This window comes from Phaethon aethereus (assembly GCF_964289735.1).
Source record: "Phaethon aethereus genome assembly, chromosome: 3".
NCBI lineage: Eukaryota > Metazoa > Chordata > Aves > Phaethontiformes > Phaethontidae > Phaethon > Phaethon aethereus.
In genome coordinates, this window is record NC_138576.1 from 119,436,361 (window position 1) to 119,501,783 (window position 65,423).

General features: G+C 44.6%; 2 protein-coding genes across 2 annotated transcripts; one reads left to right on the top strand and one right to left on the bottom strand.

The window, feature by feature from the left end:
* Positions 1 to 19,081: 19,081 nt before the first annotated feature.
* On the top strand, positions 19,082 to 25,201 carry CEP68 (centrosomal protein 68; the record flags this gene model as incomplete). The annotated part of the gene is made up of 6 exons (XM_081997522.1): positions 19,082 to 19,480; positions 19,992 to 21,446; positions 22,747 to 22,869; positions 23,110 to 23,206; positions 24,108 to 24,262; positions 25,151 to 25,201. The coding sequence occupies exons 1-6, from the start codon at positions 19,103 to 19,105 to the stop codon at positions 25,199 to 25,201; spliced, it is 2,259 nt and encodes a 752-aa protein (XP_081853648.1). The 5' UTR covers positions 19,082 to 19,102.
* A 3,284-nt stretch (positions 25,202 to 28,485) lies between these two features.
* Positions 28,486 to 41,118, bottom strand: RAB1A (RAB1A, member RAS oncogene family; the record flags this gene model as incomplete). Its single annotated transcript, XM_081997155.1, is given in 10 exon segments — positions 28,486 to 28,683; positions 28,961 to 29,092; positions 30,134 to 30,229; positions 31,673 to 31,768; positions 33,934 to 34,006; positions 40,702 to 40,784; positions 40,787 to 40,834; positions 40,837 to 40,914; positions 40,916 to 41,053; positions 41,056 to 41,118. Coding segments are annotated over 10 exon segments (1,005 nt in total).
* Between the last annotated feature and the right edge of the window lie 24,305 nt (positions 41,119 to 65,423).

Genomic DNA, 65,423 nt, shown 5'->3' on the forward strand with positions numbered 1-65,423 from the left:
GAAAACACGCATGCTCCTTTGCTAGCACGCAATGTCCTGCTCATGTTTATTTAATGGATCAATCCAAACAGGTTAAGTCATATCCCTCTTCCAGCAAAATTGAACAGGAGAGGAAAAAATCTGAACACACATCATGTGGGAACTGACAACAGGCAAGTGTGAGTGTTGGCTTGAAAGGGGAAGAGGTGAGTTTATAACCCTGTGTAGTAGTTCAGTGATCTCTGTGTGTTGGGATAGCTGCATAGCTGCATACCTGTTCCTGCTAGGAGCTTGGTCCTGCTATAAATGTCCTTCCGGCAGCAGCTTACATTTAGTAATTCTGGGTGGTGCTGGGCCAGGGTAATGCTTGGTGGCAGATGGTAACCTTTGCTTGAGGCCGAGCCAAGTGCTTCTGGATTCTGACTCCACCTTTTTTCTTTTACAACATACTTCCTGAATTTGCACCCCAAACCTGAACAAAGTCCAGCAAACTCATTGCAAAGATCCTGTTGATTTATCTTGGCTTTTTGGACAGCAAATAGTTACAAAATTATGGCTGTGCATATGCCAAGATTTCCCTGGACTTGTGATGCTTTCACTTGGCTACTTTAGCAAGATAATTGCATATGGTCAGTCTCCACACTGTTAATTCAGCAATATATATTTACAATTAGCTTTGATATAAAGTAATGCTAAGTATTCCTTTTTCTTTCTCCTCTCTTGCTTCAGAGGAAGCTCTCTTGTAAAGATAGCCAGTTGCTGATGTTTATGTTCACGGCACTAGGAAGAAGCGGCTCCAATTTCATAGCAGCAACAGCAGCCTTCATTTGCAAAGCATCCTTCTTGGTAAAGGGACACAATGAATTTTGCAAAAAGACACTCAGAATGAGATGTGGTTACCTCTGAGGGGAAACACAGTGAGTGCGTCATTACTGGCTGTTTAATCGTGTGCAGCAGGGCTGTGCAAACAATCGAAGTAGGAAAGGATTAGTCAGCCCACTGAGAAACTGCAGGTGGAGTTTCTTTTTAACCAGGTTGTTTATAACCATGTCCACAAAATTTGGTCATTCCTTGGCTCATCTTCAAAATGGAAGGAGACAAACACAATTCTCTAGGGACATCCTTTGCCCAGTATTTATTATTTCATTTTTAGCAGATCAAGACCCACTGAAACTTTGCATTTCCTCCCATTAGAATCATCCCAACTCTTTTCAACTCAGGAAACCGAAAGCGCACTTTGTAGCTGACAATGAAAGTCAACAAATACGAGGTGTTTTGAAAAATGTTGGAGGTTTGAAAAAATATTCAACAAAACCTTTTTTCTTTTTTCTTTTTTGTTTTACACAAGTAGTACGTATTTCTTTGAAAAATCTGAATGCACCAGAACCCCAAATACTTGGACACCCAGTATATGGATGTCTCAAGGAAGCTGAAAATCATCACTGATTACTGAAAATTCAGTAATTGCAAAGGACTTTAAACCCTTCTGGGGATGGCTCTTGCAATCAGGATGGCTTTTGTGTTGAAAACAGACTATGGCCAAATCCAGGGCTTCCCCTGCAGGGATGTGACAAACAGTACTGTGTCCTTTGGACATAACAGAAATATGGAGCCAGCCAAAGTACCAAATCGGTTAGCGAAACCACCTCTGCTTTGTCTTTTCTGGGCAGCCCTGTTACTGCCTGAAGAGGCAATGCCCTCAGCTGGAAGTGGCGAGAGGTTGCAGCGACAGTAGGAGGGGCAGAAAGGTTTCATACGTGCTTGCTCTGTTCCTATACTCTTCCCTGGACATTTGCTCTGGCCAGTACCACAGGTGGACATGATCCAGCGTCACCATTCTTAGACTCATTCTCCTGTGGTTTCCTCCATATTTTACAGCAGGAATAATGAAAACTGAGGCGTTTAGGCAGTTCCTCTTTCAGTCAAGTTACAGGCCCTGGTATCTTTGTGACTGACCACCTTGCCGTACGTTGTAGATTATGTTCTTGAGAGCTTGCAGAAGGTACAAAACCACCCCCTCTTTCTGAAAAGATGTGCAGTGTTGGTCAACAATCCAGGCTGAATCTTCACCCTGGTCCTCTGCTAGCACAGCACATTTTTGCAGCCACTGGAAAGCATCCTCCTGTTGGAAAACACAATTTTTAATCGTGACCCACAGGCAGTGAGCAATGGGCCTCAGGTGGGAAGTCAAAGGACCAAATGACAAACCCTCACCAAAGGAAAAATGTCAAATCTTTGCTGATTTTAACTGGGCCATGGCAATTCATAATCACTCACAGACTTGCCTGTAATGACTGATCCTGTGACTGACGAACAGCACAGAATTAGGCAGGTCATGTAAATCCTCTGCCTGTGCTTCCTTTTCTGTAATTAAGTTTCCAGATACTTACCTGTCTCTCACAGGCAATAGTCTGGCGGGTAGTGAGTTGCAGTGTGTGGAAAGCACTCTTAAGACACAAAGCACTAAATCTTAAATAATAATGAACTTTTCAAAAATCTGTAAGGAATCAAATAATTAAAGTATGCATCATGAAGTCGGAGTTATATTAAGCTAGAGTATGAATGACTGTGTGACAGAAAGGATATCCACTGTATTGCATTTGCTGGGCTAACTCAGGGGAAGTGGGGGAGCTAGTGTGTGTGTGAGTTGCATTTCAAAAAGTAGATATGGTTTAGTCAAGGGGGGGCACAGTGCCCTGTTATATCTGCTTCCTCCCATCTCCACCTGGAATGCCATAAAAACTTAGGTTCAGGTAAAATAACAGACCTCACCATGGATTCAACATCTAAATTAGGAGCCTTGACAGCTTCATTTCTGTCTAGTTTCAGTGGAAGAAAGAGCTTTTCAGCTAAAAAAGCAAGTTGTCTTGGCAGTTTGGGCAAAAAGGTGGAGAAAAAGAAGGAAGAGCTGGAGGGTTACAAGGGGAGCATTACAGAGGACAGGGTAAGCAAGTGGATAAAGAAGCTAAGACGCTAAAGGAAGCATCTTTTCCTTCGCATTTTGATACAGATAGCATGAAAAGGACTGCAGGCATTTGTCCGGCATGTAGCAGAGAAGATGCAAATCCTTGCCCACTGAGTGGCCAGGATTTGCAAGGAGAGGCAGACACCAAGTGCTCATGTTTCTGAAGCACATGTCACTGAGCAACAGTGTGCCAGCATGGAGCTCTGATAAGCTGCTCCTGGCTGGTAGCCATGACCACAGAGAAATAACGGTACAGTTCTGGATCAGGGATTGACCCACATTCCTCCTTGCAGGATAGCTAGGACAAGTGCTCCTCAGATAGATGCATGGTAGCCATTATTCTCTGAGGACAAAGAAGACCTTGTTATCTATGCAAGCATATTGATGAAAGCTATGTTCACTTGCAGCTTCAGTTTCAGGGAGGAGGGAAGAGGGTATGACAAATGATATGAAACTTTTTCCAGACATTGGGCAACACGTTGAGACAGTTGCCACTGAATATTTTAAGTCTGACAAGAAGCGATCAAGAGCCGTATTTGGCTCCTGTAGCTCTCTGTCTTCACATCTGAGCTCTGGCTTGGGAAGTTAACGTTAACACGGTATTCATTCTCTGCATGGGGTCTTTACAGACATTTGTGACCAGCAGGCACCATTTCACAGCTACAGAAATGAAAAAGGTGAAAGAATGCTTTCTCGAGACACGCGAAGAATCGTCAAGCAGGCTAGCAGCAGACCTCAAATCCTGAAGCAAAGTTCATTGTTAGCTAACAACTATCACCTACCTAAAAAAATTAACATCTGGGGGTTTATAAATATATTTGAGTGCTGTTACCAGAGTATTAATAGCATGTTAGTGCAGGGTGATCACTTCTCTTTTTGGAGGAATGGAAGGGGAGAAGTGTAGAAGTAGGAGAGTTATCTTCCCTCTAGGGTGGATTTTTTAATAGAAAGGGAAACAGAAAATCTTTTTAATTGAAGAGTTCACTGTATGGTTACTTATTAAATTCTATCTCAGTGTCAGCAGATATATCATCCTCAGCAGCTATGAAATCTCGTTTGGATTTAACCACTGATCTTGGTACCAGCAGGAGGTAAGGACTGTGGACATTTCAGCAAGCCAACTGTTCTTCCTTGAAGTCACGCTCAAGAAACATTTATACTTTTCTTTCCCAAGGCCATAGATGCTGTCTGCAAGGCAAACAGGCCTACTGACAGGAACCGGCATAAGGAAATGAATTTTGAGCCAACCCTGTTGTAATGCAAAGTTAACGGTGTGATTTTAAGCCATAGAGGCCAAGAAATTTGGTATCAGATGTTCCTTAGCATAGTTTTGCTTGCTCCTTCTGGTAACAACACTGAGAAAGTAATATGCTCGTTTTGCAAGCATGTATTTAGAAACTGAAGCTAAGCTGCATATGGCATTTCAGTGCAACTTAATTGCAGTTACGTGTTGCAGAAAGAAATTATCAAGGGAAATCTTCTCTGAAGGAAACTGTTTACAAATGCCTGAATCCCCCTGGATTACATTCCCACAAAAAGAATTGTGCTTAACAATAAAAATTAATAACCATAAAAATTAAATATTATCTGGTTTGGATTGTAGCTTTTTCAAGATCCGGAAGGAATGCCACAAGGTGGAGGGGCCAGGGCCTTCGCTGGTGTGCATTAATGTAATTTCCTGAGCTTTCAGTGGCCTGTGGAATTCTGATGGAGATGATACCTCCTTAGCAGCATAGGGGTTTGGTCTGGTCCTCTTTTAAGATGACCGTGTTCAGTAAAGCAGCAGTAAAGGAACATTTTAAAAATGTGTTGGCTATAACTAGAGGCATTTTATGTGCTCACAGTGTTCTTAGGACATGGTGCCTCCCACAAGAAAAATGTGTTTTCTAAATGGTCAGTGTTGATGCAGAAGCAAAGCTTCCTCATTTTTTGATCAGTTTTCCTTCTCTGTATCCCTCTTGCAGAGTCTGCTGTGGCCCTTAGAGTCTGCCCAGACCCCAGCACGACCAGGCTTCTTTAGTACATAAATTAAACATAGATATTCTAGTCCCATGGGAGGACATAGACTGTCTTACATCCTGTTATGAGGGGATGAAGATGTAGCTTCACCTTTGGAGGAGGGCCTGGGCTAAAGAAAACCCTACTTCATTAGGGCAATACCTTAATGACATTTTACACTAAGTCAAATAATTGTGACCAAGCTAGCCCAGCTCTGGCTGCTTCCCTGCACTGCCCCACAATAGATACTCTGTTGACGTTACTTCCCTGAGGACCAATGTGGAGGTACTGTGTTTGCCACCCCTGATTATTGCACTCTTTTAAGAATATAGTCTTATTTAGACGTTCTCTGTCACTATCCTGGGTACGCTTTTGTAAGGTCATCCACAAAGCACATGCTGTACAGGATGGAGACCATGTGTAGTACTACAAATAGCTGAGCATACCTCTGCTAATGGGTGATGAGCCTTTTTTTCTGAATTACTTCTTGTTTATGGCAAACTGGGACTGACTCACTCACCACTTTGTGAGGGTGAAGATTTTGATTAGATTTTGATTAATTCCTCTAGATTCAGGGACAGCAAGACCACCCCTAAGGCACAAGGAGTCTCTGCAGGATTCAGGGACAGCAGGATCACCCCTAAGGCATGAGGAGTCTCTGCAGCAGAGGTTCACGGTCTTGCCTTATTATCCTTAAAGGTGCCTTGTCCTGGTTCCCTTCAGGACAAATTCCAAGTTGCTGTTTGGCTTTCAAATATAACTATGCACCAAAGGTGAAAGACTCCATTAACCCTGGAAACAGGAGGGAGAACGTGATGTCCTGGTGTGGGACAGGGAAAGTGAGTTTCTTTTCTTTATCCTGTAAGCTCTCTGTCAGCAATCCTGCCTCTGATGTGTGTATGCGTGTGTGTGCTTTTATTTCCACGTGAACACAAATTGCTCTAATTAGGAGGGAGGATTCTTGTATTTTTATATGCTAAGCCATTTGATTAATTACTTTAATAAAATGACAGACAGATGAACTCTGAAATTCACTGCCATCTGCTCCAGTACAATCCAGTATCACTGATACAAAGGTATTTGCCTTCAGATAAAACTTAGTGCTTAGAGTAACCACTCCATTAAGTAAGCATGCGTGCTGTATGGGTGTGTTGATCCTTGTGAACATCTGTAACTGTTCCTGTTTTAAAGCTATGGGTTTCATCCATGTGACTCTGTATCAGCCTTTTTATTATCTACCAAGAACAGATGTACGTGCACATGTGCAAAAAAAGACCATATTGCTGTGTCTGGGGGTGTGTGACCCTGGGGTAGATATTACAGATGTTTACTGTGTAGCACACCCTTTGGCATAAAAACTCTCCCTGCCTGCCCAGGGAGAAAACGGTCCTGTGGCTCAGGTTGAGATGGTTTGTTGTATTAGGAGGGTGACACAATAGGATGCTTTTTTCCCTTCTCTCATGGCAATGTATATTTGTTCTCTCTTTGTGTAGCTTCTCAAGCTGAAATAAAAATCACCCCAAATAGAATTCATGTTTTCATCTTTGTTTGGAGAAGACCTAGCCTTGTAGCTGGATCAATCTTGCCTAAGCAGCTGGCAAGCTCTCTGCGACTCCTTTGGAAATGCACTTGAATGAGAAGGGTGTAACTTGGTATTTGGGTCCACTTTCCCAGACCGTGCTCTTTGCCAGCCTGCTGGTGTCACTGATTATCGGCGTATCACTCCATTTAACCCCTTCCCCTGGAGCCCAGAGCAAGCCTACACAGGGTAGCACTTCTCCAAGCCCTCTGCACAGGTACTGGGCTCTAACGGGGCTTTGGGAGAGCCCAGATTCGTAGGTATTTTTTTATTGATGTGTGCCATAGTGGAATACAAGGGCTGACAGAAAACCTGCTGCCTATTCTGCCAAGCAAACAGACTGTTCCCTGGAGGACGATTGAGGAGTGGGAGAAATCATCCAGCAAATCCTTTGCAGTAGGCAACTGGACTGGTAAATTTGGGGTAATTTTGTAATTTGTAAATTTGGCACACGCAGTCAGTCTGAGCAGTGTGCTGATTCCAGAACTGAGGGCCTAGGTTTGCTATCAAAGTGGTTTTGATACACCTTTTCCACTAAAAGCTCGTATGTCTCCATAGGGTAGATTTTATCCTGAGATGCACAATGCAGAATATCAAAAATCCTGAAAAAAAAATCTACTACATAAGTGTAGTTTGCTTAGTTTCAAGCATTAAATTCTGGTCCCAGAACTAATAAACGAGTGTGAAAAATTTGCAAGAATTGCAAGCACCGGAAGACAGAAATACAATTAGAAGGACCTGCCTACGTATGACTTACAAATTGTGACTGATACTGTGTCTTGGTACGTGAATTTTATGAAACCATCAATGTGGTGGTTTCCAAAAAGCCTCTGTGACCCTCTGGTTGTGTCTTTGTCTTCTTGCCTCCCAGCTGAAACCACGAGGAGATACCCGGAGGAAAACTAGACCAGCGAGCTACCAGAGAAGCCGTCTTGAGCCTTAGACCCTAGCCATTCAAATGTCAGCTTTGGGTACAGACATGGCTGTTGCCTCAAACAAGCAGGTTTTCTGAAACCTTCTGAGGTAAGTGGTGGTTGTCAGAGCTGTAGTGCCCCACAGTTTGAAACACACGGAGCTTTATGAGACCCATGGAAAAACGTGGAATGATTGCTGGGACTGGAGTCAGTCCCAGCTGAATCAAGCCAGACGTTATTAGAGCTTGCTAGGCATTATTATTAACCCCAACCAAAATACACAAAGTCTCTTATGATATTTCAACAGAGATAAAAGTTGAAAGAAGTTCTAATTAAAGTTCAATGACTTTATTCTTGTTTTCTACCACCAGGTACCAATCTGGCTACATGCTCTCCAATTTCTTAATAATTGCATCATTTTTCAAGAGGAAGAGAGTTTTGGGGAAAATGCTCCACACTTCTTCCTTCTAAAAAGCTCTAGGCACACATTTGTCTCGTTCACATGAAGAAAGGTATTTAAAAATATAACAAAAGCCGCTGCTACTGTTGTAACTTAATATTTGTAGAGGAAATCCAATTATGGCTAAGGAGCAGATTAGTCCTTTTTTTTTTTTTTTTTTTAATCCCCAGTTTGTCTGATTAGGGGAAGTGCTTTGTGAGTTAGTTAAACAGAAGAGAACACCATTTTGTTCTGCTGTGAAATGAATGGTTTGAGTTGAACAGGTTGTGTGGTACAGCTGTGCTAACAGGTCATCTTTCAAATATGTAGATTGATATTAGCTTGTTGAAAATCAAATCTCTGCTATCTCCCCATTATGAGCATTCAAGCAGACATGCAAGTGTATTGCACCTCTTGGGAGTCTCGGGAGCTGTGATGTGCATGAAAATAGCTTGGTGAGCTTACAGCTAACTTGCTGTTCTTGCAAGTTCTGGCATCTTGGATGTCAGAGTCGAGCCATCATGCTATGGAAGAAACCTGTGGTTTTAGACTGGGGAGGCAGGGTAGCAGTTGGAATTTATTTCCACATTTTGAAAGTTATCTTCATGATCATAAGGGTTGGGTTTGTCAAAATATATGCCAGGGACCAGACAAATTACAAATTGGCTCTGAAACCTAGGACCAGAGACGCAATGCAAAGCCACTCCACAGGCTTGGGTAACAAGACTTCACCGTCTCCCCAGGATAGTGATCAGCAATGCGATGTAAATTACTGTAATTACTGTGTCACCAAAACATGTACACAATCAGGCAGATCTGGATTCTCTTTGTCATGTTGTTCTAGAGTATAATTAGATGGTGATGCCTACAGCTACTGGAGTTTGAGGGAGGCCTACAAACATTTGCAACTCAAGTCTTGCAAACTGAGTCGGTTCCAACCAACGGCAGCCAAATCGTTAAGATTACGCTTCCCTGGTACTGTGTCATTAACTGGCTCGAGTAATTTGACTTGCTGAGCATCCTGAAGGCAGTGGGCTTTGTTCGTTTAGTAGTACCATTCTCAGAGGTAGGAAACCAGTGTGGCCAAACTCGGTATAGATCTTACAGAAGGGGAATATGGTATTTATTTACATTTTAAGCTGATTTTACTTGTTCTTTTATAGATTTCATTCACTCATGCTCACAAGCAACAAGACATGGTTGTTCAAGTGGTTTGGCCCCGATCACTTGCATGCGACATACACAACAAGGGATGACAGCTGTTAAATCTTCACTAAACCTCCCTGTTTTGGGACAGTTCTTTAATAATCTTTAAGAATCAATAGTTATTTTATGGTGATCCTTTGCTGCAGTCTCTCTTCCTGCTAGGCTGCCAGGAGAAGGAATGGGAGATGTGATATGGTGCCATCCTCCTGTTATCAGAGAGGAGGGTCTTTCATGAATGAGTTGTGTGCGCTATGGTCTTATCGGTATGCAGACTTTCTGGGCTTGACAAAAACAACATAGTCTCAATTTTTTTGCTGGGCATGGTGTCATTTGTTAGGAATACAAGCCGTTCTTAACCCCCCTGCTCTGCTATTGCTTCTGATACTTAGGTAAATAGATGTTCATTCATATCAATCCCAATATTTCTTTTACAAATCTCTGTGCTGACAACAGGTTCCTGCAGATCCCAGCTCTGGTTCTGAAAAGCCTCTCGGTTCTGCTCGGGACAATATACAAATGGCAAAGGTCCAAGACATGTCCCAGCAATTCAAATGAAAAAGAAATCCTTCACATTCCCCAATGAAAGCAGCAGTAAAATCTGGCATTTAAAAAGTAAAATTAATACAAATTATTCACTGTCCATCACAATTCACATTCACAGAATCACAGAATCACTAAGGTTGGAAAGGACCTTCAAGATCGAGTCCAACCGTTAACCCAACACCACCATGCCCCCTAAACCACATCCCGAAGCACCACATCCACACATTTTTTGAATACTTCCAGAGATGGTGACTCCTGTTCCAATGCTTGACCACTCTCAGTGAAGAAATTTTTCCTAATATTGAATCTAAATCTCCCCTGGTGCAACTTGAGGCCATTTCCCCTTGTCCTACTGCTAGTTTCTTGGGAGAAGAGACCAACGCCCACCTCACCACAACCCCCTTTCAGGTAGTTGTAGAGAGCGATAAGGTCTCCCCTCAGCCTCCTCTTCTCCAGACTAAACAACCCCAGTTCCCTCAGCCGCTCCTCATAAGACTTGTGCTCCAGACCCCTCACCAGCTTCGTTGCCCTTCTCTGGACACGCTCCAGCACCTCAGCATCCTTCTGGTAGTGAGGGGCCCAAAACCGAACACAGTATTCAAGGTGCAGCCTCACCAGTGCCGAGTACAGGGGCACAATCACTTCCCTCCACCTCCTGGCCACACTATTTCTGATACAGGCAAGGACGCTGTTGGCTTTCTTGGCCACCTGGGCACACTGCCGGCTCATCTTCAGCCGGCTGTCAACCAGCACCCCCAGGTCCCTTTCCGCCGGGCAGCTCTCCAGCCGCTCCTCCCCAAGCCTGTAGCGTTGCATGGGGTTGTTGTGACCGAAGCGCCACCACCTCTTGACCACTTGGCTCCTACTTTTATTTCACAGCAATGTGTCACCTTCGTCCAACAAGAGGAAAGGTGAAGTGTCTGGATGACACCAACTCCATCCCATTCATCCAGCCCTGCACCACGGCACCTAGCCCTGATCTGCAGCTGTGAGGATGTTTTAGAGCGCCTGGATAGAGGTAAAAGGAGAAGCTTTTGGGGAATAAGGAAACTTGAAACACTTGCCTTTGTGGCTGGGTCGCCTGTTGCTCGTGGGCTGGCCAGGCTGTTCGTGGTGTGATGGGTACATCGTGTGGCCAGAAAGGAGAAGTGCAATTTCTAGTTGACCTTCAGCTAAATCCTGCCAATCAGTCCAGCTGAGCAACCAAGTGGTAAAGAACTGAAATTGCCCAGCTGCTAGCACTGGCGTTCACTGCTCTGCACTTCAATGTTGACACTAAAATAGATGTCACTCCAGTTTTTCCTCTGTTCTTCATTAATCCTGCCTTACATGTTTCATCTGTCAGCTGCCTCGGGTGTACTTAAGTCATATTTTCAGGTGCTTCTCCAAAATCAGGAAGACAAAGAAGCAGGTACCTTTTTAAAGAAATATTTAGTAATAGTGCTGTAGTAGTTATGATGATCTAGAAGAGTGAGGGAAAGTTTGTAGGCTTTCAATGAGACTTCTCATGACTTTATAAAGAAGCTAAAGCCACGTGGCTGAGTTTGAACCTGCTTATTTAGACATTACTAGAGTGACTGTCCAGCTGAATGACTGGATTCCTCAGGGGCCTATTGTAGGTCCAGGGCCATAATTAATTGATTAGTGACACAAATGTTGCAACAGAGAAAATCTGCAGGTCCCGCCTGGAGGGAGAAGGTCTGGGAACATGGAAATGCACAGGGCTGAAATTCATAGCAACATTGGAAAAACTGAGAGAGTGTCTGGGAAACAGAGGCTGCAAAGTATTAATCTAGATGAGAGTAATTAACTGCACTAATACTGGTGTGAAATGGTAGATTAAGGAGCAGGATCAGGACGTTACGGGCAGTCAGAAGCATGAATCAAATGCCCTGCGCTGTGAATAAGGCAAATACTGTACCAGGGTGTGTAAACAGGAACTCACCCTGGACTACCATATGAGTTTTACCTAACCATAGCCAAGCCCGCGCTGGAGTTTTGGACCAGGTTTAGGTGTTGATCTTCTAAGAAACGTGGCCCAAAGAGTAGGAATCAAGAGGAGAACAATGAGAACGGTCCAAGATGCGGAAATCCGGACCTCTGGGGAAAAGAAAAGAGTTGCTAGCCTCAAGAAGAGAAGGACCTCTCCCCTCAAACAGCTTTCAGAGAGGGGTTAGGCAGAGCAAGTGCACAGCAAGCAGAGTCCTGAGTATTTTGTATGAAGACGGCTCCTACCCCGGAACCACAGGTGAGAGAGTTTGCCAGCCAGCCTGTCCTTAAGGAGTGAGGAATGCAGCGCTGCCGGGTTGCAACATAGGTATTTTTATAAATCGGTGCCTGAGCAAGTTTTAACACAGGAGAGGAATAATGTCAATCATTTTGATGTAGCCAACAGAAGCAAAGAAGGCTTGTGGCAGCTCCTTCCCACCTCGATGGTAACACTGGAAGACAGGCAGGTGTACTAATGGGTTACATGTAATGTTAACTCTCTGGCTGTCTGAGGCACAGCATCAGAAATGGAATAATTTTCCAAACTCAGGCAAATCCTCCCCACAAATAATGCCGTACTGCTGGCCAAAAGATGGCAAAGAGATTACAACCGGTTTTTCTTTTTGCTGTAGTACTCTGTTAATATTGCTAGCAATGCTCTGGGAACAAACAGGCCAGGTCCAAGCCCTGCATTTCCTGACATCTCATCCATCCCAAACATTTGCATTGTGAGACTGAAATTTGATGTCGAAGATAGAGCAGATACTATGCAAGAGCATATGGTACACGTCCAGGCTTCAGGTTTCATTGCAGAGCGTTAACTATCTGGTTTGTAGTGCAAGAGCGTTCAAGGTAGAAAGAAATTACAAATTGATGTGCCGAAAACTCTGGATAACAGCAGATCATTGGTTATGGGCATATTAAAACTCAGGATACATACAGCTGGTGCTCCTGACAGATCTGGTTCAGACCCAAAACATGGATATTGCTACCAAGAAGGTAGAAGTTTTTGAAGAATCCCAGCTATATACCAGAAATGCATCACTTTCAAATCTGATCATCATAAACAAGCTCTACTTCATGTCGGAGACATGGGAATTGCTGATGAAATCCTCTCATCCGCAGATCGGGTGAAATCATTTGTCTCTGCTGGAGAACCTTCTTGCTGAAAAACATAACTCTGAAAGAACTCTGAGGTCCCAAATGAGTAAGAAAACATCAGTCTTAGTCTTTGCCAGCCTTGAGTAACCTTGGGTGGGAGTTTGACTGGACTTGACCCTGTATTATAGATCAAATAAACTAGTTTCTCTTCAGTGAAGTTCCTAAAAAAGAGGGCCAGATGTCAGTGGATGGAAACCGGTATCATTTCCCTGCAATTTTTAATCAATTTCTCCTTTAGATCACCAGTTTATTCCCCCGTTGTTCATTGACACCCTCCCAGCGTGAGCCCAAGGAGAGGAGAAAGATTTTGTGGTGCTCCGGCTGCTCTTGTAGACATCCTGGAACTCATTTGATTGGAGGCGGAACAGGATGCGAACCTTTCCTGCCGGGCCTGAGACCGCAGCCGAGCGCTATTCAGCTCTGAGAACAATGTCTGGCAGCTTGCAAGTAATTTAAACCAGCTAAAAACAGCCGAGCCTGGCTATGAATCATGGCCCAGCCATGTTTGCTTCAGCCTTTTGACTCGCCTGAAATCAGCACGGCCTCTAACTGGCAGGCAGCTGGCTCCCTGGAGAATAAGCAATAAACAACATTTTTAAAGGACTTTTCTTTCACAAGGGCTTTGTCTGCCTGAATTCCAAAATTCCAATTCCAAAATTCCAATTCCAAAAGCATGCATCTGGGGCGGGGGGATGGGCAGCCCTCCGGAAGAACTGCTGTAACGTTCATCAAAGAACCCCCAAATACAGAAATATTTCGCAGGAACAGCGATGATGTGGGCTTTTTTTGGCTGTGAGTTCTTCTGAGAGTGCCGTACTGTGTTATACCGCAGCGTTACAGCTCCGCTTTTTGAAGCAGCCCTGGAAAAGATACTCCTACTCCGTTTCTCTAGAGAGAAATAGCAGGATCCTGCAGGATGGTAAAGGGGGCCGGTTCCACTGAGGTCAGTAGAATAAACCCGGGTCATAGCAGCTGGGAATCTGGACCACGACACGCGGGGAGGCAGAGCTGGAGCATGCTGCGGGGCTGAAGAGTGTGGCCAGCGGACCTCAGCACTAGCCAGGGACTTGGGATATCTGTGTTGTTCCCCTCACCCTGCCGCCAGCCTGCTGAGCAAACCCGAGACGTCTCTTGGGTCCTTTTCGTGGCCTAAAGCTGGCAGCGGTGTCACTCATGAAGTGCTTCACCAGGTAACTGACCTCTAGGAAATCTCAGCATTATCTAAGAAATAAGCTCCAGGAGCAGACGATGCAGACAAAACCCAGCATCAGCCTATGGACGGAAACAAGGGAAAAGGTTTATATTTTCTACGGGACGTGGGCACATGCCGGGATATGGCTGCTTCATCCACCGAAGAAGGGTCTGGCTGGGTACAAGCCCCACAGCAGCCCACTTCCACCTGTGGCGTGAGGACTCAACCCAGAAAGCTGCCCAAACGGCAGGGCACGACCGGCATCCCGCATCCGGCCCCTGGGCGCGCTCCGCTGCGAGGGAGGAAGGTCATCGCACCGGGACCTCCTCCTGTCTGCTGAAGGGCCTTTGTGTTGAGCTTGTAGGATGCTAAAATCCATTTGCCGTTACACGTACAGTCACCGCTGGTGCGATACCATTTTTAGATGGTTTTCCACCCCAGGAACAGCACGGTAACGCCCGGAGAGGAGGCTGCCAGTGCACAGCTTAGCCCCGGGAAGGTCGATATATAGGATATATAGGAGGTGATGCTGCTTCACCAACGCCAGCGCCCGCCCCTGCCGGGGAGGCTCCTCAAGGCCCCGGTGGCAGGGCTAGTCGGCTCCCCGCAGGGCTCGGTGGGAGAGAGGGCCGGGAGCGGGGCGCGGGGCGGGCCCGGAGCGGGGCGGCCACCGCCCCGCCCAGCGCCGGGGTGGGGGGGGGGTGTCACGGCGGCGCCGCGGGCCCCAGCGCCACGCTCTGCTCCCATTGGCTGTCGGACCTTAAGGGCGCCCTCGTTGACGTAGCGACCCCCGCTCCCATTGGCTGGGACGCGGGGCGGGGGGCGGGGCGGCGGCGGCCGCCGCTCGGTAGGTGCGGGTCGGAGCGCGGCGGGGGCCGGGGGTCCCGGGGGCAGCGCCGGGTGTTGCCCTGGCCGCCCGGGGGGGGGACCGGGGAGCAGCTCCGGGGGTCCCGGGGAGGCGGGGGGAAGCGGGCGGCTTTCGCGTTGGAAGTCCTTCCTCCCCGTTACCCGTGGCACGTTGTATCCGTGTCTCCAGCACTTCAGGGCATCCCCAGGGTGCGGTGCCTCCTCGCCTTTATTGCCTTTATTTCTTTTTTGGGGGGTTAATCTGCCATCTTTTCAGCCGCGGAAAAGCTTTTCGGGCAGAAAGCGTGCAAGAAAAGGAGAGAAAAAAAAAAAAATCAAAACTCCAATCCTGCAGGCCTGAAAGGCAAGAGCGGTGTGTTTTTTCCCCAAGACAACAAAAAGCCCTCCCAGCAAAACCAGAGCTGGTGGGAGACGGAAACTCTCTCAGCGTCAGCTGCTTTTTGTGGGTCCACCAGCCGAGCGATGCCCACCGACGGTGGGACGTAACTCCTTGGGACAGAGCTCTTGTTGTCCTCTGGGTTTTGTGCAGCTCTTTGGCAGGCAGCTTTCTTTTGGTGACGTGGAAAAACTCAGGGTTCGCTTTTCTCGAGAGAATCCCCGTGAACCTTCCTGTGTTGAAACGAATGAAATGGCCACTGTCTTCATTCGTTATCTAAAAAAACGCTCGCGGGTACTGTTCCTGTGCTGCCCCATCGCCAGTGAGACAGTTGAGGGCTCAGGTGTAGCGGGGATTTCTGGCTGCTTTCCTGTGGTTTTAAGGCCAGTGGAAAGTCTCCACTGTGCCTAAAGCTGTGGTCATTGGTCCCTCTTCCTGTCAGCCCCAAGGATTCGGCCTTACTTCTTGCCGTCGTGAGGATTAATCTTGATGTGTCGCTGCCACCAGCAACCCGACCTCTGAATTTTTGCAGTTTTCTTGGAAAATGGTGAGAAACCTTATTTTCTAGATGCTTTTGCAGTTGGCAGTTTCACTTAGTGGTATTAGCATTTTCAGTCTGGTTTGAAACTTCTTACAACTTTTTGCCTGATCCTTGTGCGGACGGGAAATGTGCGACTTGCCCATCTAGTTTGTGTGGTTGCATGTCCATCTCCCCCTGAAATTGTTTGAAATTAGCTGCCTGAATTAGAGACTTTTGAAGATGTAGCGAAATCTCTGGTGGCCCTTGGAATATCCTTACAAGTTCTGAAATGGAGATTTCCAAAAAAGCAGGTTTACTCTCACTCGTGTGTATTGGCAGGTTTCCTGGTTTCTCTTTAGCTTCCAGTTAGCCTCTGGAGATTTAATGAACCTGTGAACTAGCACTTGCTCTTTTTTTAAAGACTGATGGCATCACAGAAATGTATATCACTGCATGCTATGTCCATAAGATCAACAAATAGTCTTGAAAGTTAAGAATAGTTCAGCCCTTGTGGTCCTGCATACAGTTACAAAAATAACAGTTGAGTTGTAACCTATAAGTTTTTTTAACGTTGCTTAATACATGCTTTTCAAATTTAAGGTCACGTTTATATATGTTTTTTATAGTTGTTTTTACTGGGCTGACACATGACTCAAGCCACTAATGATGGAGATGTTCAGCATCACTTTGAATTTAACACACCATCTTTTAAAAATAAAGAGGTACTGAGGTTGATCATTAATTACTGCACATGCAGTTTAAAACTTTAAAGTCTGCTTTGATGCCTCATTAAGCTTTGCTTTCTTTTATGTATTTTTTAAAATCACTACCCAACAACAGAACTGACTGTTGAGACACTTATGTCCTAAACTGCAGGTGTCCAGCACCCTCCTCTCTGTTAAGATTTACATTTACTGGGTCATTTTTGGGTGTACAACGCTCTACGTGCGAGGAGGGACTAGAGCCCGTTCACGTCGTGATAACTAGTGATGTTCTCTGCTGAATCACCTGCACTTGACGTGGTGAATTAGAAGCCGGCTGCGTGGCTCTGAAATGGATCCTGGAATTGAGTACGGGGTACCTTACCATTCGTCACTCCGGCAGCTTTTTGCTCGATAGGTTTTGGTTGGAAGAGGAGGAATCCAACCGCCGCGCGTCGTTTCTCCTTGCGGCCAAAGCCCTGGCTTTCAAAGCCGGTACACAAATATATCTCAGGGGATTTTCAGGGGTTTTAAATCACCTGTAAGTTGGATTTGACCTTTTGGCATTTGGTTCGTTAATACTCGCTCGTGTGACCGTCTAAACAAAACTAATTGAGAGCGACTGAATGGGAGTTGGTGAAGACTGGCAGGTGACGTGGGGCTGCCTCCCGGGGCTCAAAGACCACTGCGCTTAAAAATCTACATGATGGCTACGTGAAGAAATCGCACACGTGCTGTGTGTGAAACACACGTGGGTTCGTGAGTGGTTTGGGATACTCTGTTAGCATCGGAAGTCTACCCTCTCTTAAACAAGACATATATGCTTACATACATGTTAATGACACATTGTTATATAATACATAGGGAAATTAGCAGGGGTAGGTTAATCACGTTTCTTGCAATTACGCTGCTTTTTTGTTTGGGTAGACAACGTTTTTTGGGGGGCGGGAAAAGAGAGCCATACTGTCGATTGTAGGATAACATGTTGTGCGTAGGGTTGTATTTGGTAGCGACTTAGGCAACCAAGTGGGCGACCAGGTGTCGGCAGAGGGACGCGGCTTGCGTGGAGGGCTGGGAGAGCCCGGGCTGTGCTCGCCCGCCCCGCAGCTGCCGCTGTGCTGAATATAGCTGCCCGGCAGTGAACGGGCTGCCGGCCCTCGGGGAGGGGGAAGGCAGCTGCGGTGCCTGCCATGGGTTGTGCCGGCGATTCGGTCTCCCCTGGAGACCCGGCGCGTCGCCCCACCGCTCTTTGTTCGAGTGCACGGGCTCTGCCTGTGGGAAAACACCCGTCCCCAGAGGGGTGGGTCATAAAAACGAGATCGCGACAAAAGAGCTGACGGAGGGTATGAGTATCGGTTTGTGTCCCACTTCCAAGTATTGTTTGGGAATACTTTCTTTCCTCCTGTTTTTTTTTTTTTTTTTGTATTTTTTGTTTATTTTTAAGTTGAGTTTGCTGTTGATGCTCCCTTGGCTGGCCTCTCCATCGCTAGCCCGGCCCTCCCTGGGTGAGTACCGGCAAAACCACTCTGCCGGTTTTTTCCTAATGCCGTCACCCTGGGTCAGGCTGGCGTTGCTGGAAAAGGCCTCGGTATTGCTGGGGCTCTGAGGACGCCCGCCTGTGACTGAGCGGCACAGAGCCTGTGCGTGGGGATTTCGGCAGCGCCAGTTTTGTTGCTCTGCGGGGAGCCTGCAAGGTGTCATTTGTGTTGAGAGTATTTTTGAGTCCTGCTAGCTTGGTGAACGCAAGCAGAGGCGCTCGGCTCTGGCTGGTGTTCAGAAAACAAGGTCTCCCGTGTGGTATATTTGGTCTCCTTGATTTGGCTTATCAGTTGTCCTGCTGCAGCTCCTTGCTCAAGTCCAGAGTGGGCAGCGAGAGGGTGGTGGTGAAGCATCACCATGCGTGGAGCACCTGGGGCTCCGGCTTCGAGAATGATATCTCATGTTGGAAGGATTTGCAGCAAGATGCAATGGCCTTGGCTGTACAGCACGCTTGAAAAATGTGTCATCGGTTGAGCAAGTATTTCCATTAATTAATTTCACAAAGACTTAATTTCGTGAACTGAGGTAGAAGCTGCAGAGCTAAGTGCCAGGTTTGGGTTTTACAGCCTCCTATCTCCCCCTGTAATTTTTTGTATATACTTCTCACTTCTGGGTGGCTTCCATTTCAAGGTTTTGAGTCTGTCTCTTAAAAAAGCCCTCAACTTTCCACCCCTTCAGGCCTTCAGGGCTCAGCCACACTAATAGGTGCTTTACGTCCTAGTTAACGATGTCTTACTTGGGCCCGGTAACCTCATTGTGCACAAACTGTTGCGAGATTTGCCATTAATTCAGGAGACAGTTGCATGGTGCCGGCAAGGTATAAGGCATAGGTTTGTTCTCAGTGTGGCCAGAGCTTTAATTAGATTTTCCCTGTGTGTCATGTACTCGAAACCAGAAGACACTGCTGAGACGCGCAGGTTTGCTCTTTCCTCTGTCCCACCTGATGCACCGAGATGCGACTTTATGATTTTTGGGGTCTGGCCCAGACCATGCTTAAGCTCTTCATTATTAGACATACCCAGTTTCTTCACTTGGCATGGAGATGAGGGGTAATGGCGAGTTGCTCCTACCATGTGTCATGTATTTCAGAGAGCCCGAGGCTTGACATCGTCTTGCAGAAGAAGTTCTGCCCCGATGGCCGTGGATGTGGGAAAATCGCTTTCTGAAGCCTCGCTGAGTGGGAAGGCCAGCAGCGATGGTAGGTGGGACTGCGCAGAGGTGGAGACGGACTACCCAGAGCTAGCGGACAGCCTGCGCCAGCTCTTAGGCGCAGAGGAAGCCAAGCCCTGCCCGCAAGGGACGGAGAGTGTGGCAATGAGTGGACGCAGTCGCTTGGCCACTGGTATTACCCATGGAGGCTCAAGCTACCACCAAGAAGTGTCTTCAGCATCCGCACACAGATTTCCTAGAGCAAGAGCGAGCCTCTCGGGGACAGAGATGTTAATTGACAGAGCCGCCGATGATGTGCCGTGTCATGTTAGCCACCGGTTCCTCTCCTCAGAAGAGCAGCAGGTGAGAGAGTTGTATGTACAGGTGTTGCTGCATCCCCAGGGGGTCCCAGGCGAGGTGAGGACTTTGTCTGGGCTGTCCTAGCAAGGGCTTTCCCTCTCCTCCAGCCAGAGTGTGCCCACCCCAGCCCCGGGCTAAGCTGTGCGGTGGAGAAGGGCTTGGGCTCCAACACCTGAGCCGTTGCCGCTGTTCTCGTATTGCTGCTGTGCAGCTGGAAAGTCACTCGGGACAGGGCTCCTTAAAGAAGTACCTTGTGCTGCCAAATGACTCGTGCGGCTTCCCAAGCCCTTGGGATGCCTTTCCTTAAAAACAGGGCCCACTCCAGGCTCTGGGCAGCTGCGTGCCATCCCACAGACAGAACAGAGTTCCCCTCCCAGCCTCTCCTCACAGCAGGTCCAGGGCTGGGCTTTTATTTCCACGTCCCAGCACAAAGGAGCCTTTTGTCTGGATGCTGCGCTTCATTTTACATGTTTCTCTCTCTCTCTCTTTCCTCTTTCACACCATCCTCGAGCAGGCGAAGGCATCGGGCCGTTGGGAGCCGGTGTCCAGCCCTCCCAGCCGGCGCAGCTCTGCAGAGGAGAGCATCCTTGCTGGCAGCTGCCACGATCCCCGTGCCGGCCGGCAGAGCCAAAGGCTGGGAGCTCAATCCCCGTTTTCATCCACACCGGAGCTCCTGCGGCCTCAAACCCCACCCAGCCCCAAGAGCGCCCTGCGGAGCCGCTCCGCATCGAGCTTCTCCACTCTGTCTTCAGAAGAAAATGGCCTCTCCAAAGACCCATCCCGAAGCTTGCTGGCCAGCGTGGACACACCTTCTCCTGCAGCCACCGCCGCCCGGGACCTGTGCTGGCGGTGGGGTGCGGCAGAAGGCAGGGTGCTGCGGGCACGCAAGCCCTTCAGTCCTCTGCTTGATGACCGTGCCACCGTAGAGCGCATCAGAGAGATGTCATCCTACCAAGCTGATTACTGGGCTTGTGCCATACCGGATTCGTTACCCCCGTCTCCAGACCGTCGCTCGCCCCACTGGAACCCCAATAAAGAGTATGAGGACTTGCTGGATTACGCTTATCCACTGAAGCCAAGATACAAGCTGGGAAAGATGCCGGAGCCTTTCTTCCACGACTCAGGAATAGGTTTGGACAGCTTTTCTGTTTCCCCCGAGGGCACCTCGAGGTCCACCAGCATCTACGGCCGAGCTGGGCACGCTCGGGGAAGCGGAGAAAATGGACGTTGGAGGTTCATGGCCTCTGCAGAGAGGTTCTTGACCCAGGGACCTGGAAAAAGAGGCTGCTCAGGAGCTGGCTCACGCTATGAACCTTTACCTATTGCAAAAGAATCCTTCACAAAGAGTGCTTCCTCTCATCCTTCTAGAGGTTTTGCTAAGGATGTAATGACGGAGTCAGCTGGGCCGGATTCATCTGGCTGCCCCGCTGCGGATGGGAGAAGCTGGTGTACCAGAGGGAGCCCCTTTCCAAACTACAAAGGGCAGGCGAAAAGCACTACTAGGTTTTTACCTACAACACGAGTGCTCCCCGTGAGGAAAGAGTGGGAGGGTGATGAAGAATTTCTCTCCCTGCCTCCAAGACTGCAGGAGCTGGAAAGGCTGGCTCAGTTTTTGTCCGATCTTTCCTTAACTATAAGGACGCCCGGGAACGACCACCATAACTTCCCACGTCACAGCAGCAGCAGGCAGCCCCTTTCATCCGAGTTGGCCCCTTTCGGAGAAGTGCGTGGCAGGGACGAAACAGGGAATATTGAGGGTTATGCTGGGCTGTGGCACCCCTGCAGCTCTCGAAAGCCCAGCTGGGAAAACACTGATTCGTGTGCCCGGATCCATAGGGCTCCTCTGCGGGGGCTTCATCTACCGACCGGTCTCAGGGACACGTTGGATGGGACGTACCGAAATGAACCACGGGTCAAGGGGCATCCGAAGAAGAGCCAGCAGAGCGAGTCCCTTGCCCAGTGCGTTAAGGTAGGCTGAGACCAGAAATGAAGTTTATTATGGGAAAATCTCGCAGAAAATGTGCCTGTATTTATGGCACAAGTAATTAAGGCTTCCCCTTCTGCATGATGTTTGGTGCCTGGCAGCCAGTAGTCGTTTATGCAGGGGGGCTCACCGGAACAGATAGTTTCTTCTGATGGAGCAAGAGCCCATCTCGTTTTTCCTGGGGCTCAGCATTATGGGGCTGGGCTTGGCAGAAATGTGGCACTCTGCTTCCCCCAGCCCGCCCCTCCCGCAGTGCCGCTGCACCGGGAAGATGTGGAGCTGCGGTTGGGGCTGGACTGGCATGAAATCCGGCGTTCGCTGGCTGCCCCATCACTCTGGCTGGATTGTGGCATGGCCAGCCTTGCCCTTCAGCCCAGGCTCGCTCATCTTCCCCAGCCTGGGTCCTACTTAAGGGTATAAAAAGGCCAGGCCAAACTGGTAGGTTTCTCTGAAGAGTTTCCTGATTATTTTGTGAATTTTTATTTTTCAGGTGAGTGATGCCACCCTGCTACTGGGGCTGTGCTCCCCAGCTGGTGGGGATTGCTTCCCACCTTCCCCTCCACCTTTCTCCTCACCCCAGCCCGGGTCTGGGCTGTTTGCAAGAGAGTAATTACTATCATGCACATAGCTGCAAACACCAGTGCAACTCATTCCCCCTCTGCTCTGTCAGCATCAGGGTGTATCTCTCTGTCGCCCCAAATTGCGATGCCAGGGAGAAGCAGCTCAGCCTTATAGCAAAACCTTGACTCCCAAGGAGCAGGAACAGGGCTGGAGTCTGGTTTCGGTGAAAGCAGAGGCCCCTGCGTTTCATGCAGCATCGTACAGAAATAATCCCTTACTGAGAGGCTTTAAAAATAAATGAAAGCACTTAATTGAACGAGACAAACCTTGGGGAAAACCAACTGCAAATTAACTGTGTGACTCCGGTGAGGAGGAGGGTGTATCTCTTGGGCTGGCAGGTGATTGAGGCAAAGCCCTTCCTTCAGCCTGGGTGCCACTGGCTTCCCACACCTCTCCGTAGCTGCTGTTTGACGGTGACCCTCCATTCTGGCCACATAGTGTTTTTGGGGCGTGTTTAGGAGTTTAATTTGCTTTTTGCATTTTTTTTTTCCCCACTTTTTTCTGTCGACCCTTGGTTTTCCAAGCTTGGGGATGTTTGTGTGCTGAGGGGAGGCGGATGCCGCCAGCCCCACGGCGGAGAGCAGGAGGAAGCAGGTGCTGTCTCTGTTGTATCTTTCTTGCAGAAATAGATAAGTAACCCCTTTTGTTATGCTTCGTTAAATAGATGTTTTGCTGCCAGCTGGAAGAGCTAATTCGTTGGCTGTACAACGTTGTGGACATCACCGACAGCTGGGTCCCAGCCTCGCCGGACACCGAGAGCGTGAAGGCATCGCTGCAGCGCTACGTGGTAGGTATCGCTGCTGGTTTTTCTTTCCCCTCTTTGGTGCTGCAGGCAGCCAGCAGCACGAAGCAAGACACTGCTGGCACGGTCCAGGTGGGTGGTGCGGGGTGCATCAGGTGTGTAAAGCCAAATTTGGGAACACTGGGAACCTGCTCAGGGGAAACTGCTCCACAGGCAACCTGCCGCAGGTGCGTCTCTTCCAAAAATCCCTTCTCAGCAGCACTCCTCTTCTCCTTCCCTCCCCAGGAGTTCAGGAAAGATGTGGCCGACCACCGGAGCCTGACGGAGAGCGTGCTGGAGAGGGGAGAAGCTCTCCTCGACTGCATGGCGTCGAATTCGCCAGGTGAGGGGGAGAGTCCTTGGGCAGGGCTGGTGGGGGACGCAGCCGGTGATGCTGGCTGTAGCTCTGCCCCCTGAAATCCCTGGCCCCACAGGTATGGGGGTGGGGAAGCGGAGGGCAGAGTTTGCCATTCAGCAGCTCTATGGTATGTACGTGTAAACGAAAAGGGTTTTACACCTCCGGTGCTGTCCAGGGACTTGGAGGTGAGGTGACTTGGAGGTTTGAAGCGTTTACTCCCGAGCGCTTTCAGCTGCACCATGCCTTGACCCTTGCCTTGCCGTGCCATCCGTTGTGGGCGATGGATGTGTTTCTGCCTTTTACGGGTCCCTCTTAGTTTTTTTATCTTAACTGTGGCGTGGCCAGCTCCCGCTGGGCTGTGGGATGCTGTCAGCCTGCAGCTGGGAGGAGATGCTCTTGTCCAGCATAGGAGGAGGTGATTTTCACACCCTGCTTGCACTCGCTGCATCCCAGGGCAGGTGCGAGCAGCCAGTTCGGGGAGACAGCCGGCCTGGCTGGTGGCACAGCACGCGTGGGGCAGTCGCTCCGGTGATGTGGTGCACCTGCGCAAGGGATTTCCAAAGGCCGGGCTGCGTCTGCAGTCACCAGAGGGGCTTTAGTGGTTGAGTGCTGCATTGTGGATGGGCTTCCTTACACAATCCCAAAGGTTTCCTTTGGAGCCCCTGTGTCTGTATCTTCACTCCTAACCTGGGCCTCCTAGGTCGCTTCCCACCCCCTCCAAACTCTGCATCACAACGTGGATGGGATGAAGACCAGCTTGTTGATTTCTAACAACAGTCGGTTTCCTTCAAAAGTCCATCTGCACGAGTGGAACTCTCTCTTACTGCTGTTACAAGCATTGAATTGTCACGTTACTGCCACCTCCATCATACATTTTGTTTTCCAGCTCTGAAAGACACGCTGGGTTTGATTGCGAAACAGTCCGAAGAGCTGGAAACCCACGCGGAGCGCTTGTACGAGTCCGTTCTAGCTGCCGTGGGTCCCACGCAGGGCGAGGACGGGATGGAGGATGGGGGGGTGCAGCAGACGGCTGCTCAGTGGGTAAGCAGGGGGGCAAACCAGCCTTTCTGCGGTGGGTGGAGAGGGAGGGAAGCATAGGAAGGTAAACGCTTAAATTAGCAAACACTATACATCAGGCTTTGTTATTGCTTCTTTTAATCTGGCGTTTTGAAAGCCTAAAAGGAGAAGAAAGCAAGGGCGATCTCAAAATGGATGCCCCATCGTCTTTAAATGTGTGTCGGGGAAGAGCAGCGGTCGGTGAACCAGCTGATGAAACCCAAGAGCGTGGGGAGGGTGATGGCAGCTCCTTGGGGCAGCCGGCAGGCAGGTCACTGCCCGTCGGGGCGGAGGGGACGGCAGCAGTCCGGCACAGGGAGCCGCTCTCCCAGAGTCACTTGGACAGCAGAGGGAAGATGGAAAAGGGGGAGGTGGTTGGTTGGTGTTGGGGTTTATTCTCTTCCCCCCCCCCCCCCCAAAGAAAAAATCCTGCTTGCCGTGTCGTGGTGGGAAAGGGAAGCAAGTGAATTCAGGTGTAAAGTACGGGCTAGAAAGCTTGTTTGCTGATTTCTTGGAACAAAACTGCGGAGACAAGAGTGTCTGAGGAGGGCATGGCAGGAGTGCCAGCTTAAAGGGGTGGAGGCCCCCCCCGGTCCCCTCCTGCCTCCATTAGCTCCGGCTGTTGATTTCCCCATGGCTCACTCCATGCCTTAAAATTTGGAGTTGCAAAGGGGAAACATTACTTCCAGTGCCTTAGAGGAGAATAATATTATCTTGGGGGTTTTTTGGTATTTTTCATTGCTAAATATACATAGCTATATCCTATACAAGAGCGAGCTATGTGGAAGTGTTTTAAGTGTATACATGGGGGTTTTCTTTCTTTGCTGGATTGCAGCTGAAGCACAGTAGCAAACTTAATCCATTTTATTTCAGGCACTGCCTCTGTCAAACCTGGGCTTCATGAGCCAGTCTCAGGATGGCTGAGAAGAATTGCAGCAAGCACCAAACCCCTCCTTCCACCTCTTGCAGAGATGCCAAAACACCTATGATCACTCTGCTCAGAGTCAGCCAGCCCGCGCTGATCTCAGTTCGTGGGTTTTTTTTTTTAACCGTGGCTCGAGAAAGGCAAGCTGTACAGCAGTTATTTGGCTACTGGGATGTCTAGTTAACAGTGCCGACTACCTTGGTGAGTTTTGTGAGCTGGCCTTTGTTTTTTAATGTAGCTTTCTCTTTTTATTGCAGTGGCCTGTTCCATGCATTAGCAAAATGTCAGGAACACACTGTTTTTTAACCGAGTGATCCATAGCGTGCCGTGCAACTCACTTCCAAGTAAAGCTGTGTGATTTTAATAGCCGTGTTCTCATGTTTTGTTTATGCTCTTCAAAAATAGGTGCTAGAAGCCAAGAAATAGCAACTCCTCCTGGTTCTTGGGAGCAAAGTGAGCTCTCGTGTATAATTACCATTCCCTGCTGAAGCAGAGCTTATTTAACTTTTGGTTTTCTTATGTATAAACTCAAAAGGGACAACAGGCCATATGAGTCTCGATAAAATAATAGTAAACAAACAGGTGAGTACACTCAGGGAAGAACCAGGTTAAACTGCTGTTACCTGCTGTGGTAGTGCTGCACTGGTTTCCCTGGGTGGGGAGTTGTTCCTTTCCCCTCTTACAGCTACTGCAGTTTGTCAGCGCTACCAAAAAAAAGGGTTTCCAGACTCTTTCTGCAACAGAAAAGGGTACTTCTGAAGCCACATAACAAGGTAAGTAGCCAAAAAGTTACAGCCGGTTACAGAATGTTGGTAATTAACCTTTAAACTAAGTGGCAATCATCATGTTCTTGTGTGGAATACATCATTTCCTCCCATTCTTGTGACCAGAACAAAATGAAAGTTCTGTACTGCACAAGTAGGTGGTTAAACTGAGGCAGTTATGACAAATAATTAATTAGGGATTGGTATTCTTCCCCCTTCCACCTCCTCAGCATCGAGGGCAGGCTTTGTTATTGCCGTGTTGCAGGTGACAGTTCGTAGCTCCGTGCAAGCTCAACAGAAAGGCTCGAGGCAAATGGTTACAGGGTGACTGGTCTCCCTGGCTTTGCCCACACAGGGTCCTGTACCCGTGGGTGTTCAGGGTGATGCATAAAGCCCATCACAGGGCAGGATGGGAGTGACGTGCAAGGAAAGGCTCTGCTGCCAGTTCGCTACCACTTGCAAGTTATTATGGAGATATTTAGTACTTCAGGTAAGAGGCTACCCAGTGCCCTTCTCCAGGGTTTTTAGGCCTGCTCTACCCTCTCCCACACACCTCCAGCCTGACTCCCACAGCCTCTGGCATTTGACCGCACCAGCACAGTAAGCACTTGGCAGGGGGAAACAAACCACCCAACAACTGGTGTAGCCCAAGTTGGTTTTTGCAATGCTTTTATTACTGTATATATTAACATTGTTTTGGATAGTATGTAGCAGGCATCTTGACATTTAAGTTCATTTGTGCACTTCTCTGAAGGGAAGATATTTTACCCTCAATACACCTTCTGGTTCGCTTCCTGATCTCAGCAGAAACTCGCTACTCCTACTGCTCCCCCTCTCAAGGAGCAAGTCACATTATACAATGAATTATACCAACAAGCACATCTCTAATAGAAAGCACATCACTTTATTGTGAAGGTCTCAAGTGGAAGAGTTCAACTTAACCATGACAATACTTTATGTATTACAATTGCCTGTTGATTGATGCAGCTATGTTGAAGAAAGCCATTAGCCAAAGTCACCCCCCCCCAAAAAAAAATCAGAGGATATTTGCACCAATTTTAGTTTATACCTCACAACATACCTAGGCTATATTTTTACTATCACAGGGTGTATTTACTACTAGGGGAATGTTACATGGTCTTTCAGACATGAGACTATTTACAGAATAGGCTGAACATTGGAGTTTAGATAAAGCTGAACAATTTTACATGTATAGGAAGTGTTATAGGCTAGCTTCCCTGTGGCTTTTAGCTAGACATCAGGCACTAATGATTTGATTAGCTCTGTACAAAGAATCTCACACTGTCCAAAACCTCGTGGCTGCTGGTTAGTTCCAAATTGTTCAAGATAGATAGCGCCTACTTTGAGCAACAGTCTGTTGTGGGGCCTCACTGTCCCCATTTCATCCTTCTGATGCCTCTATGCAGAACAGAATAGAAACTAAGCTGTTGCACTAAATCGAAAGAGTATTGATTAGAAGAGGAGGGGGTTAACAGTATATAGAAAAGACATAATATACTGGTAGAAAGTTATGCCACCTCAAGGTTACACTGAAGTCATTCATGTTAGGGAAATGCTGTTCTCTCCCCTACTACACAAAGCAGATAGGAATTCCCTAGAGTCCTTGAGAAATAAATTAAGTTCCAAGACTAAGTTAGGGAACTGTTGTACATTCAGAGTGCATTGTGCCTCCATGAACCTTGGCTGGGTGTTTCTGGTACAGCATTGTGCCTTAAGCACCATGACAACTCAGGCTTTTGGGCCACAGTCACTTGTTTTAGTTGCAGGGAAAGTCTCTGGTCTACTAGAAGGCCTGAGTGCCATGGCTGCACACAGATATGTTTTATGCACAATGCAAGCCTGATTTCCCCCTTAGCCATACAAATTAAGACAATATTTATCACCATACAGTTTGATATTACTTCCAATAAGTACAATATTTATTAAACATTTCTTCAGTTTTGTTACATATTGTGCAACAAATTACAATATTCTGCAGCCACAAATTATATGCAGAGTATGAAGAAACTATTAATCAGATAGTGTGATCTTTCCATTTATAATTCTACAAGAAGGAACTAGCAAATCAGATCTTACATATATCTTACTAAATTTTATGCATGGAAAGTGACAGACACTGTTGTGCTGTTTGATACAAAATGGCTAAACTTCATCTTCAGAAGACTAAACCCGACATCTAAACATGCCAATAGAAACATCAAAACAAAAATACATCCTAACCAACCACAGGAAACAGTCTGGTATCAGGAAAAGCAACAAGGATTACACATTTATAAACCAGCACACAAAGGTTTAAAACAGTTCTGAAAATGAAGTTAGCTGTCTTGAGTCAAGGGAATAAAAAAAGTCAGTATTGACCATTTACAATCTCTGACCTTTGTGGAGACGGTAAGAATCTGTTGTAGTGCAGCTACATACAGTACAATTCAGGCAATTTTTTTTCACTTGGGTTCAGATTGCAAATTCATTGTTGTGAGACAAAAGGGGGGAGGCAAGTTTTAGCAGCAACCTCCACTAGACTGCTTGACTGGAGTGCTCTGAATTTTAACATTGGACTTCTCTGCACCACCAGCTGTCGCTCCCGGACCCATTCGTTTTTTAATCTCAGCAGCCATGGTCATGAAAGACTGTTCTACATTTGTGGCATTCTTTGCACTGGTTTCCAAAAATGGAATTCCAAGAGAATCTGCAAATTCCTGCAAATTAAGAAAGAGTGAACAGTGAGCTCATACACCCATTCACACCTCACCTCGCTTCCTGGTGCGCCACTGGGTAAGCCACAAGTTCCTAGACCTCTGCCCCGCTCCCAAACTCCAGCCTGCTGATGACTTGCAAGCGGTTTAATGACCCCTTGCAGTGCATTTATGGCACCTTGATGTCTGTGTACCACAACACTTCCCCCCACTAGAACTTATTCAAGTGCATTACAATCCAGACAGTGCTCAAAGCAAATGCACATCGGTATCAACATACCTTTGCTGTTGTATAGTCTACTACTTTCTTTGTGGTCAGATCACATTTGTTCCCCACCAACAACTTGTTGACATTTTCACTGGCATAGCGGTCTATCTCCTGCAGCCACTGTTTTACATTATTGAAAGACTCCTAGGAGACAAGAGAAGTGTAAGCAAGACCCTTAACCAAGAGGAAAGCTCAGCACTATTCAGGAACAGCTGGGGAAGAATATCAAATTATGTACTTTGTGCGATTCACAACCACAAGAGAGAACTAACACTGCTGTGTTTATCTGTAACGCAGTACTCCCCTGCTTGCCTCAGGACAGGGGAGTCAGAGTCCATACAGCTCCTCAGTCCATGCTCCAAGCCCTACACCATCAGCCCTTCCTCCCTCCCTGCACTCCTCCCCCCTGCCCCACTTATTTTTCTCTGCTCCATATCTTGGAGTCAACAACTTCTACCACCTGGGACTCTTCCTCCTCCTGCAGCAGCAGCAATAAGACACAGCACATATGAAAGCAGAGGAATCCCAGGCACTTACAAAGCACCAGGTATTAGGTGCAAACCACTTTTTGTAGAGATGCTGGAACAACCTTTGCCTCCAGAAATGCAGACCTGCCATGCCGAACTGATACTCAAGTTAGCAACTGAACCCGATTGTTCTTTTTCTATTAATTCAGGAAACTCTACACTTCCTAAGAGCCCTTCAAACAGGACAACTGCACCAGTAATCTTCAGAGATTCTTTCACAGAGAACACTGACTCGGTTGTATCTTGTACACATGCTGACAATTTTCTGTTTCAAATGCCAGTTTTTATTGCAGACCAAAGTTCAAGTACATTCAGAAATCATTCAACAACTTCCATGCACAACTCGGACCTCCTGCTACCAAAGGCAGAGTGAGAAGTATTCACAGAACAATCAATCACCTGGCCAGCAAGCTTTAGGTTAAGCCTAAGATACAACTGCTTTAGAGCCACAGATCCCACTGCTCCTTTTATTTCTGTGTTTAGCCCCACACTAGAAGCTAACGCATATATTTGGCTTGATAAACCTTAATACAGCCTGAAGAACACTGTCACTGTCTCCTCAAAAAGAGACAAGCTGTTAAAATTCCCAGTTTTATTTACTCATCAGCCTAATGTTTTCCACCTGGAAAAGCTCTCCAGGCAGAGGTTTAACACTTACCTGATCTGTAACATCATACACAACTATGATGCCATGAGCACCTCTATAGTAACTGGAAGTGATAGTTCGAAACCTCTCCTGTCCCGCTGTGTCCCACTACAAGACAAATAACAGGATCAGTTACTGCGATGTCACTGCACTGGTGTTACACATTAGCTTCCAGAAATACAGCTCAGCTGACCAGCCATCTACCTACAAGCATATCCAAGTCACAGCTACAGAAGTGGCTCTGAAACTGTAGGCATCAAATAGGACTGGAGAAAATTTTAACTGAGAAGAATCGCACTTTAGTAGGTACTTTTCTGCAAGTGCTCATTTCTTTGGTTTCAGACAAGTGTAGTCAAAGAGATCTCTACTGAAGAAAACATTAAGTTTTGACCCATGAAGAAGCCATGGTTCAGTGGTCAGCAGAACAAAATGTGAGCCAGGGCTTAAAAACCTGCTAGGAATAAGGTCAGAGAGATGTGGGTCTCTAACATGACCCCTCCCTTCAGCTTCCTTAGGGGCTGCAGCAAATGTATTTAAAGGCAACACCTTCAACCAAACCTGCTTCCCTCTTCCTGCTGGGAGAGTTAAGGAGGGACATCAGGTGCTCAACCTCTCCCCCCACCAGGACAGGAAGAGCACTCACCCAAATATTTCTCTCCCTGGAGCCATGTGAAGAATAGGGCTAGCTGCATGTTAAAAATAGTCAAGACTTACAGATGGATTTCAGCAGCAACAGCATTGCTGGTGGGCTGTGCTGGACATGGGACAGCTACACAAACGTCTGGAGGATCAGACTCAGGCTTCCAGCCGTAAACTGGACTCCTGCTCCACAACACAGCGTGGAATCCCTGAGTCATTGCCTTCAAGTCCTGAGAGCCTCTGCTTGAGCTGGAAGCAGCGGCTGACAAGGAGCATGTGACCTTGCATAGATATTAGATTTCATTACACCAGTCACCCTTTTAGAGTGCTTCAAGATTAGAGGAAAGAACTGCCAAGTCTCTTCCCCTGCTTATTCCAAGTGAAAGGCCAAAAGGATAACCAGAAACACTGCCCAGTTACAAGCATTTGTGTCAGTTTTTCCATGCAGGTCAAGAAAAGCAGTTTCCAGCACTAGACAGTGTGTTATTAACAGCTGCTGTAGAATTCAGGCATCTGGGACAACTGCATGATGTTCTTGCACTTACACAAATCCTTGCTAAATACTACAGAATTACACTAGTTTTGGTATGAGTGCACTCCAGCACAGGATTCTACCCTTCTTCAGCTCACAGCCCATAGTGCCTTAAATACATAAGCCTTCTTTTCTTCCCAGGAAAGTAAATTTTTAATGAGCATTTTTTCAGGCAGCCAGCCTTGATAAGCATCCTTCTTTAAGGCCAGGCCATGGGAATTCTTGCAATCTTGTAAAAACTGCCTAGCCTCTTGTAACAGGGAAGATATCACTTATATTTTAATGATTAAAGTACAAAGATAACTACCAGTAGTATGAATGGAATGTAATTCTGTGCTTCAACAGATTAAAGTACCCAGGAGTTGAGAAATACTACTTACTATCTGAAGCTTGATTGTTTTCCCATCTAGTTCTATAGTTCTGATTTTGAAGTCCACACCAATCGTGCTGATGTAACTTTCTGTGTACGTGTCATCCTAGGAGAAAGAGCAAACACAAGTCAAGCCAGCTGCACCTCTTCTGTAGTCACCTACTTTATTATGCAACAGGCAGGCACCAGACAAAGGTACTTTAATTCCCTAACAAAAACAGTTCTGGTCATTCATGGCAAAGTCCAGTAGGTAGCTAGGTATTTTCACTGAGTAGCTACTTTTCAAAAATTCTGCAGTTTTTTTTAAAAGCACTTCACACAACAAGACTTATGTTCCAAAAACTAGTCAATAAAACTCATTTCTAGAAATTGCGCTAGGTCCTTTTGAACTTAGTTTAAAAAAGTCTTTGCTCATGTTGGCAGATTGAAGAGCTACTTAGAATAACCATTATGGTTATTAAAATGCCTCAGATTTTTATTTTCCTTTGATGGTTTTTCCATCTGTATTACACAGCAGCTACCTGCAAGTCAGAGGCTTTGCCTCAGTCATACTCCCACCTGAATTTCAGATCCTTTGCTGCCACAGCTGGTTGCTAAGGCAGTTTAAAGTTACAGCTTAGGTACTTGTGTTAAGTCCTCTGCTCTGCAGTTTGTGTAAATACAGGAAGGAAAACACAGTTTGGTTTAGCTGCTTGCAGGGACTGGACAGCAGGGTCTCCAGCAGGCCTTACAGCACACAGGAAACACTGGATCAGTCCTTGCTACCTTCTAGTGATTGTTAGCTTGCCAGCATGAAGGAAGTTTCTATTCTCAAAGTACCAGTGAGACAGAACTTCATGTAAAAATATACCACAAAAAGCTTTATGCAACCAACAGCTACCACAAAAGCTAGGGGTTTCTTTGGGCTGTGAATGGAAGACACCTTAGGTAGTACATCTGCCTGAAGGGGCACATGCAAGTAAGAATAAAGCATTAAGCCTTTGAGAATGACATGGCATTTATTTCCTTAACATTTCAATACTCAGAAGGGTATGTGTGAAAAGCCTGATGCTGTTTAACCTACAGCAGGAAGAACACAGGTAAGTAGATGCTGTGGTAATTCCTTATGCCAGGATAAAATAGCTTAGAAAGTCAAATTTCTAAAGGAAAAAAGCTACTTAGCTGAAGAAACACCAGATAACTGAGCAGCAGCTTACGCTGGCTATCAAAAAATAAAAGTTGGATTATTCACATGAAGCCAAACTTAATTCAAAAATATCTGCAAGAGAAGCAGGCTCGACTGATCTGGGAATACTGCTCCAGCCTCGGTGTTACTTCCAATCCACGTCCTCCAGTTCTGAAAGCAGAGCAGGTTATATCTTTCTAGTGTTCATACTGGTTTTAACATCTCCCTGTCCTAATACCACACGAACAGTGGTTGTAGTAGCTTTAACTTGGGTGATGCTATTTGTGCACAGGAGACCACCGGTTCACATTAGTAACATGAAACACAACAGGGTCCTTCCAGAGGTGCCTGGAGCAATTGTTTAGGCTGTGAAACTGCTGCCATCATCTTGCAGTAGTATCAAACTCCAGTTTCTAAACTAATGCCCCATATTCTCCCTTCCTTCCTCTCCTCCCACGGCAACATGAAGCTGCACTTTGGCACAGATGTACATAAGGAGTTCACTGGACCCGAGCTTCTTCCACTAAGAGCTGTCAAAACCATTTTAATTTTTCCTGTTGACAGGAAAACTAGAGCTTCTTGCATCAAATTCCAGCCAAAGCAGCCCACCGGCAATTTCAACATTTATTACACACTCACTAAAAGCAGCATAAGGCCTTATTATTCCCAGAGTATTATTTAAATTACTTCTCCCTCTGGCTAAGCAATTGGTAGGCCTTTTCAATGAAGATACCAAACTTCATCTGGCTGAAAATATTCAGATCAAGTAGTAACTGATCAAGGTTTTGCCCTTTTTGAAGATACATTTGTACTCTTCATGCCTGAAGGCACGATGGAAGTTAAATTAGTGTCTTGTTCTCAACTAACAGGAAAGTGAGAATTAAACTTAACTGGACATATTCTTGATATTATTTCTTTCTGTATTACTCAAATACATCAGCTAGAAACAAATGCAGAAGATGGGAGGGTTTTGCAATACTTTACTTATTCCTTGTTATACTAGACCTAACAGACATCAGTCCTTTCAAGCAGTTCTTGTAGCAGAGAGGTTCTTGCCGAGTACCTGGTAGCTTTTTTACATAAAATTTTCAAGCATGATCACTTACTGCAAACCTAAGTAGAAGGCAAGATTTCCCAACACCGGAGTCTCCAATCAGAAGTAGCTTGAATAAATAGTCACTGCAGAAGGAAAAAAACATTAAGTCACTTAATGAGAACCACTATCAAGAATGACATTCCTTATAGCTAGTACATTAGGATGTTTGAGAAGGGAAAATTCACTACTAGGAAAGTCACCTACAACTCCATGTTTCTCTATCCAGTTCAGACACTCTCACAATTTACTTAATTTACTTGGTAAGGGAAGTGCGAGGTAGATGCTCTGAACACAGCACTTGTGTACAACTGCACTTTCCTAGGAAGTTACTCTGTCAGTATTGGCATGACTATCACCAAGACTAACACAGTCCTACTTCAGCCCTTTGTGGTCTAGCTAAGATGAAAATGATGCTTTGCAATTGAGTGACTCAACCAGAGGCTTGAACTTAAATAGCACACAGATGGCAGCAACAGCCTGCTGTCCACCAGAGCCACTATCTTTGCATCTTCTTTAAAGTCAAGGGTTTGATTCCACTGCCCAGCTTCACAAATACCACGTAGCTGCCCAAAAGCATCCAATTCTTTCCTCAGTTTAAGTTACCCAAATTTAAGTTCCAGCAGAATCCAACAGCACAATATGCAATTTAAATACACAAACTATGAACCCCAAATTTAGTGGCCTGCTACAGCAAAATGAATATCTACCTTCCACGATACACTATTAACAGCTAGCACTGACCGCATACTCCACTTGCCTTTCAGGAATTCAAATAAAGCTAAAGCCATTGCCAGATGAGGATACACTCATGCTCTAGACAATGTCAGGTGTGAAAGTAGTAATTCTCAAGTCACACTAGAAAAAGTATCAATTTTTTTTTTACTTAACCTTGAGTCCTCCCAACATTGAGGGAACAAGCACAGTATCATCAATGACCAACCCAGTCTTTACTTCAAAGAGTAGTGAAGATATTGTTGGCAAAACATCAGATTTTTCATTAGTCATAAGACTAACAGGGCAGTTTAATACTAGAGATCAAGCAGCAGAGAAAAAGCAACGAGCCACCACTCACACAAGTTATTTTCTTTTGTAAATACTAGACTAACCCATTCTAGGTTTACAACTCTTCAGCCCTGTAGAGTCCAGGATGAAGTCCAGTTCTCATTTAACCACAAGAGTTTACAGACATATTTCTGTGCCCACTTAACCAAACTGAGAGGATAAAGTATATGCAAATGCCTGAAGTTCAACTGTCCCCACCTATTATTCCTCAACATGACCACTGACTCTGGCTGGCAGGAATCCAGCCAGGAAACTGCATCCATCCCCAGCTGATAACAGCCAGGCAGATGGTCAACTGCTCGGCTTTCTACCACTCCTCTGCTCAAGTGCCCAAATGACTGTCATCTTGGCTGGTCCCAGGCTGGAAGAACACGTTCAGCTGAAACCTTCACCACTTCCCACAGCACTTCTCTCAAGGCTAGAGAGAAGTCAGAAGTGGTAAACATAGCAACTAATAAGTTGACCTTTAAAAATGCAACCTTCCCCCACAGCATAAAGCTAAAAGTACTCAAGGTACTTTAAGTACCCCAAAGTCAAAGGATATCTAGCACTTGACAGTCACAGAACTCACTACTCCACCTGTCAAGTCCTGTACCAATAATACAAGGCAAGATGGTTTTAGCAGAATGACAGTTAACCCAAACTGTTCAGGGGAGATAAGTTACATAAAAAGTGTTCTAAGTCTAAGGATCACTGAAGAAGTGGGACTGTATTGACCAGTGTTACCCTCAGCTGCTCAGCTCTGTTTCTTCTCAGCCACCAACATCACCCAGGAACCAAGGCAAGGGGCTACCCAATAGCAACTGTAACAAGAGACAGGTAAAACTTCTTACCCCCCACTAATAATTTAGTTCCAAGAGCAGAAGAGAAACTCTGTGTAACCTGGAGACCAAGGTAAGGTACAACAGTGAAACCTGGTCCACTGTTAAACCTATGCCTCCTTCCCCAGGATTGTGCATAAACTGAAGCCACAATTGCCTCAGCCTTCAAACAGCTCCCTCCCACTTCAGCAGGAAGTTTTGGTTGTTCAGTTCTCTGCAAAACCAGAATTTTCAGCAATCCTGAAGTTAAACTATTACTTACAGAAAGCACTAATACACTTGAAAGTATTAGAGCTTGCAGCAAGTTATAATCCCTTTAAGAATGGTAACACATGAACATTACCACTATATTGTCTTCACTAAAAGTAGTGGAAAAAAATTAATTCCTTCCTGGTGTAGATAAGGCTTCAGATTGGAGTCTGAAGGATTCACTTAAGAGCCTCCCCTTGCTTCCAAGGGCAATTCAGGTCTCCCCAGTCCCCTAACATCAAGTAACTTGTCTTCCTCTGTTACTCTAGTGCCAAGAGCAGCTCCCAACCAGATCTACCCTGCTATTAAATCTTTTACTGTTCAGAAGCAAATGATAATGGTTTATATACAGCTACTACTTTTAACACAACAAGAACCCAGAAGCCTTAAATACCGAGTTTGCCATTTTTGGTATTAAGACCTTCCCTCACTTCAGGACTTCCAGAAGCAAATGACAACCACAGCCTCATAGGGTGACTCAAGCCACCTGCCTCCCCCCCCACCAAAACCAGGGCCAGGGCTAGTCAGGCTGCAGCATGGCTGGAAATGGCATTAGCTCCATCTCTGACCTTAGAAACGAGTGTTATGTCACAAAAACCTAGTTTTGCCAGATAAGCAAGGCTGACACTTAAACCTCCATCAACTCAGAGAGATTTTTCAGAGAAAAAGAACTTTGCTATTTAGGTTTTAAAAAATTTAAATCATTCCACATTCCAATTATATAGTGCCTTCCCTTCTAGGTACAGTTGCTTTAGGACCTTTTAAAATATAGCAGGGGCCTTGAGAACCAAGTGAGCAGTCTGTTACACATGGTGTGATGCTAGAGGCAGCTTTCAGAGTACAGCAACAGTTTAAATCAAATGAAAATGAAAACAAGCTACAAAAATTTGCAGAAAACTTTCTAGAATGAACTACACTGATAGAATATTTGTATTAATGGGTTCAACTGTAGCGATGCATCCAACAAGCCCCACAGGTTAACTCTGGTATTTGCTCACATTTCTGAAGCCACTGAATTTTGTGCTTTAAACCTGAAGACTTAACTCATCAGCTCCTCCAGTTTAGGGAGCCTTCACGCAGCAGGCTGAGCTACACAGCATAGCCTTCACCACACTACTTGGAGATATGGTGAATTCAGATTTATCATTCAACTATTTCTCACCATTTATATAAGCAAGTCTACTTAGCACCCATAAGAGAGCACACTGGAAGAATACGCACAGCAAGGCAGGTAGGTACTGTCAGTAAGAGTGAGGCTTTCAAATCCTCCCCATCAGGAAGAAGATATGGTAACCTCCTCTTGCCAAAGAGGAAGGCTAGATATGCCAAGTTTAGTTGCATCTTGCAAAAAAGGCACCTCAGAACAACCCTGAAATTCTTTGAGCAGGAAGCAGCATCCTCCTGTTACCTGCATTTTCCATGCAATAGGTAGCAAGTCCAGCAGAAGACCAGAAGTCAAGTTGAGGACAGCCCTGGCCAAAGCTGTGTGGAACAAGGGATCTGTGGGCCTCTAAGAAACTGTTGTTTATACACGTAGACAAGTAGGGATTTTTTTTTAAATGCCAGGAAGGTTTTATGCCAAAGCCGACAAGACTAGGTAGTCATCTGTCTCCAACAAGGAACTGCTGGAATCAGCTTTAATCACTGGTGTCAGCTGTAAGTTTACTGTAAACAGGTACTCTCAGCAGCCTCAAATCCCTAGTCTTTGTTCTACCACCGAAGAAATTTTGAAGAGGAGCATGACTGTCACTGATTACACACTGCTGGTCTAAGTAAACAGAATCCAGAAGACATAATGCCACTTTGCATCACAGATTGCTGTTTAGAAAGGTTAGAACACAAACTATTTCAGACAATTCCAACCACCCAGAAGCTGTCACTTGATGTCATCTACTGAACACCACCACACAAGACTGAACACCCCCCACCCCGACATAGTGTCTAACACTCCTGAAGAATGCAAAAACCCCCAGATTTACTCCAAAAAGCACTTGGTTTCCTCATGTCCCCTTGAGGAAGGTATATAGAACAAGATCCAGACACTATAGAGCACTGATCAAGATTAATTCCCAATACCACTTGGCTGTTAGATAGTTCATCCACCAGTGTGTTTATACTAGTCAGCCTACTACATGCTAATTGCAAAAGGGGCAGGAAACACTGAACCTGACATGATCTAGTCATAACGGAGTCAATATTGACATTTTGCTCATTTAAACACCATAAGAGGGGGAAGAGCACAGAAGGAATATATCCCAGAGCTAGGAAGGCAGGTGTTTTGAGACTTTAGCTTCCAAACACTAGTATCTCATCCATCACTCTCCAGTTCCTTCACCCAAATGACAAAGCACAGTAACTAGTCCACTAGGCTGTCCCACAGCCACAAAATTTTAAGGAAGCTCTCAGAAGCACACTCAACCCCTTTCAAAGCCTTGCACCAGCAGTTTCTAATCCTGTAACTTGAATAAGAAAATTGAAGGAGACAGGTCTTTTTATTAATAAACTTTAACTAGCTATCCCACTGACCTCAGAGAGTTCTGGGATATTCAAGAGAGGGGATTTGGGGCTAAAGCCTGATCGGAAGCTATGATAAGGAACTAAGAACGTGCTACATTATAGGCAAGGCACTTCCAAAAAGACAAACAGACATCAGTACCTCTATCTGTTACAGGTAGCTACAAGGAATAATGTTATAATCCCGTAAGTCTTATTCCTGGTTTAACACTGATCCAAGTATACATGTTACATTGACAAATACTTTCTATCTCGGCACACTCTTCCCATCTCCTATCCTCATCCTGCAGACACAACCTTGCCAGGAAGTGGCAATTTAATACTACAAATTAATCTACAGCTTTTCCTCTTCGTTTTGCTTTCAAGAACTCTGCTGTCCTCCACATCAGGAATAAGCACTCTTCACTGAGAAAGCATCTCCCTCAAAATGTTTTCCCCACTTTCATAGCAGCATTCAGTATCTCATTGCAGGGAGCTACTCACCGCATCAGAGCCTAAAAAGACAAGAGTCTTCAAGAAAGACAAATAAATCTATAGAAAAGCCCCCTTCAACCTTTTTCTGCACAGTGTTAGTGGCCTAACACTTTGCAGGCAGCTTTATACTACTAAACCCAGCATTCTGCATGGTAAATTTGAGTTTAAGAGTCATTACGACCACAGAGGCACCAACAATTTGTTGGTCTTTCACCCACTGACTACCTCCAGCTACTGTTTTGGTGTTTTCCAAAGCCACAGGAACAAGCTTGTTCTGTAATCTTGCCAAGATGTAACCTGAGTTCCTGGCTGTACCTCCTAGTTTTCACCAACTCCCTCACACTAGCTAACAACTACTTTGCCTTCTACTCCTATTTGCTCTTCAGGTGATTTTAATGGGAACAGTGCACCTGCAACCATAGTGCCATAAGCAGAGAGCACAAAAGCCATGACCATGCAAGTCAGTAGCCTCAGCTGTGTGGAAAAGCATGCTCTGAGGATAAAAATTGTTAAGAGTGTCATCCATGAACAGAAACAATGGGTATCTAGAGTAGTAATGACATACCACAGATGCATTTCAATACCATAACCACTTCAGTTACATTAGAGGGCACAGTGGCTTCATCATCCCAAACTGGAGTGCCAGCAAAGTCAGCTCTAGTGAAAGAATCCTAAAAACACTCTTCAACACTAAAGTGTTGGGAGTGCAGCAGCTGGTTTTTAAAGTGCTTTTTAAACTAATCTGAAGTCTCTCCTCTTAATCACTCAAAAAAGAGCCATAGTCAAAACGAGGTTTGTTGTCCCCAACATCCTGGTGGGCAAGCCACTGCTCTTACAGTTGCCAGGATACAGAAAACTATTGACCAGAGAACTCACACATCCTTACTCCCGAGCAGGCCAACTAGAGAAAAGAGCCATATTCACACGACAGGGTACAACGACCCTCCAAAAAAACACAAACTGTGCCATCACCAGGTTTTCTAGCCCAAGACAGCCCCAAGAGCATTTCATTATCAAGTCACAGAATTGCAAAATCTACATGGGCAAGAAGTGTTTTGCAAGAGCCATGTGACACACACATGACTTGCAGCTAAAGTGAAGGGTGGACCTCTGACTACTAAGCTGCCAGCAGCAACCGGCCAGGCAGATCGGCTTTCACAAAGAGCTGGCTTTTTCGCCCCTCTCACTTGTTGGAGCCTAGGCTCCGGTGCGCATTTTCGAGGGCCGGGAATATCGCCGCCAACTGCGCCCGTACTTACTTCGCCGCCGAGAGCGATCCCGGGGAGGGAGGCGGGACGCCGAAGACACCCCGCATCACCGGGCGGGCCCAGCGCGCCGGTTTACAGCAGGGACATAATTAACTTTTCAAACCCACCCTCCCCGGCCCGGTGCCCGTAACCCAAGCCCCCAGGAACGGCAGCAGCAGGCCTAACGCCTGACCTCCGCCGCCGCACGGCCTCCGGGCACGGCTCCCTCGGTGGCCGGGGGCAGACGATGGGCCGCCGGAGGCCCTCAGGCCCAGCCCTTCCCTTCCGCCCTCCCCCACCCCCCGCGCCAGGCCCAGTGGCGGCCTCCTCTCCTCCCCCCTCCGCGGCCTGGCGATCGCGGCCCCCCCCAGTGTAGGGCTGCGGCGAGGCCCTCCCCCGGCCCGCACTCACTATTCGGGATTCATGCTGGACATGTCCGTGGGGCCCGCGGCCCAAGGGACGGCGAGCGCGCTCTGAGGGGGGGCGGTCGCGGCCTGGCACCTCCCGCCGCCGAGGCGGGCGCTCCGTGGATGCAGGCGTCCAACGGCTCCCGCCTTCGCCCGGCGCTCGGCTCGGCCTGCCCCTCCGCCGGCGCCCTGCCCGCTCCGCGGCCTCCGCGCTCGCTCCTCAGCCCAAAATGGCTGCCAGAGCCCAACCAGGAAACGGGGCGGCCTCTAGCCGAGCAGGGCTTACATGGCCGGGGGGCGGTGGCGAGGTATGCCGGGAAAGCGAGTTCGCGTCGCCGCCGTCGACCCGCGCCACCGGGCGGCCGCGCCCGCCGCCGAGGGACTCGCTTTCCCGGCGGGCCCTGCGGCGGCAGCAGCGCATGCGCCCCGAACGCCCTTTCTTCCCTCGGCCCCGTCGGCTCGGCGCGGAGGCTGGCGTTGCCGATTGGCCGGGGAGGAGCCGGCTTGCGGTGACGTCGGCGGGCAGACGTGGCAGCTCGGACGAGTCACCGCGCGGGCAGGAGAGGGGCCTGGCCTCGGCGGGCGGGGCGGGGCGGGGCGGGGCAGGGCCCTCCCTACCCCGCAGGCGCCGGCGGGGGGCGAGCGGGAGCCCCGGCCGGGACACGGCGGGCTGGGCTTGGCTGCGGCGCCGGTGGGGACAGGGCCTCCCCTGCCGTGAGGAGCCGCGCCCAGGCCTCCCTCCCCGCTGGGATCGACACCCGCCCCGGTATGGCCCAGCCAGAGCTTTATTTTTTCCCGTTTGTTACATTTCCTCCGCTCCAAAAACAGGAGGCCCCGAGCCCGGTCTCGGGTGTGCTGGTGCCGGGCATCCACGTACCAATCGGGTATTAAAATGCTTCGCAAAGGCCGTCGGCCGGGGGAGGGGGGTGAGGAGGGAGGAGCGAGGCAGGCCCGAACGGGAGAGCGTTATAAACATTTCACCTTTAAAGGGAGGAGAGGCCGGCTGCGACGGCAGGGAGGTCGGGAAGCGGGAGGTGGAGGACAACCTGCTCTGCGGCGGGTGAGGGGTAAAAATGGAGCCCTCGTCATAAAAATAGGGACACCGGCGGTGGCTGGCAGCGCAACGACGCCTATAGCGGAACAGGGTGTCTGTAGGGGTTAAGACCTTTTTCCGCCCCATGCATTAATAAGTAACAGTCCTTTTTTGTACTGCCACTGCATCTTTGATTAAAAGCATTTTACAAGCATTAATTGGTCACATTTCATAACATTCTTTGGGCACAGTAAATATTACTATGCTTATTTTGCTGCTGGGAAACAAGCATGGAGAGATTGTCACACGCCTGGGATCTTGGCACAAACGACTTGTTAAAGCTGGAAGAATTGAGAATATAGGCACCTAGTTTTCCTGTCAACCACTTAAATTCTTATTGACTATCAAGTTGTATCACTGGCGTTTTTAGTTGTTTATGCCTTCAGATTTATTCCTAACAAAGTCGTAGCCTTTTCAACACCGTCGGAAAGCGCACATCATTGCAACGCTGTACGTCGTTCTAGACTCGTACACAGAGCACTGCTAAATCCTACAAGTCTTAACAGCTTCTTGTAATCAGCTCGAGAATTTAAATCCCCACTAAATACATATTATCTGACATTATTTCATTACAAAGGGCATAGTATAATACATTGACCAAAGTTTATCTTCCAACGGGCTCAAAGGCCAGGAGGAACAATCCGCAAATGGATTGCGAGATCCCTGAAGCGTCCTGTGCGGGGAAGCGTGTGTAGAACCTCATCTTCGTATGGCGAGATGGGAAGTGTTACAGCAGCCATTTAGATGTTAATCTGTTCATGTGCCCACTTCCACCAAGCTGCAAGTCACTAGCCGTGTAAGTACACCAAGGGACTACTGAAATAACCGGCGTGAATGGGAGTCTTTCCATTGGACAGCAACAGGACAGAGCTGAATCCCCAGAGGAACTGAAATTGCACAGACTTGTCCTTTTTTCCCCCTGCAGTAAGATCATGAAAAGTCACTCGCGCTCCATGCAACTTCATGGTTTTAATATAGTTATCTTCAATTCCTTAAAAAAAGTCAATAAACTGTGCTGACTATAATTGAAAGTATGGAGCATTCATTAAAAAAGGTTGTGGGTTTCCTTTGCTTTCTTGCATTGCTTGTCAGGTAATGTAATCTACAGATGAATCTACCACATAAATTACTGTACAAACTGCTTCTGTGGTGGCCATTGTTGAAGATTCTACTTCTCTTTCCCTATTTGTGTATTTCTGAAACAATACCCATTTTGTTTGCTGTTTTCCATCAGAAATCCAGCGAATCCTTTGAAACTCTCTCTCCTCTCTCGTACAGCACGACTCTTGAGATGCTTGGTGGAAGGTGACCAGGTGTGCAGGAATATCCCAGATCACAAAATGCATTTAGCAGACAGCACATCATTTTCTGCTGAATACAAAAATTGTTTTTGCAGGGACATTTTTAACATTTGTGCTTTTACTTTTCTCTTCCCCAGTGAAACAAAAAGCTCCAACAACCCCAATTCCTTATTCTGAGAAATAATGCTTACAGGCCACAGTAAATAGGGCTGTGCCACATATGGTGCTGCATAAATGTATCCAGCAAAGCCAGAGCAGACTCGGGGACAAACTGACACCAGCACTAGCTAACTATGAAAGCCACAAATTAGATTTACTTCTGAAGTAGGGCGCAGGTTAATAAGAGCGTGGGATGCTGTTTGATCTCGGAGAAATAATAGCTTCCGTGTCTGAGAAAAGCATATTTAATCCGTATGGCTGAACCAGCGGTGTTGCAGGCATAGCAACCCATGGCTCCAGGCTGGGTGTAAGGGTGGTGCGAGAAGTGGGTCTACTTCAGCTCTGCAGGGAGGCGCAGGGAGGGCTTTCCGCTGCACATGTTGCAGGCTGAGGTCATCTGCTGCTGTGATGTCATCTGCAGCTGAGTGTGTGCATGTGTACCCGTTTAACTGGCTGAACCAGCTCAGGACCCCTGCCTGGCTTTCTATCTGGGATCGGAGTGATGATTTATAACCCATGTATCACATTCTGTCCTGTTCCTCCTCCTTCCTTAAGAGGGTATTTACAGTTCGTCTTGAACACCACGAACCACTGCACAGTTAGAGGCCTCGCCTGTCTCTCGCTAATAGGAATGTAATGCAAGGAGCAATATCAGATGCCAGTTAGGGAAACATTATTCATATACCTTCAGGGCTGAATTCTGCCTGTGCCAACAGAGGCTGATTTTATACTGTCAGTGAAATCAGCTGCAGAATTTCCTTTGGCTTGGGCTGTAGCATTCTACCAGAGCAGCCTAAGAAAAGCTGTGAGCACAGGTTACCTTAAACTGTAATCACCTTCCCCAGTCCTGTCCACCCTGGGGCAGTGTCCTGACCCAGTAACTCGTGTTTTTGAGTTGAAGTCTGCTGCTTCCTGGTTCCACTCAGGTGACCTGCCATCCCCTGCTCCCATCTCTCTCCTCCCTAGGCCGCAAAAGGCACATGCCAGAGGAGGCTCTGGGACACAAGGGGACAGGAAGATGGAGGACAGGAGGGAGAGAGAAAGCAAGCTGCAGTGGCTGCAGGCAGGTGTAAGTGGGGAGAGGAAGGAGGAATAACACCACAAATGATGGAGGAGGAGTGTTACAGCTGCATGAGCTCAGGTTTTGCATTGCAGTACGGAGCCCACATGCCTGCTGTGCCATGGGGCTGCCGGTGGGACTGCGAGGGTATTGCCCATGTGGATCACAGCCTGCAGAAAGCAGCGAGCTGCATCGGCTTTGTTCTACCTTCCTTTTCTGCCCTAATTTCATATGAAATGGTCATTATTTTTTAGCAATGTAACCACACCACACAGTCACTGGGCAAAGGAAGGTTTCAGGTCTGCTCTCTAGCACAGTTTTTACCCTGAAAATGTCTGTCTCTCCCCTGTGTAACAGTTCTTCAACCAAAGGTAGGGGGAATCAGGCTTCTGACCCAGTACTGTCTCCCCGTAAAGCTGTCATGTTAGCACAGCGGTGTTCAGATATCGTTTGGCTCCTGCCAGTGTCCTTTCCCCTAGATATGTCCGAAATCAGAAAAAAAACAATTTAGGTATTTATTTCCCCTCCTGCCTTCCTCTGCTCTTCCTTTCCACTCCCTCTTCTCACTGTCTGATCCATGTAGTGGGAAGCTCGCAGGCTGATAGAAGCACAACAGCCACGCGGAGAAGGTCAGGTACCAGGAATGCACAACAGCGAGCTGAGACGTTCCAGCTGACTCTTTTGATACTGAGAGCGCTGGGGAACAAACACTGATTTTAGCTTATCAATAGCAGCATGTCTCTCACATTGTCACAGTCCTCCCATATATGTAATCTCTCTGAAGGACTTGTCAGCTCCCAGTTTTTCTGACAATATAACCAGTCCATTTCTGATGTGCTGGCAGCACCCCTAAAATGGTGTTAGCAAATTCTTCTCCTTATTAATTCTTGATTTAGGAACTAAAAGGCAAAGGAGAAGTAAGTTGCTGATGGACCTGTGGGTGCCACTGGGAGGGACAGAAATGAACCCGTACTCAGGTGTAGTCTGAGGTCAGAAAAACAAGTGGAGAGGAAAATGGTATTCTGGAACCGTTTAAAAGAGCTGGTCCACTATCACACACTGCTTCTTACAGGAGGGAGGTAACCAGGTGGCCATAGCAGGTCTTACCAGTCTGTACATCACCAGGAAACAGCTGATGTACAGCTCTACCTCTTGTTTTTGCCTCACACGGCCTGTGCTTTCACATCCTTTCTTCACCCCACAGTGAGGGGAATGGAACCAGAGGTTTCACGTTGGTCCAATCACAGGCAGAAGCCAAGCAGATGCTGTCAGGGTAAAGTGTCCACAGCACTTGGTGGATGTGAAGTATGGATATCAGGATGCTTGGAGAGCAGATGTCCAGCTCTGGCGAGCTAAATCTCTTTTGGGAAACTCCTAGATGGAGAGCTAGCACCTTGTTCTGTCTCCTTTCTTCAGAATACAGGTCCAGTTCACTTCAATACTGTTGTGAGCACGTGGGAGTTTTTGTGGCAACCATCACCCAAATTTGAAGTAGAAAATTACAAGCAGGACATGAAACACTGTAATAAGCTGCCTATCTACTAACTTTGATATCTTTCTTTACTTTTTACTTTACACTATCGCCAAGGTTCAGATCTTGATTTCCCAACCTTCTGCAAAACTGACAATACCACATTTTATCTTGCATGAGTAGCCATGGAGGAAGCAGAGTGGTTGGGTAGTTGGGGCTTTTGTTACACAAGCCTAGTGGAAGCAGTGTAACACTGCAAGCTTAAGACAATAACTGAATGCATTTGCTAAAATCACAGAAAAAAATTAGGTTGGAAGAGACACCAAGAGATGATCTAGTCAGTTCCTTTGCTTCAGTTGCATCTGTTTCAATCCCAATAGTGATATTCTTGAAAACATCCAGAAATGACAATTCCACTGTTCCCACAGGCCATTTATGACAGCACCCACAAGAAAGGTAAAAAAATCTCAGTGGTAAAATGATTCCAAGGATAAATTAAGCAGCTTAGGCTTTTACTTAAGGCTGCTGGTGAATTCAGTACACTTTACTTCATCTGTTATATCCTGGGCATCTTTTCAATCATAATCTTCAGCGCCACCAGAGGTAAAGACAGAGCTCGAGCTAATACACTGAGCTTCTGTGGCTCTATGCCAGCTGAGGATCTGGCCTGTTTGTTGTTTTTGTAATGGCAGCTCAGACTCTGGACCACAACTGTGCAACAGGAGGTTGAGCTCTGAGATTGCCATCTCCTGAGCACCTGACGTCCTGCTTGCAGCACCCATTTCCTTCTAGTAAATAAACCCTTTCTTATTGATGCAGACCTTGGTTGACTGCCACATAAGACATTGGGACCGAGTACTGCTAGAAAGCACGCTTGAAAAGGGCCCAGAAACATCAGGAAGTAAGAACACACGGGCTTGCTTAAGTGGGGATCATAATACTCTCCACAGATACTGCCAAGGGCTATCCTCTACCTCTGACTCATGTGTTTTGCAACCCAGTGGAGATAGCAGGGTAGTGCACCATGGAATTTGGTCGCTCTGCTCTTTGCCTAGGCATCTATTTGCTTAAGAGTTCGATTCATCATACCAGTTATCATCTAAATGCTCTGGCATCCAGCTGGGCTGGCATGTCCCTGCTTGGCACAGGATGTTACTTAACACTGACATGGATTTAATACTGAAGGTTGTTTTATTGGGTTTTGGGGGTGGTTTTGATGCCAGGGTTCTGGAAGGGAGTTTCACCCTGTTAAGAAGAAAAGCTTGTATTTTCTCATATATATGTATGGCATCCATAAGTGGCAAAAGGATACATTTCTATATGAAAAACAGCAAATCAAATCAGTGACTGTACTTTCTTTCATCTTTCCTTCTACTGTCTCACCCCTTTTCTTCAATACCAGCTTTTGTGCCATTATTCTCTCTTCTGACCTCTTCCTTTTTCAAAAACTTTCTTCTCAATTTTTCTTTGTTCATGATCCTCCTCTGTTTGCTCATCCTTTTTACACACCTGCCTTGCACAGCATCTTCCATCTTTGTGTGTTGCACACTTACGGGGGCCTGCAACACAGGATTCAACAACAGAATGCCCTCCTTGTTTCATGGCCTGACATTGATGCTACCATTTTACACTTTCCATGATGTGCAGTTTGAATTTCTTTCTCACTGTTCTTTGTGCTTTTTTGTCTTTTTGCCCCTTGGCGTTTTGTTCTCTCCCTATTCATCCCTTGTAAGCTCCATCTAACTTGGTTTGGAGCATTCATTAGCAGGCTTGTGAAACCGCTTGCACGTGCTTGTACAATTTAGCTGTGTGTCAGGAGAGAGAGTCTCAGACATCTACAATGACATTTGGGTCTGCAATTGCCTATTAGACTGTCTTCTGGAACTATCTGTTTTCACAGTGGCTGCAAATGCAGAGAGAAAGGAGGAGCCATCTCCCACACTATACCCAAGAACAAATGCGTATCTTCACGAGGAAAGGACAAGCAACTTTTTCCAAGCCCCATGGGCACTTTCCTCTCCCCACACAGGATCAATCTGGAGTCCTGCCAAGGCAACGGTTGGATGCACAAGTTTGAGAAATGCTGTTACAGCTCAAAGATGCAGCACTAACTAGATCCCCAAAACATAGCACATACTGATCTTTTCACTGTGGGGGTCTCCATAGCCTTCCCAACACAAAAGTCTTTCTTACAACTATCAAAAGTCTTTCTTACAACTCTGCGCTTTTCTTGTCTGTACTTTCTTTTCAGTTTCCTGCTGTATTTCATGACTAAAAATAGCAACAGGTAAAGAATCAGTCAACAAGGCCACTTAGCCTACCCAGAGCTCTAAACAAAACTTCTATTTGATGCGGTATCTTTCTGTGAAGAGGTGCATTTCAACTCAAGAGTTTTACTTTGTTAAGTATTATGCAATTTGGGGAGATTTGAAAATAAGCTTACATAACTGGTTTATCCTATCAGTAATGTTGATAACTGCATACCTTCCTTGGCTGGCAGACTAAACTTTGAGTAGTCATACACTAAATTAAACTAACAGTCAACAGAAAACCAGATGGGATTAATCTTTTATTATTGTTATTCAGCATGAATCCTTAAATGTAACAAAAGCTTAAGGAAAAAAGCTCAGGCTGTGGATCTCTCAAGAGAGTCACATGCCTTCATCTTCATCCTAACAAACACGGGACAGACAGAACTAACTGAGGCTAGCTTACAGTCCTCTCATTGATAAGCTTTATTTAAAATCCTTCAGATGTCCATTCAGGATTGGGTATCATCCCTATTATTTCAGACAGAAGCTCGTCATTTGTATCATATGAGGGTATACCACTACAGCCCTGTAAGGAGAATCATAGAATCATAGAATAGTTTGGGTTGGAAGGTGCCTTTAAAGGTCATCTAGTCCAACCCCCCTGCAGTGCGCAGGGACATCTTCAACTAGATCAGGTTGCTCAGAGCCCCAGCCAGCCTGACCTGGAATATTTCCAGGGATGGGGCATCCACCACCTCTCTGGACAACCTGTGCCAGTGTTCCACCACCCTCACTGTGAAAAACTTCTTCCTTATAACTAGTCAAAATCTACCCTCTTTTAGTTTAAAACCATTACCCCTTGTCCTATCGCTACAGGCCCTGCTAAAAAGTCTGTCTCCATCTTTCTTACAGGTACCCTTGGTATGGATCAGTTTAATAAAGTCTTTGAAGCAGCAAAGAACTGTCTTTGAACAGTGAAATACTGTGATTTTTTGTAAGAGATTTAAAAAAAATAAAATAAATAAAGGCTTCACTCTGCTTAAAACATTAATCAGTGAATTCAAGTGTAAAATTCTGCATAGCAGTAAAGCAAATATGAGAAGCAGCATTCAATGGGTTCCTTAGTCCACAAATGGTAAGGAACCTAGAAACCTTCTGCTTTATTGAAATAGGTACACCTATAGGCTTCAACAAATAGGCAATACATCCTACTTTACACAACTTACCGCTTGCAAATTTTGAAGATCCATCTGTGAATGAAAACAGATACAGACATGAACACTTTATCTGAATTGTACAAAGCCAAAATTAGGAAATTACACTCAGGATTCAGCTAAGTGTGGAAAATTTTCTATGCAATTCAAAGTTTTAATGATTGGCTGAATTTGTTTTCCTCCTCTCACTTCCCTGCTCTCTTCTTCCTCTGTCCCTCTCTCTTCTCTTTTTGCTTTTTAAATTTTTTTTTTAAGATTGCACTGTGTCTGCACTGGCCTCGTACATCTATCCATGCTGTTTAGACACACAACCTAAATAAAGGAAGAATTCTTAAATTCCATAGACGTGTTTAATTTTCAAGCTAAGAGGTGGCAACATTTAATTACTAGCAGGCCAATCCTGCAACCATTATTCACTGGAACCACTCAACACAATGGAATGGTGCTAAGTTGATTCTAAATGACATTGTGTATGACTGACAAACTTAAAAAACAAACAAACATGAAAGCAAAGGCATTAAGGTACAGGACACGCTGAAATGTGGTAAAAAAGCATGATTCAACACTAAATTTCCACAGTGGAAATTAATTTTTCTTTGTTGTTTTTGTTCATAAGGCACACCATGTTAAATTCCAAATTCTGCATTTAGATGCTTAATTTAATTTAATTTAGATCTAGACTGATTTCCAGGTATACCAAAACATTTCTCCCAGATCTCAAAAGACTGCTTATCACTGTGGGTGAGGGATGACCAGTCTGGCCTTTTTGTCATCTATGGATTTTCTTGCAATGTGGATTCTTCCATGGCTGTGAGGGTTTTTGCACTAATTCATCAGTGCAACACTTTTCCTGAGACCAACATCAGCATGGAAATGGCACTAATGAAGCAGCTCTAGCTTCTTCCTAAAAGCAAACAAGAGGAGAGAGAACAGATATATAATTTCAGGAGCTATAAATTCACTACTAAGAAATTAAAAAAGCTATTTACATTCCACTGGCTATTGTGGTGAAAAATAATTACAAAGACTGTTATTCAAGATAGGTTACTGAAATTATTTGCTTCTTTTACCTTAAGAAAAAAAACCTATTTAAAGATCGAGTAATTCATAGTTAAATACAATCACTCCCTACACATTGCATGCATTGCCTATGTTCACTAACGAGATTCTTTTTGTACCGTGCATAAAAGTCACATTGTGAATACATGAGATTAACTATTCAAATTCAGCTGTTATCTAACACAATATTGCCCCATGTAATATTCATTCCATAGCTGGGGTTCTATGTCCAAATACAAAATCTGCTAAAATACACGGTTCAAAAGACATAGTAATAACATATCTAAATCAAGAGTATCAAACAGTGGGGTGGGGCAGAAAGTCAGAGAGGCTTGTTATGTGAGATAGCACTTGAAAAAAAAAAATCAAGACGACTACATTTGCTTTCCTATTTGGTATCCACAAGAGATCCCCATGGAAGAGATATAGCACACATGGGAACAAGGGTGACAGCTTCCACTGTGATGATTTTTCATTGCTTTTTTTTTGTTCTAATACTATAGTTGAGAAAGGGCAATGGACTACTGTGCTTTCCATCAACACGTAATTAACAATATCAGAGACCCCAGCCTCCCTCATTAATTCAAAACAGTCCACCTGATCTTTTCTAGAGTATGCCTATGTACTAATTTAACACTTGGCAAATTGAATGACCACCCCACTTAGAGCAGCTATTTTGAGAGGCACCTAGTTCTACAAAACTATGAGGCCATACTCTTCCCCAGATCCTACTTTGAGTAGTCATTCAAAATTGTGTAAAATAATCATCCACCCTATTTTAGTGCTTATATTTTATGCACCATGTCATAAGCCTGAAAGATTACTGAGGAGGGTGGTCCCTACCTAAAATTAAGAGGACAAGGGAAACTGCGCGGTGGCAACATGTAATGTTGTGATGTATATTGCAACCACAGGAACAGGGAAGGCTAAAGACCTCTGTAACCACTTTCTATCCATGGATATGACAAAACCTGTTACAGATCTTTCTTATAAAAGCTGAAGCAATGCACCTTCAATTTCTTTTGGTGGGCAGTCAGTGTACATGACAAAAAGAGCTACATAAAATGAGCTGTGGATACAGCATTTAGTCCAGCTATAGCTTTTTCAGTCCCGATAAACCCATTAAACTGAGCCAGAAATGACTCATTCTTCTCAATAACATTGCTCAAAAGCAATTGACTGCAGAGAACCAAGATACTGGCCTACGATAGCAAAACAGAAGAGAGAGGTCCGAGAAAGTTCCACCTATACCTTTATGCTCATTGCAATTATGCCAAGTTCAAACACATTTCTTCTCCTGCTCGATGGACTATATGTCTGGCATGCATCCAATGAGAGAGAGACCCCGAAAGAAATATAATGGGACACATGTCGTTTGTCTCATACAAAATGTGTCTTAAATGTTTAAGGCAAGATTGATCTTAATATCCACAACTTGCTTAATAAAAGGGATTGATAAAAGGGAGTAACAAGATAAAAATGCTGCACTTTGCCCTTCATTGTATCTAGACGTGTATGCAAGTCACCAGTACTTTAAACTCCTTCCCACAGTCGAGCCAAAAGCTAGGTGTTCAAGGCAGAGCTGAACTGGAGAGAATGATCCTCCATTTTTATAACAAGATTCCTGTTGGCCTTTCCATCCATTTCAGTTAGGCTCCACACCCTACACAGCCCATTTGGCAACAGTGTTCCTAACCATCCATTTACCTTTTTAATTACTTTATTGTAAAGCTTAATTATTGTAGTTAACTTTTTTTTTAAAAAAAAAGCTATTGATATAAAAATGGCAGCTGAACCAATATCACATTCACTGAAAGAGTAATAATGGCTGACGCGCTCTGCTTGTGCCTACCAACACAATCACAACCAGCTCCCATAAAGACATTCCCTTTCATTATAGCAGCACTTATATGAAATGTTAGTTTAGGAGCAATTTGCCATCTAAAGCAAGCAGAAGTTGTTCTTTGTAGAAAACTAGGAAGTATAATGCCTTGCTTTCACTTTTGTTTCACAGTTCTAACACTGCAACTGTGAAGCTGCAATCTGAAAAGGCTCCATCTTGCTTCCGTATACAAGTCTCTGTAGGCAAGCTTGCAAAATAGGTGTCCCAGGAATATATTCTGATTAAGAAGGGAAGAAAAATGATATATATGATGGGCTACTCATTTAACCAGATTGGCCCAAATAACCCACCTGAGAGGAAGCTAGTCATTTTAACCAGCAGTTTAATACCAGAGATTTTAAAAGGGTGGCTGTTCAACGTAGACAAAAATCTTTACGTTGTATCATAGGAAAAGTGACCAACAAAAAGGACACGTTTGAAGTTGGATTTTTGAACATACGTATATGAGATGTACACAGAGGAATAAGGATAGGGAGGGAACCTCCAAATTTTGTAGGGTGTTCAGGATCTTTTGGGGGACTGCAGTCTGCCTCCCTGGTAAGCTAAGTCCTGAAAAAAGTTGGTCTGAAAGGTCCATGTTCCTTCCACAGACTAGAAAAGCCGAGAGCGAGTTTTACTCTTTCCAAAAGTTACTGAAGCAACTGCTTTAGTGTCTGCAGAAAGGGAATGACTTAGTTTCCTGGTGGGCTGCACTCACATGCCAGCCCTTCAACACTACAGAAGGAGGTTGCACGCTGAATAAACCTTAATTCATCTAGTTCAAGTTTGAGATAAATGGCCTTCTGCGTGTAAAAAGCCACGCCTGTATCAGCCTATATCAACAGCTGGGGGAGAAAGGAGGGAACAAGGGAACTTTCAGTGGTTTGATTTGATCTAATGCATGTAAAAAAACCCCTTTGTTTTCTAAAGAATGCTGTTCTACAAGAAGATAGCAATGGATTTTAAAATACTGGATGTAAAGGGAAAATTTTTGTATACATTATACTGGCAATTTACGCTGCTTGCATGAAATAATAAAAAATGCATCCTTTTACTGATTTTTATACAGAATATTATCATATTCTGGCAGAACAAAGTACATCAGCTGAGAAACTATCTCAGTGTGTGACGTCTAGTATCTCTGCCAATATTAGCTTTATGGACCAAGTAATAATATTATGTTAATAACTGCTGATTGCTATTTGTGTACCAGACTGTTCCAATACCATGGTGATGAGCATGCTGTTGGTGTCTGGAACAGATGGACAGAACACAAGACATATTTGCCTTGATTTTAAGACAAATAGGATTACCTGTTTCATTAATAACGCTACATGAAAGCACAGACAAAAACACATGATTCTATCTCCATCTTCAGTAACTGACAGGAAGAATAAGATGGTGCACATTTATAAAGACACACACTGGATGCAACAAACAATTTACCCTAACTTTCAGGGAGAGAAAATCTTTGAATCACTTGTAAAGCCAATGCAGCTGCTTTATGCTGTTAAGAGTGGAAACAAAATTCAGCACCTCGCTGTCAGCAACAGAGCTCCTTTGCAGTTCTCTGCAAAGGTGATACCTCAGGCTGGAGATGAGGCAATTGCCTGCATCCTGCCGAACACCACTATTCCCTACCTGCTGCTTTAAACACCCCTTACAAAGAAGTTACAACAGTTTTCCATCATTTCTGGAGAAGAGAACTGAAAGAACAATGAATGCCACTTCACATCATCTTTTTGATACAACATAAAAATAAGGAGAAAAGTACACTTCAGTTCCACTGTGTTGTTTCTTAAGCCCTACCACCATACAGCCACTTTATTCTGTACTCTCTTATTCTCTCACAGAAATGAAGAAGGACCAAGAGACAAAAGAAAAGGGAAATATTTTAACTGTAGCTTGTGCAGTTCTGTTTAGAATTAAGCCTGTGATACTGGGAAAAATATGATCCCAGAGTAATCTCATACACAGTACAAGATATGATGCTGTAGACTATTGACAAACTATTTTTGAATGACTGAAAAAGCAGGTATGTGGGGAAGAGAGCTCTGACACAGAGCACTGGGACCATAGCAATAACAACTCCTTTCCTATCTCAGTGAAAAGCCAAAAGAGGAAACTGGAATCTACTGCTTTCATGTAAGAGCTGCCAATTTCCCACTGGTATCGGAAACCAGTCATGTTTGGAAAGGAAATGACCTATTGCTGCATGGCAAAGCTAGCGGGTGCAGATGGCATGTGAACAACTTTCCTAATCACCCATCTGCCAAGGTCACAAACAGAAAGTACAAATGGTTTTAAGGATAATCATTCAGTTCTTGCCAGGTCATCCACAGATTCTGAAAGCACTTTATTTAATTTCACATCCAAAAAGGCCACTAATGTAGGTGAGGTGTAAGATCACTGCAGTGATGTATTCCCCTCTCCCCCACACACAAACAAAGTTCTATAAATTACATATGTCAACGAACACTAGCATACACAGAAGCACCATGATCATTCAAACAAACACAGTGGCAATGCCTTGTCTTTAAATTTAATCATCTGTTAATGCGGCCATAGATTTTGTTCAAAAGTGTCTGCTTCTCCTGCTGCACTGTCTGGCCTGCAGACAACTTCGCAATGTCAGACCGCAGCAGAGCCGTGTGAAAGGAGCTGCTAAGCGCCGCTGCCGATGCTACGAGAGCGAGCACAGACCGTCTCACTGTGTGGCCGTGTAAAGTGTGTCTCAGGATGAAAGGAGCAGCAACTATGCAAAGTGCTGAAAGTCTTAGGAAATGAGATTTAGTATGCAGCCTCTGCTGAACATGCTAAGCAGGGTCAGCATTGAGGAAGGCTGTTAACCATGGTGTGTTGGCGGTAAGCATCAAATCCCCAAAACTAAAATGAGAAAACTTTCTGCCATGCTTTTGCTTTCCATTTCCTTTTTACTGGCAAATAACACTCATCTACATCTGTCCAAGGAATCGTGTCATACCACTACAAACATAAAGAGATTTTGAGTAGGTCCCCATTCACATCTGAAATACACCGCTTGAGAAAATAACAGGAAATAGCAGAGCAAAGATGGTTTCCAAGAAGCACCGAGCCAAATCAGCACTTTGTTCTTTGTGGGTAAATTAAAAAATCGTCTCTGCTGCTCTGTGGAGCAGGGTGAAATGTAGCAGAATGACTTATATTTCTGCAGAACTTTGCATTTGCAAATACTGACTGCATTTTCATTTGTTTCCAGTAACAAAAACAGGTTGGATAGGCTAGTTAAGAGTGGAATTAATTTGAAAGCTAAGCAATGATAGCTGCACGTACAAGGCAGCATCCCTTCCTCCTTCTGAGGGATGAGTTCCTCTATCCTGAAATAGGTATCAAAGCTAGAGGGAACGAATCATTTTCTGAATTGTCTGTTTCTCTTTATTGACTATTGACCATTTGCTGAGAGAAGCTGGCTGGAATTTATAGTGTGATTCATTTTACTTTGTCAATTACTTCTGAGCTCTCTTCAATAAGAAAAGCAAAGCTGTGTAACAATGCCATCGTGGGATTCCATCTTTATTGTCTCAATAATTCAGTCTATTCATTTTCATTGGGAAAAAACAGACTTTCCATGCTTTAGCACTAAATTTTTAGCTTGGGTTCTAGAGGTTAAACTACATGCTTTTTGTTAACTTTAATATCCCAATATCTAGCATAGGTACTGCTAAATGACTACTACAAATTGGTCTGGAATGTTGAGGCCATATTTCAGGGCATGAGACCAGAGAGTAAAAATCCCTATATGCAAGGCTTTGCAGGCTTCAGAAAATAAAAATGGGGAGGAGGAAAGAAAAAGAAATGAAATTAAGGACTTTCTGTCTATGAGCTTTAGCTTTCAGATTTTTTTAGATATTCACCAATGAAATCAGTGAAATATTCTTGAGCAACAGTTAATTTTTAAGCTGACGATATTCAAAATACTACCCAAGGAACACTGAAAGTGGTACTGGAAAATGTGATCTGAGATGCTGTAACTTACCCTGAGCATGTTACGAGGAAGACTGTGGCTGCTATGGGTATGGTCTGTGCTCTGGGGCACCAGGGTCACACTTTGTGGTTAAATCTTGTTTTCCATGATACAGACACTTCCAATACCTAGCGGCAAAGGAAGACTATTCAAGCTAGGGTAAACATGTAGTGATACTCCTCATAAATACTCTCCCAGTCTCCAGCTTCCATAACCATTTGTCCCTGCTGCAGCCATGAAAACATAGCCGTGTCTGCTGCCAAGGTCACACAAAAAGACCTCTCCTACTCACAGTATCATGAGAACAATTTTGTTCGCATAATGCACCAACTACACTACATAAAGAGCACCCCAACCTACTCATTTAGATTCACATAGTACATAAAGTGTTGATATGAACAGAAAGAGGGCACTTAACCTTCATGATAGTTAAAGGAGGCCTCAAATTGGAAGACAACTCTTGTATACCGTACGTACCCAGCAAACTCATAGATGGTACCCAAGGCTCAGTTCTAACCTGCTGGCAAATATTGTGTTCAATGCAGGAAAATGGTCTAGGGAGCCTGAAAACCCATCACTACTACACTTCTTGGCCTTGGAGTTGATTCAGATGTTGGCTAAGCTTATTCAAGCACAGATCTGAACATGTGCTAGTTTACAACAACCCCAGCACCACTCAGGCAGGAGTCACTGGAATACACCAGCCACACCACCTATATCAGAGGATTGTGAAAGAGTTATTTGGCAGGTTTGACACCACCCTGAATTCCTTAAAGAGGGGAATCCTAATCTACCTACCTCAGTATTCTTCAATATTATATAAACTGCAACTGTTGAAAGTAGTGTTTGTGCCCTGCAAGGTGACTCCTAATTAGAACTGAGACTTGGTAGGCAGGAACCTATTACAGAAGGCAGAGTAATATATGAAATTATATAGAAGTGGGGAATATAAATTAACTTCCTCAGATTTAAAAAGAACTTATCCCTGGATAAGAGCTGTGGTGTTAGACGACACATCTTAGGGTCTAGTCTACATGTAGTTCTTGTAGAAGCATTACTACTTTCTAGAAGCGTAAGTTATATTTTGTTTAAATGAAATATTATTCTGTTACAAGTCCTAGTGGCTAGTACATTCTTACCGAGAATCTCATTGAGGCAAAGAAGTCTTTTTATCATGCCTAACTATGCATATTCTCCTGTCCCAGTTATCTCAACAGGTATTTTGTATTTGGTGGAAAAACTTTTGCACTTTGATAAGCACCTAGTTAAAGCATTTTGTTTTGTGCAGTCAAAAGACATGCATTTTTTTTTTTACATGCAATGACATAATCTTCGTGAAACTGACTTTTTTTCTTACTAAGTCTGATACAAGGTATACATTACTTTGTATAGAATAAATTTTTTGCTGGTGTTAGCAAACATGAGCTTACTCAAGCCCATGTCTGGAACTAAACGAAGTTTTCAGAGACAGAGGGGAAAAACATACAGCTGTTTATTCTGAATAGTTCTTCTGATAGTTTCCTCTCTTAGTTTCCATTTAAGCATTTTTTTCCCCTAGGACAGAAGCATAGCCTGCCACTACCACATATTTCAGCTACAGGTTCTCAAAGAGTCAAAGGAGGGTTATTTTTCAAGTCAACCAAAGCATTAGCAAAACAATGGAGTTCTGACCTACTGGGATGAAGATTTGATAAAAACGTTGATAAGGACTACAGAAAATTGTTCTGGTTCACAAAATGTGCCTATAAAAATTGATCTTGATACATGTTCAAGTAGATTGTTTTATGCACCTGTTACTGGATTTTGTTTTCTCATTCATATCCACTGCAACTCCCACCTAGAAAATACATATGTATTACTTTGGAATGACTAACAGGTTAAGCAAAATTGATCATATCAGTAACACCTGCCTAAGAGATAGTTAAAAAAATGTAATCCACATATAGATTTAGACCAACACCTGGAATTCTAACTGTACATATTTTCACCTAATAAATAACCAAGCTCCAAATAAATGCTAACAAACCCACCACAAGAGTACAATGTTGTAAACCTGTACCCCAGCTCTCTACGAAACAGCTTCAAGGGCTGCAATGTGAAAGCAGGCTTTAGTGCTGCTTCCATTTACCCTTTCTATGCCCCAATTTGACATGACCTTGCCAGTGCCGGAAGTCATCAAATCTGGAGGAAGCGCCTTCTCCAACTGTTCCGATTTCCCAAGGAAAAAAGGCCTTTGTCATCATATTTTGTGTATGAGTGCCTATTCCGCTGTTTTCACTTCCTCTTCGAGTAACTCTCGAATCCAGTGTTTGCTTTTCAACTAAATTTGAAAGTGAATCACAGGTTTCAAGATACAAAGTTGTCAGAAATTTAATGGAAGTAGGTAGCCAGCTAGGAAGAAGAGGAGATCCAAGTGGTGCCTCCAGCCATGGAAAAAGATGTAGCAAAAGCCCCATTCTTATCAGACATCAGATGATCCATCTAGGACAGATACAAAGACCATCCAGGCCAGGGGAAAAACTTGCATGACACACAAATCCACTGGAAACCAGGCTTCACTGATTCCACTGCTCATGGACCTACTTGCTCATTTCTCTTAGACTTTCCTACTACACAGAGAGCTAGAGTTCCCTAAATTATCTGCTCATGCCGTTCACAGTCCAAGTTATACTTCAACTACATCTTCTTAAAAACTCCAATGTATATTTAATGCGGACTTTTTTCCACACTCATAATTGATCTCCTTAGTGCCCCAAAGCACTAAACAGTTCTTCAAATACCCTTTTTCCACCTATCTACAATCTCTTTTTCAGTGTAAGAAACCATCTTCACATGTGGCCTTATTTAAAATGTGATTCTGCTCACTGGCATTATTTTGTAAAATTATATGAGTCAGTCTTTTTCTGTTTGTTGAGCTTAGATATTCAAGTTCTCAAATTATATTAATTTATCTTCTGTGCAGGCAGAAGTCTTGCCTGTGATGCCATATGCTGGTGAGCTATCAACAGGGCTTCACGTTATGTACAGATGAATTCTTCTACATCTAGCAATGCCAGTGGATAGGATTATCAACCTCAGAAGTTCCTCATGACTCTTCAGATGTGCTAACAGAAGAGTTTATGGGAGTACTGCTGACTCAGGTGAGGCAAAGCCAGCTGCCATATCACAGACCAGGATTTTAAACTGCTTAAAATAACCTACCTAATTGTGCTTAATATGAATTAGGAAGAAATCACAAAACCTGCTCTGCAACAGGTCAGTATGTAGCAGCTAGAAGGACCCATGTGGCTGTGGATGGAAAATCTCTTTCCTCTGCACATCTGCATCTGGAACATCTGTCCATTTTCTAAACTAGCCAAGGCTGCAGCTACTGTTGTCCTAAGAAAACCCAGAAACAGAAATGGAGTCTTTAAGACTCCAAAAACACCTACCTAAATAAAGGAAACCATATTTCTCTGGCAACGCAGACATTATAAGGCCCAAGTTTATTGCACTTTTCATAGAGCAAAACACTTTTTGGCACATTCTCTGATCCCATAAACATGACTGTGAAGGAGTGAAAATTTAATATGCAGAACAACTGTTAAAACTCAGCTTTCAACCTAAGAGTACTAATCAGTACTCATCAGCTGTAGGAAGCAAGTTTTGCACATTCTTTCACAGTTTCAGTGGCCTTATTTAAAAAACAAATACTTATACACAAAAAGACACGTGCTCACCTAGACCTCAAGTAAATCTAAAATTGCATCGTTTTGATATTTGAAACTTAGCATGTATCTTCTAGATGAACAACTACCTTGTTCTGTCGCAGACACTCAAAACTCGTGTGCGTTTCATACCTCTTCAGCACCAAGTACAGTACATTCCACCTTCAGAAGCATACAAGAATGTTTTAAGACGGTGTTATCTGAAAGAGCACCAAGACAACTGTACCCAAGTACTCCATCTACATGTAAGAGGCACAGCCTCATATTCACTACAAAGGAGAGGCATGCGTTCGTATTGTAATAGCTATCATCTCACTGTAGACTTTCATAAACCCAAAGTACAGCTACTGCCTGTGCCTTGTCTTTGCTAGTGTCCACTGAAGTGAGAGCTATCCCCATCTGAAGAAATTCTCAGCAATGGAACTCATGAAGACTAGTGTCTTGGACATCTGTGCCTCGAAGAAGAGCTTGAATGAATTTTCAGTTATCTAATAAGAAATGAGTTCACACTGCAAGCTTTCCATTACTAGAAGGTAGTAGTAGTATCTCTTTCCTCCTCCCAGCCATCCATTTTCATAAAATTACTAGGAAGCTGGAATGTTGGAGTCCTCTTTCTTCCATATGAAGTGAAATGACCAACAGGGTTCCATGTTATTGGTGCTGAATGTTGGAATAGACAGAGTATGATTACATAAGCCTTATTTCTTTAGAGAATCAGGCTGAAAGAATCATTCCCCACACCCTTTTTGCACTTAAAAAGACAGCTATTAACTCACTGATCTATGTCCTACAGACAAAGGAGGTGAAGAAACAAAGCAAGTAAGCAATGATGTTAACTGAGGAATAAATTCTTCTTTGGTAGTCAGATGGAAGAAATGTCTCTGAGGAAATTTAATCACCACACCCTGCTAGTTATTAAAAGACTGTGTGGAAGCCATGGCTGGGCAACTGCTTATGCAAACTTAGGAAAATGTTTGTTTAATAAAAAGATTAAACAAAAGGTTTCATGACAATGTCTGCTGTGTCTAACAGGACTGGACAGTTACAGAAAACCTGATCTTGCATTCAGGTCCATCTAGGTAGACTATTGTGTCTGTGTGGAGCACACAGATTTGTGCACACACAGGCTAACTGAAGGGTTCAAGCTCCAGGGAAAAAAAGAAAAGACTATATTTTTTGTCTACAGGATGTTACAAAAAACAAGCTTAGAAAATCAGTTCTGCTGTGGATCAAGGCTTACATGCATGTATACTTTCTAGGTAAAGCAGAGTTGCAACTTACTCTATTTGAAGGACTTGTTGCTTTGCAAACTTTTAAAGGAAGACTTTTCATGTGCATCTGCATAAAAAAATTGTAAATTGAGATTTGCTGCAAAATACATATTTTTGAAATGTGGGGCTGTAGGGAAAGCAATCAATAGATATACAAAATTTACAAGTAAAATTCCTGCTATGAATACATAGTAGAAACAAGCAATGCTACAGAACTCTCATGGTTACATTTTGACCATCCCACTGAATGGTACTGTTCATATTCTTCAAAAATATTAGAAGTGGGATGTCACGTGTAGCTACTGTGATTCATTTAATTTTTTTTGTCTTTTTCCAACTAAGCATTTTCACAGGGGAAAAACAATGATGTCATCAAGTTCTGCTCTCTGCCGAGGCTGAGTAACTGCAAGGTTTCATGCTGATTTGTTGATTAGAAAATTTCAATCAGTGATATTATTCATAAAAGTAGGTTCGCTTGCTATTACTTTGTGGAAGTTCATGAGGAAGACAGAAGTACCTCATGACCTGCTTGTAGACCACAGCCAGGGGATGAAGGATCACTCAACTTTCCAGGATACTTAAAAGGAGAACCAGAATTAGACACACCTCTTATTTGAATAAAACAATGTAGTATTTTATTGGGAGTTCTTGTTTGCGACATGATCTTCCTAGTTAGAAGAAACAGACCCAGATTAGAATGAGACAGATTAAATTCTGCCTTCTCCACTGTGCTGCAGTCTTTCCCTCTACAACTATTGATCCAAATATTTAAAAATCTAGGAAAACTCATACAACTCCATATTAAAATTATTAAATAATTAAGCAACATTTTCAATTTTCAGGCACAAAGGACAAAGCCAGTTGTTGCCATCTTCATCACTTAAGCTGCTTGTCATTGCGATGTTTAAGAAAAAGGGCTCAGATCCTGAGTTATTTGTGCCCAGCTCTGGCTCCAGTTTGGATCTGACCTTAACCAAGCAGACACCAGTGAGTTGCTACTCAAGACTGCCACCTCCTGTCTTAAATCCCTAGTCACTCACTGGCTGATTAGTAACCTGATCAGGGTGCTTCTCCTAATACTCCCCTTTGCTTGTAAAGCTAATTCGATGTAGAAAGGATGTTCAAAAATAATCAGTCACAAATATTTACATGTTACAGGAAGCAGAGCAACTATGCAATATGTTGTATCCATCTTGCAGTTATATTTTCATGGATATCCAAAGATATTAGACTTAATGAAAATCCAAAAAAGAGATTATCTCTTTCTCAAGCAGCACTGTGCTGTGTCTCACTGTTCTGTGTTTCAACAGACAGGCCTATTCATTTTATTATGCACATTAATCAATTGCCAGATAACAATACATTACTGACATCTGAAACGTGCAACTGCATTTATAAACTGTTGATTAAAGAGAGAAAGATTAAAGGGAGAAAGGTTGCATTTTTTTCCCGACAATTAATACTAACTTTAAGTACAAGTGTCATCAAAACTGCCAAAATTGAGAAATTAGAGGACAGTCTTATGCTTTGCACAACTTTAGATGTCTGACAGTTCTTTGCTTCTAACCAATTAAGCGACAACCTTGTAGTCTTTTATGCACATCTGAGACTTTCTCTTCATGTGTCTGGTTACTGGAATCCAAATAAATGCACATTCCTGTCTTATTATCTAGTTTGAGACCTCAATATTCTCCTTGTAAGGAAGCATAAAAATTCTCACACAATTTTGACTACACCAAATCTTCACCTGCAATTTACAAAAAAACCTTTTCCCTCTGCTTTGCCTTATTTCATTTGAAATACAGGACAAATAATCTCGGCAAAATTGATAATCGAAATTTCAGATCTTTTTCAGCATAATGAGAGAAGAGGTTTTCCTTATTTTAAGCTAGTGGTGCATCCACTTGTTTGAGCTATTTCCCCATTTTCATTCTCAGGGAGTTTTTCGTCTTCGTTTAACCAGGGTAGTTTCCAGAGGTCTGCAGTTAGGAATTTCAAGGGCAGTACTCACTAGTTCTCACTTCAACATTGAACATATTATTTCTCTCATGCCACAGCAGTAGGAAGAAGAAAAAAAAAGGGGGAGGGCCTAAAAGAGAAAGCACATTGGTTTTGAAGCAGGTCTTGGGTTGCTTTCGTATAATAAAGTCCTTACGACTAAATAGAGTATGGTAAAAAAGTAATTGTGCTGAGTATCTGCACTGCACATAAATCAATTGCCTTTCCAAGTGTCCAGCATTTCTGGTAAATCCATTTGGTCTTTGTTAAAAACAAAAGGCTTTAAAAACCACAAGTCTCTTGAAAAAAAAGCAAGAGGTACAATTCCAACCATATAGCAATATCATATATGGCCAATTCTTATGCCTTCTGGAAAAGCTACTTAATGAAAGACATTGCAGTTCATTCTGAAATGTCTCTCATTTAGACAAACCTCCTTGGCCTTCAAAGTATTATACAGAGCTCTCCAAGCACTGCAGGAGCAGCATTGTCCGGCAGGAGAGCTTGAAAAACCCTGTAGCACAGCAGCACAGTAGACTTTCCTGCATCCCACACACCAGGAAACCAAGGTACAGATGTTTCCATCTCCTAACCACTTGCATGCTGCATGCTTGCACGATTGAATCAGTCAGGATTGAATCTCTCCAATATCCCTGGACATGGTCTATTTACTAAGCCCACAGGTCCTACTTCCATGCTGCACGCTGCTCTGAAATTTCTGGTCACATCTCAACTTGCTTCAGTCACTGCAACTCAGAAAATCACAGAATCACAGAATGGTTTGTGTTTGAGGAGACCTTCAAAGATCATCTAGTCCAACCCTCTGTCATGGGCAGGGACACCTTTCACTAGATCAGGTTGCTCAAAGCCCCATCCAACCTGACCTTGAACACTTCCAGTGATGTGGCATCCACAACTTCTCTGGGCAACCTGATCCAGTGTCTCACCACCCTCATCATAAAAAATGTCTTCATTATGTCCAACCTAAACCTACCCTCTTTCAGTTTAAAACCATTGCCCCTTGTCCAGTCACTACAGGCCTTGGGAAAAAGCCTTTCTCCACCTTTCTTATAAGCCCCCTTTATATATTGAAAGGCCAAATCTCCCTGGAGCTTTTTCTTCTCCAGAGTGAACAACCTTTCCTCATAGAAGAAATGGAAAAAACACTACTTTCTCGTTTCTAGTATGTACAGAACATTTTTTTTCCTCAAATGAATTAAAATAACAGATCCTTATAACACACTTCAACACTTTCATTTACCCTCCCCATAACCCATCCTCATGTGGAGCTAGACTCGATATAGTCCTGCATACATCCTCAAATATACACCTGATCTTGAATCACCTATATCGGTGGAACATTACAGGATGTCGTCTCTATGAAGACTATACATGAGCTGTTAAGTACGTAATAATTGTTACAGATCAATCTATCACAATGGGGTGCTGACAATAATTTTGATCACAAATGCAATATCCTTATTGTCACATATACATGTACACAAATGGAAGCTATCTCAATTACCAGTGACTTCATTTTGTTCAAGTCATACTTTATTAACAAAGTCATTACTGCAAGTAAATACAGACTATTTCAATAATACACATAAATTACTGTTACCTCAGGTATCATGTTCTCTGGGGCTTTTCTTCTGTTCTAAGTATTCCTATTAAAAATAACATAAGGGCTAGTCTTAAAATCCAATAGCATGTAACAGTATTTTCTTTCTAAACAACAGCATTCCATCATTGTGTTTTTACAGCAACCAAGCATATATCCATGTAAAAGTATTCTGTAAAAACTGAATTAGAAAATGAAGAAAAGAGATAAAGAATGGTAAAAAAAAAAGCCACTAATCAATTTGTTAAAAGTAACATTCACTCGTATGGGGCTTAACTTCACAGCAACAAAGAATGAATTCATTTGAAACCACATTCTTTGCAAATTTGAGGTGCAAAGAGACTTCAGCTATCAGAACTCTACCATCAGCAAATTACATCAAAACACTATTTTGTGTATGCTGTGGGTGAGTTTTGCAAACTGCATTTATTTTTTAACAAGTCAATATTCAAGCTCACAGTATTAAAAAATCAGTGTTGTGGTTAATGCACAGGACTGGGCATCAGATGATTTAGCTTCTAGTCTTGGCTCTGTCTCAGACTTTCCCTATGAGATAATCAATTACAATTCTCTTTTCAGAGGTGCCATCTAATTTTGGATAACCCAGCTTTGCCAGCCAGACTTTAATATCTGGA